Source organism: Brassica napus, chromosome C3, assembly GCF_020379485.1.
Source record: "Brassica napus cultivar Da-Ae chromosome C3, Da-Ae, whole genome shotgun sequence".
NCBI lineage: Eukaryota > Viridiplantae > Streptophyta > Magnoliopsida > Brassicales > Brassicaceae > Brassica > Brassica napus.
In genome coordinates this window covers 44,214,153-44,286,241 of record NC_063446.1, presented here as the reverse complement: position 1 = coordinate 44,286,241, position 72,089 = coordinate 44,214,153, and the positions used below count along the sequence as shown (strand labels likewise).

The 72,089-nt window shown below is 37.1% G+C and overlaps 2 protein-coding genes, 1 non-coding gene and 1 pseudogene across 9 annotated transcripts; 2 read left to right on the top strand and 2 right to left on the bottom strand.

Annotated features, from left to right (window-relative positions):
• Positions 1-17,521: 17,521 nt before the first annotated feature.
• Positions 17,522-20,715, bottom strand: LOC106445257 (annotated as a pseudogene).
• A 9,031-nt stretch (positions 20,716-29,746) lies between these two features.
• Positions 29,747-31,916, bottom strand: LOC125583101. The gene is made up of 7 exons (XM_048749665.1): positions 31,713-31,916; positions 31,422-31,520; positions 31,010-31,135; positions 30,783-30,904; positions 30,623-30,712; positions 30,442-30,523; positions 29,747-30,361 (listed from the first exon to the last, which is right to left on the bottom strand). Exons 1-7 carry the CDS (start codon positions 31,914-31,916, stop codon positions 29,747-29,749), a joined length of 1,338 nt encoding a protein of 445 aa, XP_048605622.1.
• Positions 31,917-34,624: 2,708 nt separating this feature from the next.
• LOC106445258 lies at positions 34,625-47,269 on the top strand. Of its 7 annotated transcripts, none has more exons than XR_001288427.3 (11): positions 34,625-35,129; positions 35,210-35,332; positions 35,455-35,536; positions 35,650-35,985; positions 36,082-36,259; positions 36,336-36,454; positions 36,552-36,656; positions 36,744-39,842; positions 40,176-40,257; positions 40,353-40,441; positions 40,521-40,992. XR_001288427.3 is itself a non-coding variant. In XM_022718552.2 (5 exons), the coding sequence occupies exons 1-5, from the start codon at positions 39,536-39,538 to the stop codon at positions 40,550-40,552; spliced, it is 423 nt and encodes a 140-aa protein (XP_022574273.1). In that variant the 5' UTR covers positions 37,599-39,535; the 3' UTR covers positions 40,553-40,992. The 7 variants fall into 7 exon arrangements, 3 of the variants coding, with proteins under 3 accessions (XP_022574273.1, XP_013691228.1, XP_048607503.1); XR_007320948.1 differs by having other exon boundaries at positions 34,629-35,129; positions 35,650-36,259; positions 36,744-39,588; positions 39,755-39,842; XR_001288426.3 differs by having other exon boundaries at positions 34,627-35,129; positions 35,764-36,259.
• An 18,452-nt stretch (positions 47,270-65,721) lies between these two features.
• On the top strand, positions 65,722-65,828 carry LOC125584645. The gene has a single exon (XR_007321555.1). It is a non-coding gene; the product is annotated as a small nucleolar RNA R71 (small nucleolar RNA).
• Positions 65,829-72,089: the final 6,261 nt, after the last annotated feature.

Sequence of the window (72,089 nt, the reverse complement as noted above, 5' to 3'; positions counted from 1 at the left end):
ATGGAAATGGAGGAGTGAGCAACAAGTTACTCAGTGAAGTGGCTCTAGACCAGCCTGCCCGCATGACACTCTATACTACTCAATGCGGGAACTAGGACTAGCCACTACAATCAGGTAATGTATTTTTATCATTTCATACTGTCATCACTAATTGTCCACATTCAATTCCATACATTTCTAGCAACCTAGTGATCAATCATTACAATGAACTCACTCATTGCCACACACGTTAAACCCTAGACTTAACCGACTCATCACACCAGACCGACTCGATCCTATGACACCTTTAACTCCTCGTTACCCGACCATGATGCACGTTTTTATATCCCGCCTCTCGCGGTTGGCACTTCGTTCTTATCATCAGTGGGTAGCTCCCACTAGGCTTTTACCCCATATTCATGTGGATTCGCCACATCTCCTATGGGTGCTTCCATATTCTTGTGGATTCGCCACATCTCCTATGGGTACCTAGCGTGAACTACTGCCACACATACTTTCCTTAGACTCTATATGCTTTCCCCACCCATGCTTAACCGTAACCTTATTCTTTCATACTTTCACTTATCCTTTCACATCCTTATCATTTTCACTTATCCCTTCCCATTTTCATTCGCTTTCCTTTTCATTTAGACTTGTACTTGGACTCATTCACTAGACGCCACCCGTTATCGTGCCACACACAATACACATTGCACTCAAGTTCTACTTCAATAACATTAACAATCATTACTCATCTATCAGCTTAGCATTCATTTCTCTCTAGCATCCTAGCTTTAATCACAAACCACTCATGGGACTACACATCCAAACATACAAGCATAAATTACCAATCAATCATCGCTACCACAACTCCATTTCAGTTTACTAAGTCCCATTTAACAATATGAGGGTTCTTATGCATCGTGTTCCATTCATCTAACATCCTAGCAATAATCATGATCTATCATCCTAGCTTTCAAACAGGGTCTAATCAACCTTAACTCCAACATAAAGGAGTATACAGTACATGAGAACAAAATGGGTTCAAGACACTCCACCTTAGCCTAGATCTGGATCCGGATCTGGAAACAAGAGACAAGGGAGAGGAGATTGAGATCCGGTCACCACCACCACCACACGGCGCCGGCGAGAAGAGAGAGAGCGTGCGACGACGAGGAGAGAGGGAGCGGCGGCGAGGAGAGAGGGAGCGGCGGCGAGGAGAGAGAGAGCATCGCGTGGGAGAGAGAGAGAGTCGGCGCAAGAGAGAAAGGGAGAGCTCGACGGCTAGGGTTTCTGGTCTCTGGGAATTCTCTGCAGAGTTTCGCTTTAGTTTCTGTATGAGGCAAAAAGGGAGGCTGCATCTCTTTTTATAGGAAAGGAGAAGGGAAAACCCTAGGTCTTTGCCAAATGGGCCGTAGAGAAGCTCATATTCCTAAAGAAATTTATGGGCCACGAACCGGGCCGTTACACTTTTTCTGTCTAGAGATATTTACGATTCCCAAAGAGGAAATTGATTCGTATCTTGAAAAAATTATTGGGGTTATTTAGTGTAAGTACTGTTGAAAGCGAGACCATGATGTTTGGCTATTTGATGAGCAAGAAGATTAAATAAAGAGACATGTCACATGATCACAATACAAATCGGTGATGAGTGGGAGAGTTGTGCCCTCAACATAACAACTTGATGGGAATCCTTTTATAGTCACCAAGAGACAAAAGTGAAAATTTTAAACTGTAGTTAGGGCCTACTATCAGATAATAACACTGATAACAGAAACGAATTAGGCACGGGGACCGTTTAAATGATCCCTATCAATAGCCGGTCTATGTTGGTATACAAGTGGTCAACAGCTATACATTTTATCCGTCTAATTAACACATGTTTTCTTTTACAGATTTAGGTAATACTCACATCTATAAATTCTTATTGTAAGTTTTTTCTCAACAAAGAACTAGAAACATTTTATTTGGATACTTGATTGAATTTCAAAACTGAATTCCTCGTTATATAAAATGATGATACAATAGAAACTCTTTAATTAATACTCAATAAATTAATAAACACGATAAATTAATCAATTTTCTGGTCTTGAATTAAGCCGATGTTAAATATAACATAATTTAGTAAAATAATAATATAATAATATTTAGAAACTCCTTAACTAAATATATGTACTATTAAAATCATAAATTAATAATTACCATATATAAATTATTGTTTATTTTTCTTCAAAATGAATTTCATCTCTAATTTTACTTTTCATTTCAATATTTTGATGTTACTTTATCAAATTACATATAAAATACATTTTTATTCTACCATATCTATTCAACATACATAAAATATATCAAATAATCTAATATATCAATAAAATTTAATTCAGTAAAGTTTTACAAATATATAATATTGTAAATAAATTATTTTTTCATTTTCTCAAATAAAAAATATTTTTAAAATATAAATCTAAAAATATAATTTTATATAAATTAATAAATTATCATTTTCTCAATATTATTAATTTATAGAGTTTTTATCTATATTATTAAAACTGAAATACAAATATAATTAACCTTCTTTTCAACAAGTTTTTATATTAATTATCATTCCACTTTCACTCAATTTAACAACTTCATTATCTGTATTACCTTAACAATACATCACATCATTAATTATATTACCATAATAATGATAGTGAAGATTTGTATTTATTAGTTAATCAACATTAGATTTTATACCAATTATAAAAATCAAAATGTAAAATAACCGGATTTTGCATATGGTTAAAAGTTCGGTTTAGTCTGCTTTATTAAAAAAAAATTATCTTAGTTTTAAATGGTGAAAACTATCGTATCCAAAAACATAATTCAAATACATATAGTTTAGGTAAACAAAATAATAAGTTAAATCAAAATAATAAAAATATATTTCATTTATTATCAATTTATTTTTCACTTCATATAACTATTTTAGTACATAAAAAAAACTCTTTCCATTTCACTTAATTTAGCCAAACACATAGAAACAATTTTTTTTAATTTGTTTACGGAATCATTTAGGCATGGACATCCGGCATCCTTTCGGATACGAGTTGTTTCTTTCGGGTATTAGTTTTTTTATGAAATAAGGCCCGTCTGGATATTATAAATTTATGTGTGGGTTTCGAGTTGGATCTACCCAGCTCAGGATCTGCTGTATAGGAACCTAAAAATATCTAAATAACCATGTATCCGAAACGGGTTCGAATATTTATACCAAAAATAACCATATTATATGTTTCGGTCCGGATCTTTTGAATACAATTAGTTACATCGCAACACTTCTAAAATATATAACATTAATCATGAATAATAAATATCAAAATATAAAAAAACGTAAAAACTAATAGCCATGCGGGTGCACAGACGAAGTTTTCGTACTGTACGATCCAAGAAAAAATAGAACAAATTTGCAGAAGCCAACAAGTAGAGAAATATAAAGAATACACACTAGTTGCAAGTATCGACAAAGAACCCATTGTACCTGCAACATTACCTATGAAAAGTCGAGAATACGAAATGGGAATCGAAAAGTAAAATAAAAATTCGTCTCCTTTAGATTGACTTAAATGGAAAACTAAGAAGATAGAAGAGATGTCACCACTTTAAATCGACGCCCCTCATCTCCATGAGAGAGGTCGAGGTAGATGAGAGTTAAAATCCGAGAGAAGCAGAAACCCTAAGAAAGTTTGGGGATCAAAAACGCTTGAATCGTGAGTGAGTGAGAAGCTGGAAAAGAGGGTTTTTGGCAGTTGTGTTGATAAAATTAAAGTCAACACGGAAGCCTCTGGGTTAAGGAGTAAGTTTAACGTTTTGGTCGTTTTTGATTTGTTCAACATTTTCAGTCAAGTAATGTTTATCACTAATGGGAGCGAGGCATCAAGTAAATCTAACATAATAAGTTGGTTCAGGTTCAAAGAAGAAAACAAGCGCTATTAGTACCAGTAAGATATGCGCTTCGAGGGGGATGAACCTTATGTACGCATATCATTTTTACATATTATTATTTATTTTTATTTATGTATTATATATAATTAAATTATAGTAATCACATATATATAAATTAATATCTCTTATATATTTATAATAATGTTTTTGGTAAATAAATAAAAACAATCATAATATTTATTTTATATAGTATTAAATTAAATTTTATTGAAACTGACATAGATATATAGTATATTTTAATATAAATATTTATTATTGAAACTTCTTATTCATATGATTTTAGGGAAATTGTCAAAAATACCATTTACAAAGTACTACTTTTCATGTTTACACTAACCACTTTTACCCTCATCTTCAATGAAGCGTAAATGACATTTATAACCTTTTGATTAACTTTGACAAAAACCCTAAACCATGAAACATCAACTCTAAACCCTAAACCCCGAAACATCAACTCTAAACCCTAAACCCTAAACCTTCGAATCTAAACCCTAAAACATCAACTCTAAACTCTAAACGTAAACCCTAAACCCCAAATCTAAGCTTAAAACATCAACTTTAAACCCTAAATCATCAACTCTAAACCCTAAACCATGAAAGATCAACTCTAAACCCTAAACCCCTAAACATCAACTCTAAACCCTAAACCCTAAACTTTAAAATCTAAACCCTAAAACATCAACTCTAAACCCTAAACGTAAACCCCAAACCCTAAAACCCTAACCCTTCAAATCTAAACCCTAAAACATCAACTCTAGGGTTTTAGGGTTTAGGGTTTAGGGTTTAGGGTTTAGAGTTGAATGTTTAGTTAGGGTTTCGAGTTGATGTGTTAGGGTTTAGGGTTAATTTTTTAGGGTTTAGGGTTTAAAGTTTATTTTTTTAGGGTTTAGGGTTTAGTGTTGATTGTTTAGGGTTTAGTGTTGATGGTTTAGGGTTTAGAGTTTAAGTTTAGCGTTTAGGGTTTAGAGTTATGTTTTAGTGTTTAGAGTTGAAGGTTTAGGGTTTAGGGTTTAGAATTGAAGGTTTAGGGTTTAGGGTCTACAGTTGATGTTTCGGGGTTTAGGGTTTAGAGTTGATGTTTCAGGGTTTAGGGTTCGTATTTTAAAAAAAATAGGGCTTAGGATTGATGGTTTAGGGTTTAGGGTTCGTATTTAAAAAAAAAAATAGGGTTTAAGATCGATGGTTTAGAGTTTAGAGTTGATTTTTCAGGGTTTAGGGTTCGTAATTCAAAAAAAAATATGGTTTAGGATTGATGATTTAGGGTTCGTATTTAAAAAAAAAAAGGTTTAAAATTGATGGTTTAGAGTTTATAGTTGAGTTTTAGGGTTTAGGGTTTGAATTTAGAAATAGTATAATTAAAAAAAATTAAAAAAACTATTTTTTATTTTTTTAGATTTTTATTTATTTATATATTTATTTATTATATATATAAAGAACAAGTGCATAAAAGTCTTTTGTCATTCGATGAAGAAAGTATTTTTGAAAATATCTCTTTAATGGTGGTAAAAATGAAAAGTGGTAGCATGAAAGTGGTAAACATGTAATTTCTCCATGATTTTATTAACATTTGTATATTTTGTGCAAAAAAAAAAACCATTAATCCCAAAACTTTCAATATATGATTTTTTCAATTAAATTTTCAAAATTAAAATATTTAGATTTCAATAATTTTCAAATGTCAATTTGAAATTAACATATCTATTAAATTAGATTTCATATTCATACGATTTTGTGATCATTTGTATTTTGTTTGAACAAAAAATAAGTTAAAACATTGATCATAAAATTTTCAATGTGGAACTTTTAACATTTTAGTGATTTATAGTAGTTTAAAAAAATTCAAAATATAAAAAGAAAAAAAAAATTTCTATTTTATGTTTAATGTGATTGTTTATTTTTTAATAATATAAATTTGAATAAAAAGGAGGATACAAAAATATAACAAATCTCTATTATTCATAATCATTAATTGTTATATATATGTTAATCATATTAGGTCATTCCGTACTTTTATTTAAGTAAAGAATGAAAAATATTCTTTTGTACACTATTAATCAATTTGAGAGTTAGTTGCATAAAAAATATAATATATATTTTATGGACAACTTTATTTTTCTAAGAAATCTAAGAATCATCCTAGTGTGATGACATTGAAAAAAAAATGAATTTGGTTGACCATATCTTCTCAATTAACATATAAGAGATTTGGTTGACACAAAAGTTCCTAAGTATAATATATATTTTTCGGCGTACTAATAGTTGACTAACGATAAGACTCAAAAGATATGGTCAACGAAATTGTATGATTAAAATGGCTTGTCAATAAAAGTTGAGTGTTTTTTTTTTGTTTACGGAAATGTTGATGCTTTATTTCAACGAATTTTGAAAGTTGATGATTTAAATGACATTTTTCCTTATAAGAATTTATGTGATTTGCTTGTTTGATTAGTAAAATGTATATTTTTCCTTTTGGTTTATCAACTTTTCAATCTTCACGTTCTTTATATATTATTTTTTGGATGTTTGGATTTCACCACTGATTTCAATAGATGGGTTTAAGTACTACAATACAAAATATATTAATTAATACTTGATAAATTAATAAACACAATGAATTAATAAAAAAAATAGTCTCTAGTTGGACCGGTTCAAAATATGACACAAATCAAAAAAATAATAAAATAATATTTTCTTAGAAAATTCTATATAAATATATGGTCCCATTAAATTCATAAATTAATGGTTTTTATATAGAGAGAGTTTATATAAGTACAAACAAAAATCGTATTGTTTATTTTGTTTTAACAATAAAATTCATCTCTATCTTTAACACTTTAATTTATTTTTGATAACATTTAGTAAAATTATACCTGTAATAGACTAACATCATTTAAATTTTATGAAACATATTTCATATACACCAAATAATAAATAAAATAATAGAAGAGTCAATTTCCTAAAATTCAATTAATGTATGAAAAATTGCCAAAAAAAATACCACATTCATAGTACCACTTTTCATGTTTACACTAACCATTTTTACCCTCATTTTTAATGAAGGGTAAAAGAAATTTATAGCCCTATGGTTAACTAATCTAGATTGAGGGTTTAAAGTTGAGGGGTGGGTAAGATTTTTGGAATGTGAAATTTAGGATTCTAATAAATATATAAATAAATACTTAAAAATGTAAAAAAAGTTAAAATGTTTAGAGTTGAGAGGTGGGTAAGGTTTTTGGTATGTGAAATTTAGGATTCTAATAAATATATAAATAAATACTTAAAAATGTAAAAAAACTTAAAAAATAGTTTCAAAAAAAATTGATTTTTAAATATAAATTTTGGAAAATAAAAATTCGAAAAAACAAATTCAAAATTTTTTTTATAAAAAGGTAGAATCTGAAAAAAGTATAATTTGAAAACATAAGAAACAATTATTTTTCGTTTTTTTTATTTTTAGTTTTTTTTTAAATTTTTATTTATTTAAATAATTTTTTATTATATAAAAAGAAAACAAGTGTATAAGAGTCTTTTGCCACTTAATGAATAAAGTGTTTTTGAAAATGTCTCTTTAGTGGTGGTAAACATGAATAATAGTACCAAAAAAGTGGTAAACATGAAAATTTTCCGTAATGTATATACCGTAAAATCTAAAAAGGAAATTTTTGCAAATTAATAACTCGATAAATTAATAAAATATCTTACTCCCAACATTATTACTTTATAGAATTTTTACTGTATGTTATTTTTGTCGATTATTTTATTTTATAGATCAGGTTTTATTCTATGAAAAAGAAGTCGCAAATTCATATATTTTCATTAAGTTTAAGGAGTTGGTGAAAACTAGATTTCAATCAAAATTTAAAACAATTTATAGGAGGAATGGTGTAAATATATTGCTTTATTGACTTATCTCTCAATTTATGGGATATCGTATTTCACAACCACACCACACACGTCTGAGCACAATGGTATAGCAGAACATCGGCATCGAAACATTAATGTTGAAACTGGCTTAGCCTTACTGACGCATGCCTCAATACAAAAGTTCTACTAGACATATGCTCTTGTCATGGTGATGTATTTGATTAACCGTATGCCAACTTAAATTTTATCTCTCAAATCGCCTTATGAATGTGTTTTTGGAAACACTCCAAATTACTAATCTTATGTTTCTTATGTTTTCATTGGCTTCAACCTCATGCATCAAATAAACTAGATTCATGATCTTCTCTATCTGTTTTCCTAGGTTAATCTACAACACAAATTGCTTATCTTTGTTTTGATCGTACAACTGACCATATTTATGCATCGCGACATGTTAGTTTTCATGAACTTGTGTTTCTTTTTTCTTTGCCTAATGAAGTAATCTCTTCTCTACTGTCTAATGAAATTGTTATAGAAACATCACATGTCCAAATGTTGCAGGCCTCTGTTATCCCAATAGCTTCTACACATGCTGCTCTGACTATGATCACACCACCATCACCAATGTCCGCTTCTTCCCCGACGAATCCTATCACTATGGTTTCTCCTTCATCTTCACAACATGGCGTACCAGGAAATACAATAATGTTTGCGACAGAGAACACAATCAACCTGCCCCACTCCGATTCAAACAGAACATGTTCATGCTGCATCAGCTCCAACAAGACATCACTACGATCACGAAAGCCAGTCCAAAAGATGAATCTTCGAGCCACAGTGAAGAAAATAACAGAGAAAATATCAACAAAAGTTGTTCAAGCTCTAAAAGATCCAAAGTGGTGTCATGTAATGTATGAAGAAGTTGATGCTTATATCAAAAAATCCATACTTAGGACATTGTCACTTCAAACTAACACATCATTCTGTTCGGTTGTAACTGGATATTTATGATAAAAAAAAAAGCAATGTTAATGGCTTTGTTGACAGGTTCAAGGTGTGTCGCGTCGCCAAAGGATTCAATCAACGACTTGGTCTCGGCTATCATAAAACATTTAGTCCAGTAGTAAAACCAATAACAATCTGACTGGTACTCAGTGTCTCAATTTCCAAGAGTTGGCTGATAAGACAATTTGATGTCAATCATGCGGTTCTTTAAGTGCAATTGGACGATGAATTTTATATTATGCAACCTTCGGGAGTCATAGATCAAGATAACCCAAAAAGAGTTTGCAAAATTTTCAAAGCTGTTTATGGTTTGAAACAAGCTCCCCGGACATGGTATAATGAAGTGTGCACATTCCTACTACAATCTGGTTTTAGGAACTCACTTGCTAATTTAAGTCTATTTGCGTTACAATCACAATGGATTCCTCATCTACATGCTATTCTATGTTAACAATATCATCCTCACCGGCAGCAACAATATTCATCTCCAGAAGTTCATCACATCGCTTTCGACCAAATTATCTCTAACAGACTTAGGCAATCTTTCTTACTTCCTAGGTATGTAAGCTCACTGCAATGCACATGGTTTATTACTAACTAAAAATTGTTACATTTCAGACTTACTCATCACAAATATGGCAGGAGCTAAACCTGTAGCTACACCAATGTGTCCTCACACACATTTTACACTTCACAGTGGCAAATCAGTGAAGGATACAAACCAATACCGTTCTGCTGTTGGAAGTATACAATATTTATCCCTCATAAGGCCATATATATCCTTTCCTATCAACCGACTATCTCAATACATGCATCGATCCACCATCGAGCATTGCATGCTGTTAAAAGACTCCTATGCTACCTATCCAAGACGCAGAACCATGGCATATACTTCAGCACCACTAACACTCCCTCACTCCATACATACGTAGATGCCGATTGGGCAGGTAACAGCGCAGACTACACATCAACAAGAGCTTATATAGTATACTTTGAGTGCCATATGATTGCTTGATCTTTAAAGAAACAAGCAAGAGTTGACCGTTCCTCTACAGAAGCTGAATACATATTAATTGCCTCAACCAAAACAAAAATATGTTGGATCAACTCTCTTATATCTGAGCTTGAAATCAAATCAACAGGAACACCAACCATATACTATGGCAATATTGGAGCCACCTACCTTGTTGCTGACTCAGTATTTCATTTTAGGATGAAGAATAACATTCTTGATTATCATTTTGTTCGTCATCAGGTTCAACAAGGTAATGTACGGTTCTCACATGTCGCCTCTCAAGATCAGCTGCCTGATGCGTTTACGAAACTTATGCAATGATCACGTTTTCAGACATTATTGATGTATAAGATATATAACCCTCATATTCTCATATCATTGTGATTGCTATAATCAAGTGTCTCAATTCCTCTAATCAAGTCTCGTACATATTATTTCCATCTTTGTTTCTACCATCTCTATAGATATAGACCATTGGTCTTGTGAATAAAGCATCTTCCATATCCAATATACAAAAGCATATAATAAATTTAACAAACGATACTGAGTCTCTTAACAATACTAATACTTAAAACATAGTATTGGCAGCTAAACTTAAAATATTATTATAGCTTTCAGCATATTTGATTTCCAGTCATGTTTGTGTAGATGTTCATTGATATACTCAAATTAACCTTCAATCTACTCTCTAAAATAAAAGCTTCCATGTAGTACCTGAGGATCGAATCACAGAAACACTATCTTTCACACAATATACTTGAGTTTCAGATCAAGCTAGGCAAACAATATAATAATAGTAAACAAAGCAATAAATAGATAGAACGGTTTGTAAGATATTAGAAAGAAATGCTAGATTTAGAGATTTATCAATCAAGAGATTCAAAACTATAATCAAGGATGCTAAGGGTCTTATGGGTTCAATTCTAAAACTTGAATTCAATTGTAAGATATCCAGCTCCTGCTGTGAGTCTACATCTTTAAATCTGTATTCATACTCTCGCATGTAAATACGGAACAAAGTGTCGATCAGTACACTTATGGAGTGTCGATCGATACCTCTTTTAAACAAGCGTTAACGCTCAGATAGATATTGTTCAACTAAATTCCTAGACCAACTCTCTATTGCACCTAGGTATTAATCCATCAGAGTTTGGTTCTGTTAATTGATTGCACTCTCATCCTTCTTGTCCTATGATTCTATGTTCAAATAATCAGTTACACTCTCATCTTATTCCAACTATTCTATATCCTAGTATTACAAGCCACCCTGGTGTAGAATTCTATGAACAACCCTAGCAATCCTAATAGAATAGCAGTTTGACATTAAGGTCATGAAATCCCTAAATCTAACAAGAGAATTACTCAGAAATGAATGCAATAACACTAATCATAGTCTGAATAGAAATCATATAATAAACTCAATAATAAAACCAAATGAGTTCCAATCAATCTCTGACGGAGAATTGATCTTCTCTCCAACCGTATAACTCATAATAAAAGAAAGTGTATTTGTCAACAATGACTTAGAAAACAATAAAAATAGTTATTAAGTAGTCCATGGGAATTTTTGTAATTTGTGGTTACTTCTGGGCCCACGTCGGTCATGAAATAGACTCGGCCCCTCTTTTTGCTCAGTGTCTTTCGACACCTAGGTATTGATGTCGATCGACACTCCTCCGTATCTTCGACAGCTAACTCTCGTGAATCAGACAGACCACTCTTCAGTAAAACGAGCATAACGTTAGATCTAACCGTCAAATGGACTTCAAACCAGTGGCACTGGAAAACTAACTCAAGGCTCTATCTTGTGTCAAAAGATGCGCCCAATTTTACGAAGGCTTCCATCCATAACTAAACTTCTCAATGATCCTGGACCTGAAAATACTCTAAAAAAAACTCCAAACACATATAAAAGACTCAATAAATGACTTATACCATGGCCTAAATGTGGTAAAATCCTTGGTATATCAACTCCCCTGGACTTATTCTTTTGTTTGTCCTCAAGCAAAACACAGAAAAAACAGCAGGGACTCAGACAAATTTTTAAACTATTATCTTCACCTCTATAATGTTATAAGTGGTAGTGAATCAATGCCAACCTCAAAAGTGTTTCAATGTATTACTCTCTAGCTTAGAAACCATACCATACATCACACAACTCCACTAATAGCGCCTGACGTACCCCTCTACTGACCTCATTTCTGCAGTATATGTGTAGGCTAAATCTTTGGAGTATCGATCAAAGGACACATGGACTCTTGCTCAAAAAAGTATCTGAACACACAAGCAGTCTTCCAATACCCCTTTACTCTATCTTTCTCTCTTCTCTGAATCTTTTTTATCTTAATCAAATGGACAGTGATGCTGCTACAGTCCATCTTATTCATCTTATTTTTTTGATTTTCTTGGAGTTTTTATTTATTTTTGACAGAGTGTAGGCGAATAGTAGGATCATTAGTAATGTACATATCCCTCGCTTCCAACGATGTGTAATCATTCCTTTGAATTAGAATAGTGGGGTTATAGGAAATTTTTCTACCCCTCTGCATCTCTGGAAATCATCTCAATCTTTTCTTTTCTAGATGCCAAAGAGAGGGGAGAGTGGAACCAGAAATACACAGACTTTTATCTTCAAAACTTGTAGAGGAATCCGATCCACTGTATATCAAACCCCAAATTAAGCAAGTTAAGTTGATTAAAGTTGGAAGTCAGCTTTGGTTTTGCCAGGCATTCTCAGCAGATATGGATGTTAGTGGCAGATGATCTACTGTGGTGTCTCCATCTAGTACACCCTGCAGCCAGAAAATCTAAAATGGTACTAGAGAGTGGTTAGATAATAAGTAAAAATTGAAAAAATTCATAATTCCCTTCTTGACTCAATAAAACTCAATAAAAACACATAAAAATAAAACTCAAAATAAAACTCAAAATAAAACACAATATCAGTAATACGTCCCAAAGGCTTTAACAACACTGTCTCCAGCGTTATACAGTCCGAGATTGGTGAATAAAATAAATCATAAGGAAAAATTTAACAAGGAAAATCGAGTTGTACATGTCGTCTGATGATGAGCATCGATCAACATTGATCATGTATCCTTAATACTCGGGTAAAGTGGTGTCGATTGATACTGATCAGGTGTCGGTCGATCGATACTGGTATATCAACTCTTTTGATGAACAGTGTATTTGATATAGTGACGTTCGACACTGCTACAGTTCATCAATTTTTTATCCTGAAATAAATAAACACGAAAATCAGTATAAAATAAAAATTAGATAAAATTAAAAGTCACCTAACAATGGGTTTCGTCCCACTCAGCGCTTATTTCAGTCATTAGCTTGACTTATAGATATCAGATGTGTTGTAGATGAGAACGAGAACTTGCTCCAAAAGAAGTCTCAATATCTACTTTTTAAAGGTTCATCACACTGCTTGTGAAAGCCTTCATAGACTCTTCTCCTTTGTCTATCATCTCAGCAATAAAGAGTACTTGATTCTTTTAAAATGGATGTGAGAAATATCTGTTTTGCACTCTATATTTCCTGACACCATCTGAGAAGTGTGGAATCAATGACAACTAAGGACTGCCTTTGGTCCTTTTTCTTTTCTTCCAATTCTTCATCTTCTTTCTCTAGTCTTGTCTGATCTTGCGGTGGTGCTTCCATCAATAAGATTTCGACACACTACAACCTCTTTCTACTCTGATATGCGATGGGTGTCGATCGACAGAGAGATGGTATCGTTTGACACTGCTACCGATGGACATCGGTCAACATCACTTATATATTTCAATCCTTTCTGAGAAGATATTGCGTACATAGGATCATCAAATACCCCAATTTAGGGACCTGAATGCACACTTCTATCGGGTGGAATAGGCAATTCAACCTTAGAAACAGAGTTGGAAACCACAATCTTCACATGATCATGGATCCTCTTCAATCCTTTGTGGGAACCATCAGCCTCCTCTGTGCAAATAAATTGTTGCAGTTTTTTTGAGACGACAAGGTGTGAGACCTCGGACTTGTGCATTCTCTCCTCAGATGGTTCAAGCTCAAACATACAACATGGTAGTTCTTCCAACCGTGGAGTGCGATCAATATCATCAGGTGGGTATCCAAATATTTTCTCCTAGTGTGTTGATCGTCATCAAGCTTCGGCTCTGAGTCTGCAATGTCGTGAGGACAACTCGATCTCTCATAGATTTCAACAGGTGTCAATCGACAACATGAATCTGTGCCGATAAAAGCTGAGGTCAGGTCAACAATATCAGCTTCGTCTGCTCAGCTCAGCTCTCCATATTCATGCCATCCATCATCATCTACCATATATCTCAGCATAGATTCAATCTCAATCTCTAGAGTCGCAGCAGCTTCATAGAGAAAGTTGTTGAGGAAGGCGTTCGCACCTACTTTGATTTCACGTTTCTGTGAAATATATACATGAATTATTTCTTGGTTATAACTTGTGCATTCTCTCCTCAGATGGTTCAAGCTCAAACATACAACATGGTAGTTCTTCCAACCGTGGAGTGCGATCAATATCATCAGGTGGGTATCCAAATATTTTCTCCTAGTGTGTTGATCGTCATCAAGCTTCGGCTCTGAGTCTGCAATGTCGTGAGGACAACTCGATCTCTCATAGATTTCAACAGGTGTCAATCGACAACATGAGTCTGTGGCGATAAAAGCTGAGGTCAGGTCAACAATATCAGCTTCGTCTGCTCAGCTCAGCTCTCCATATTCATGCCATCCATCATCATCTACCATATATCTCAGCATAGATTCAATCTCAATCTCTAGAGTCGCAGCAGCTTCATAGAGAAAGTTGTTGAGGAAGGCGTTCGCACCTACTTTGATTTCACGTTTCTGTGAAATATATACATGAATTATTTCTTGGTTATAACTTGAACCCCCCCCCCCCCCTTTTTCTAAAGTGATTCCAGATATGGAGAGATCCTTATGGAAACTTCTTAAACCAACATGCTGCTTCTCCAACAAGAGAGTAAGGGAATAGTTTGCAGAAGTAGTAGTCTTCAGAGACTCTATTGAACTTAATGGTCGATGCTAGATATTCAAATGATTGGAGATGGTCAATGGGATCTTCATGAAGACCACGAGTGTAGAACGATGAATCACATACCTGTTAGCATATAGTAGAACGATGTAGAACAATGGGACCTTCAGGACTGTTGTAGTCTCTAAGTGCCCTCTGTCGTTAAACCCCAACATTCACAACTACAACAGTAGCTTCAGGGATTGCAGCCTCATGTGCATCTATCAATTGGCCATATTTGTTTTGTGCACGACCTTCTTTGTCTCGTAAGACCCCATTCTTATCAGCCTCAAGTATGAGCACTTCGACTTTCGTTGTTTTTCCATGAGCGGTGTCGATCGACATTGGATAAGCATGCTTAAAACTTGGTTTTCTGCGGTGTCGATCGCTGCTTGGAGGATGTTGATCAACACTAACCTCATAGACTTATGGATCACATGTAAATCAGCAGGCTCCTGCTTTAAAAGATCCAATAGGCCTATTTTCATTGTTGTATCTGGTACTAAGATGTATGTACTTGAAAATCAAAAGAAAAATAAAATAAAATCAGTTAAAATATAAATAAAAACTCTAGAAGAAATCCTACACCTAGTCTAATGGTGATTAGAGTCCACGGAAACGGCGCCAAATTTGATATGTTCAAATTAACCTTCAAGCTACTCTCTCAAATAAGAGGTTCGATGTAGTGCTTGAGGATCGAATCAACGGAGACTCTATCTTTCACACAGTAGACTTGATTTGCAGATCAAGCTAGGCAAACAATATAATAATAGTAAACAAAGCAATAAATAGATAGAACCGTTTGTAAGATATTAGAAATAAACGCTAGATCTAGAAATTTATCAATAAAGAGATTCAAAACTATAATCAAGGATGCTAAGGGTTTTATGGGTTAAATTTTGGAACTCGAATTCAATTGTAAGATATTCAGCTCTCGTTGCGAGCCTACATGCTTAAATCTGTAGTTATACTCTCGCATGTAAATACGGAACAAAGTGTCGATCTGTACACTTATGGAGTGTCGATCGATACCTCTTTAAACAAGCATTAATGCTCAGATCGATATTGTTCAACTAAATTCCTAGACCAACTCTAATCCATCAGAGTTCAGTTCCTTTAATTGATTACACTCTCATGCTTCTCAATTGTCCTATGATTCTAGGTTCAAATAATCAGCTACACTCTCATGCAATTTCAACAAGTCTAGATCCTAGTTTTACAAGCCACCATGGTGTAGGATTCATGAAAAGCCCTAGCAATCCTAATAAATTATCAGTTTGACATTAAGCTAATGAAATTCCTAGATCTAACAAGAGAATAACATAAATGCAATAACACAAATCATAGTCTGAATAGATATCATATAATAAACTCAACGATAAAACCAAAAGAATTTGAATCAGTCTATGAAGGAGAACTGATCTTCTCTCCAACCCTAAAATTCATAATAAAATAAAGCATATAGCCCTCAAGGATGGCTTAGAAAACTATAAAAACTAGGTATCAAGTCGTCCATGGGAAATTTTGTAATTTGTAGTGACTTATGGGCCCATGTCGGTAAGGAAATAGACTTGGCCCGTCTTCTCGCATCAGTGTCGTTTGACACCAAGGTATTAGTGTCGATCGACACTCCTTCATATCTTCGGCAGCTACCTCTCACGAGACAGAAAGACCACTCTTCTGTAAAACGAACATAACTTTAGATCTAACTGTCAGATGGACCTCAAACCAGTGGCACTGGAAAGCTAACTCAATAATTTATCTTGTGTCATTCTCACCGTGGAAAGGCTTCCATCCACAGCTAAACTTCTGAGCGTCTGTGCAGTTATGCACCTCAAATAGCTTCAAAATCTCTAAAGTTTTCCAAAACGCTCATGGACCTGAAATACTCTTAAAAAGACTCCAAACACATATAATAGACTCAATAAAGACTTATGGGCCGTTAACTCGATAGAGAGAAGCTGAAGGCCGTGTGCTTCGAATCGGACTCGTCACAACTGATCAAAGTCGTTAACTCGGGGAACTGCGTACCGGAGCTCTATGGAGTAGTTGCAGACATCTTATCTTTTGCTTCTATTTTCGAGTTTATTTCTTTCGTCGGGATCTCTCTCTCGAGAAATGGCCAGGCTGATATGTTGGGAAAGTAAGCTTTGATTGCTGTTGAAACAATTGTGGTTGATGGAGCAATTATAGCTCCCAACTAACAGCTTTTATGATCAATGAAATATGTGTTAAAAAAGAAAAAAAAACTCAATAAAGACTTATTCCATAGCTTAAATGTGGTAAAATTGATGGTATTTCATTCATTTTTCTGAAAGATACTATATTTTTAAAGATAACCTATAGAGAAATATATGCGGATAAAATCCAAATATATTCAAAAATTTAGATGATTAGCGATAGCAAATACCAACCGTTCCTTCTCATTTTTAATTTTTATTATGAATTGTACTAATTAAGAAAAAAAAAAGGTAACATTTCTTTTGATAGAACATTTATCTGTTAAATTCTATAGTCTTCCCCAATTCAACTTCGACTGATAACTTCTTCCGTTTTTCGAAAAGCGCCGTGCCAGTGTAAAAAGCTTACAATGTGTGATAAGAGAGGTAAACAACAGTGAGAACTGAGAACTTGATTAGACATTTATTACAGTGTCACAGTCCGTCGACTATTATTTAAACATTTAGTCTTGTTAATTTTATTTTGAACATTTATGCAAGAAACAAACTACAGCTCCATCATATCCAAGCAGGATTATTAAGAGCAGTGACAACTGCCTTGATCTGCAAGTAGTTGTTGAGACTGTAAATAAATACCTTTCTCTCTACTATTACCGCTCATCTTGTAACCACCAAAGGGAATGGCTGCGTCAAAGACGTCGAAACAGTTAACCCAAACGGTGCCAGCTTTCAAAGCCCTCGAGACCCTATTTGCTGTGTCCAGACTCTTTGTGAATACCCCTGCGGCTAGCCCGTACCTCGTCTCGTTAGCCCTCCTAATCACCTCATCCACAATTTTGAATTCACCTCAAACAAAAAATGGGTAAACCCATTAATTAAAAAAAATAAGGTATTAGATTTCGAAAGCACTAAATACCTCATAAACAGGTAGACTGCTAACTGGATTCTCTATCTTTAATAGGTTTCTGTTCGTTATATTATAAAATAACAAAACAAGATGATTAGAAATCCTTTATTTGTTTAATATCAGGGGAATAAGCATCGGCTAACTCACAGCCGCGGTAATACAGAGGATGCAAGCGTTATCCGGAATGATTGGGCGTAAAGCTCCCTGAATCCAACACCAACAAACCCCCCATTTAGTAACCGGTGTTGAACCAAATCTACTATGTTGTTGGTGTCAGCTCTACGTACCTGAACTTCAAGATTGATTGGACTGGACCGAAATCTCATCTTGAGCGATAAGCATATCGTCCTGTTTTTGATATCACCGGTTAATAACATAGTGACTTGGAATGAAACAACATTGAAAAGCTTCTTTTTTTTTTTCTGTTACCTTAACGTTAGAAAAGACTGTAGGTTGGATGAAGTAACCTTTGTTCCCAATCTGATGACCACCACATTCAAGAGTAGCATTGCTTTCAACACCTGACCTTATGTACCTCATCACTTTCTCGAATTGCTTCGAATCAATCTACACAAAACCAATCAACAAAAAAAGACAAAAAAAAAACAAAAAAAAGATATAATAAAAAAACTCCTTATAATGCAAAGAATGTGTAACCTGAGGACCCTGTTCAATGCCTTTCTTGAAAGGATCACCAACCACACGTTTCAATGCGCGTGCCTTTGCTTTCTCAACAAACTCATCATACACTTTCTCATGAACATACGTCCGAGACCCCGCGCAGCAACATTGCCCCTATACAAAGAAAAACATTACCTCAAGAAAGAAGTAGCTAAAGAAAGCGAGTAAGCAAAGGTGTATATATTTTCTACTATAATGACCAAACCTGGTTGAAGAAGAGAGCAAAGTGTGCCAGCTCTACAGCTTTATTGATATTTGCATCTTCGAATACGATGAAGGGTGATTTTCCTCCAAGTTCTAGTGTCACTGGCTTGAGATTGCTGTTAGCAGCTAGTCCAAGTATAACTTTGCCTGTATCAGTGGATCCTGTGAAAGCAAGGGAGGAAAAGGAACAATGTAAGAGAAGCTTAGTCTCTTAAAGAAGTTAAGAGAAAGTAAAATGTATATATCTACCTTGTCTACATCAATGTGACTCAGGAGGGAAGCACCTGCGGTTGGACCAAATCCAGAAACTATATTCAGAACACCTAGAGGAAGACCCGCCTATCATATCAATTCAAGAAACGTTGTTATTCTTAAAATGGATCTTTTATTTAATATCAACAATGGAACATAGAAGGTGAAATGAAGAACATTTTAATTACTTCAAGGAAAAGCTTGCCGGCGTAGAAAGCAGTGAGAGGAGTTTGTTCAGCGATTTTAAGGACAATGGTGTTACCACAAGCAAGAGCAGGACCAACTTTCCAAGCAAACATCAAAAGAGGAAAGTTCCATGGATTAATCTGTCCAGCAACGCCTATTGGTTCATGCAGTGTCTGAACATGATAGTTTCCATCAGCTGGAACGGTAAGCCCATGAATCTTATCCGCCCATCCTACACATCAAAGAAAAACCAAAGAACGTTCATTCACAAGAACAGAACAGCATAGTATTCCAGAGATTTTGATGTGGTGTACCAGCATAGTAGCGAAACAATCTGGCGAGCATTGGAATCTCTGCTGTTTTGGCTTGTTGATAAGTCTTCCCATTGTCCCATGTCTCTAGAGCCGCGAGATCTTCGCTGTGTTTCTCAACCAAATCTGCGAATCTCAGCATTATCCTTGACCTCTCCTTAAAACCAAACCAATAACAGACCCATATCACATTAAATCTCATTAACTTTCAAGACTCGGGAAGAGTATATAATACAAACATAAGCAGTCATCTTAGGCCAAGGTCCTTCATCAAAAGCCTTCCTTGCAGCTTTCACCGCCCAATCAATATCTTCAGCATCTCCTTCAGCTACATCCGCAATGACCTCCCCTGTGCGTGGATCAATAGTTGGGAACGTCTTACCTAACCCCAAAAACTAACGATCAGTTCTCATGGAAACAGAATCTCAACACTCAAACTTTGCCTTTTTTTTAATTATTCCTCTGTTTCTGAACAGAGCATTTACGAAAAATGAAAACTTTACTCACCAGAAGCAGCGTCTACGAAGTTCCCATCGATTAGGAGCTGTGTGTAAGATACTTGAACCGAAGGGCGTATGATTTTTTCAGCTGCAGAAGAGATTCCAAATCTCCTTACGACCCTACTTGCATTATAACAGTTTCTCCCTGTATATAGTAATGTTTTAATACATCATAACTATAGATCCAGACATCAAATAATTAAACGTTCCGTTCTTTCTGGTTAATCATAACGTTATATGACGATATACTTCATGATTAATTGAAACAGAGGAACAAAGTTCAAAACATGAAGATGGTTTCGGAGATTCACTGAATCAGAGACATGGAACAGGGGTTGTTCGGTTTGTGTGGGTTACCTTGTGAACGAAAGGGAAAGGGAGAGGAAGTTGAAAAGGATCGAGATAGTAGAGAAGACACTCTACGAGCTGCCATGGATGTAAACTGCTTCCCCAACTTCAAAGTTGTTATCCTTTTTTTTTTCTAGGGATTTTCGTCCTCTTCGGTCTTTCTCTAACGAGGTTTATACTTTGATTTGAAGGAGGAATCTAGCGGTCAAGATTTCCCGCACTCTCTCTAACACATGTTGCTTAAATTTCACCCTCCTGGTGTGTGTTGCCGTACATTGTTGAATGACATTGACAAATGAACATGTTGGATGTTGTCCGTTTTCCAATAAAATTTGTAAATTAAAAGATAATCAAAAAAGATAATAAGATATTGTAAATTAAGAAAATATACTAATATTTTTCTTAGGCTCGTTAGGCTGAATATACATAGCAAGTTTCAAAATTGCAGGACTAAGCTTATTTTTTAATAATTGGAGAACTTGTAGCTCTACCAAGGTGGAATGACTGATTTGGCTTCTAAACCATAAGTCTTATCATATTCCCAAAAAACCTGCAACCGGTTACACTTGAACTTGCAAGATTCAGTTTAAAGTTTGACGAGACAATACGTGTTCCATGAAGGTGGAGACGTGGTGGTATATAACACCACATGTAAAATAGGATTTGTTTCCAGTATAATCTAGGGGTGTGGGTACAAGCACGACCGGCTATATATAGAGGAGAAACCCATTGTCATCATACACCATTACATACAACTTATAGAGTGAAGTTTAAGTAAATCTGAGAGATGCGCCGTGGTCATATTCCTTTTTACAAGCAAACTTGTAAAAGTCACTGAGATGGGATAGAGGGTTACTCATTATCACCCATATGCATGTTCCGCCATATCTCTTGGCAGCTACACCGTAGAGATGCAAATGGTGAAATGTGAAAGGTAGTAGTAAGTATTCCCGCTATCCTATTTAAGTGTCTAGGAAGGAACGTGCAGCATGGAGTTTAAACATTGGTGCTACTAAAAATGAGTCTTGGACGTTGTGATTAGCATTAAGAAATTAATTTCTGGTTTATTTATAAAACGAGACTAACGTATCGAGTTAGATCTTGTGATGTTACTTTATTTTTGTTGACGAGATATTCGATATAAATTTAGATGGGCGTGTAAATAATAGCGAAGACTGAATTGAATGATGGGTGATAAACAGATTTCAGATTCGATAAGTACATCTCTATACGACAGCGTTGAGAGATAGGTTAATAATGCTTGCTAGATATTTTCTGTCAAAACAAGTGATTGTCGTTATTTTGGTGACTATTCATTAGATTGTGATATGTAACTATTCATTGGGGACTTATCAAATATATGCTTTCAATCCAAGCGAAAGTCTTTGGTAATTAAAGGAGGGGGAGAAGACACGCTTCCTTAATGAGATACATACGTTTTATGTAGGGTCCTCAGTCTAAAATGCACTATAAATAAGGAGTAAAGGTGTTCCATAGATTAGACACAACATCTTTTCCAGAAATCTGCAGTTCTCGCTTTAATATAGTAATCAATTGTGAGGGCTGGGGAAGGAGGCTACAAAATATAGGTGAGTGCTCCACTTTAGTCATTTAATGCTACCCTTGTACCTGAGTATGACATGATACTAGGAAAATTTATTCGGAGAACAGAGGAACAGTAATTAAGTTTCATAATTTCTATATTAATGGTCATCATCGTTTACTTTGTCTGCAGATGGGTCATCTTGTACGAATTAGAATTGGAAAGTGGAATAAAAGTGCGGCCGGTTGTTGGCAATTCGAGGGAGATTCTGGCGTAGTGGAGCAGTATATAGTTGCACGCACCAACGAAAATATCGACTCCTTTACATCTCTCATATGCGAAGAGCTGGTTATTGGACCTGAATGCCCCGTTGCTTTGACATATCAACTGCCTGACGGAATGTTGCATGGGATTCAATCAACTTCTCAACCATCAAACATAGTAACTTCTGATGATGTGGAGGTCGTGATGAGTGTTCAAGAATGGACAAACGGAGTCCAACTTTGTATCACATACGGGGCTCGGAATGTGGCTAAATACCAGTTCCTCTATAGAAGTCCTTTCAATATCGGTGAAGTTAAATATTTGGATGGAAGTGTAACGGAGGAGGAACATTTTGCATCCCTAAGAGGTATTCTTCGTATAGTATGCGACTTTTCATAAAACTTAGATTGTTTGGAAGACAATACCTAAAGGGAATGACTGAATATAAATGACTTTGCCTAGGGCTCGTCGCCGGAGACATAATACGCTGTAGTGATACTTTACTAAAGCATCTATTCAGCGAGGAGAAGTTGTTCCTCATATACCGTTTCTCGTATGAGATTGAAATGGCCAGAGGATTTTCCTTATGCGAAACAAATGGTATATGAAACCACCCTCGCGAATTATAGCGTTATTGAATACATTTCAATATAATAAAATGTCATGTCTGATACAACTATCATGGATCATTGCAGCGGATATATCTTCTAATAACTAAACAATAATTTAAAATGTTTGGAATCATACGTACAGTAACACATCTAATATGGCTCCACAGCTGATCGGTCAAGTTTGTGGGTATTCATGCAGTAGGTGAATAACTTAAATCCGGATAGTAGTAATAAATGTTACTCGGCTCATGGTCATACGAATGATGAGAAAACCGGATATAGGATAACCTAACCAATAAGGAGACATAATTTGAAGTATAATACGGAAATCATTATAAATAACTGGGAAAACTATGTGACGTATATAGCAAGTTTTCAAGCATCGATATCAAACGCGTGCTCTACAAGAATCGTACAAGTACCAACCAAATTGTAAACATATTGGCCTAGCTAAAGAATGTCAACTATCTTAACACTAAGCATTAGAATATATACAGACATATATATGTGTGTAAAGAGCTATGTAATAGTACAACGGTTGTGAAAAAAGTTATGTCAACATACTGTCACTAACTTAATTAACTGTAATTTTATGAGATGCAGATGATGAACCAATAGCTGATAATGCAGATGATGGATCGAGATACTTCAATCCTGGATGGCCAGAAGGGGAGATTGGTCCTAATTATTGGGAAAATGCGAATAATGGTGAGTATAATCATGGGGTAGGCCTTTCGGAGTCGGTTAATGGAGAGGAACCCGTAAATTGTGTAAGCACAAAAGTAAGTATGAATTTACAAGCAACCGGAATGGAGAACGAAAAAGTTGTGGAGATGGATCAATCATCAACAGGTTCAACAGGCTATATAAGACAAGCTGTGGAGGGAGGCACCCAATATAATCCTATACATGTAACCGTTGCTGAAAACAGTGACGAAGGTTGGCCTAGAATTTATACGAGTTAAATAAATTCAAAACCCAAGTAGGATGTGCAAATGGATATGGTTATGTAAATATAAGGACCAAAGAAGACGATGATGCATCCAAAGTAAACGAGAAGAGGCAGACCGGAGGAGTAGAAGGAGTGCATAACAGTTATATACATGTAACCGATGATTCAGATAACCGTCTTATGGCCACACCTATGGGAAGTGACCGCGTGATAATAAACGACTCTTCCTCCGACATTGCAGGTTACCAAGGTGCGTGTGATATGTATTGAAGCTAATTAAAATGCAACTACATTATAATTATTTGACTACAGAAATGTAGAGTACGGCAACCAGTAAATATACCAAAATAACTAAATATTGTTTGCAGTTGGACAGGAATTGTTTGGTATAGATGAGTTATAAATTTGGATGAAAAAATCCTTGATATTTTAATGATAACAGGTCCTGGTGAAGGAAATAACAATCCGGATGTTGTATTTGTTGGGATGATATACAAGTGTAGAGAAAATTTCAAACAGCATATGGCGATGTATGCAATCCGTAACAAATTCAGATTCCGGAATACCCGTTCTGCCCCGGGTGGGATGGTTCTCCGATGCTTTAGCCACACCTGTAGTTGGCGAGTGTATTCTGCCATCCTAAAAAACACACAATTGTATGAGGTGAAGACGGTGAATCTAGCTCATTCTTGCAGTGTAGACGATCGTGCCGGGTATCAATCACAAGCAACACACACTGTAATCGGTGGGATGATGAGGGCTAAATTTGCGGGTAGAGGGGGAGGCCCTCGTCCTAATGAAATTAGGGAAGCTATGCAGGGCGATCACGATGTCCACATTTCGTATTGGAAAGCATGGAGGTCCAGAGAGGTAGCATTAGACTATGCAAAATGGTCATTTGGTGCTTCTTACAATCTCTTGCTGACTTACCTAGAGAAGCTACTTCATGCTAATCCTGGAAGTATTGCAGAGATACACAACGAATTTACGGAACGGATAGGGCATAGGTTCAAGTATATGTTCCTTGCTTTGTCTGCTAGCATTGCAGGTTACAGATTCATGAGGAAGGTTATAATAGTTGATGGTACACATCTCCGAGGTAAGTATGCTGGATGTTTGCTGACTGATTCAGCACAAGATGGAAATTATCTAGTCTTCCCATTAGCGGTGGCAGTTGTCGATGGAGAAAATGACAAAGCATGAGAATGGTTTTTTAAGAAACTATCCCAATTCATACCAAACAACGACGAAGTTGATTTTGTATCTGATCGACATCCATCAATTTACCACGGCATTGCTAAGGTATTTTGCATATAAATTATTGACATAAATGATTAACGAAAAAAGCTTTTGTAAGATTACTTATTTCATCCTCGTAATTAATAGTTTCAAGGCCCTAGATAACTTACAGATAAAATTTTAAGATGTAATTAATCAACCCAGAATTTTATTTGGTGCAGGTGTATCCGATGGCTCGCCATTGCGCATGCATACTCCACCTAAAGAGAAATATTAGAACGTATTTCAAAGATAAGCACTTGGGGTATCTGGTGGGGAAGGCAGCAAGGGCGTTCCGACGTTCCGAGTTTTACAGTACTTTCAACGAGATAAAAAAGGTTAATGCTGCATGTGCAGAGTACTTAATTGGCATTGGAATCCAACATTGGGCAAGATCTCTGTTCGAAGGCAACCGCTACAACATTATGACGAGTAATGTTGCAGAGACCTGGAACGGTTTTACGGGACGCTAGAGAATACCCAATACTTTCACTCATCGAATACATAAGAGCAAAGCTTATGTCATGGTTTGCTTCAAGAAGGCAACTACAGAGGGAGGGCGATAAGATTCTGACTCCACATGTGGATGATATAGTGGCAGCAAACTTCGAACGGAGTGGGGGCCTTTGGGTAACCCTCATTGCAGAAGAAGAATATGAGGTGCGGGACAAGGAGGGAAACACATGTCATGTTAATTTATCAGAGAAGACCTGTACGTGCTTTGAATTTCAAGCCCTCCTCATTCCATGCATCCACGCCCTTGCTGCGGCTACAAGGTACCAAATCAGGGTGGACTCACTTGTTGGTGAGTGTTATAGTTTGAGCACCTACAGAGCAGCATACGCTGAAATAATTTATCCGGTTGTTGGGTACGAGAGCATTGAAATTTTATCGAGCGATGGATCTGAAAGCCAGGCATCACTTAACCCGCCTGCTAGTAGGAGACCACCTGGTAGGCCTAGGAAAAACATGATTTTATCGAGAGGAGAATTTGAGGTAGTCTATACACTTTACGTACTAATTTAAATTGTGTGGAGCCTTAGTTGTTTCAGTTGTTAATTACACAGTATATGTACACATTTTCCTAATTAAAATATTGTTTTATGCAGATGCAAGGAAAGAAGAAACGAACTATGTGCAGTAGATGCAAGTGCGCCGGGCATAACCGAGCGACTTGCAAAATGGCAATATGATGTGTGTTAATGTTTGGTTAGGGAAGTTGTTGACTCGGATAATGAAGGTGTATGGAAGAATGGATGGGTTGTAGAACTGGATAAAAGCCTGAGTAATGGCAATGTATTATATAAACCAGTTCGGGGTAGAGGCAGGTGTCTGTAGTATCCCGAGTTTATACAATAAATAATTATAACTTTCCTTTGTTAAGTGAAATTGTATGTAAAATAAGCATATGATATACAGTATATTAAGGCGTAATGAAGGAGTTGTTGGGTGTCTATAAAACGTGTTGCTATAAACAATTAACTGGGAGCGTTTAATTAATGCGAAACAAAACTACCAATGAACCTGCTGCAAGGTTAGACATCACGATAAGGAAGTGTAGTGTCTTATAGGATACCATAACTGGATATATTATGGCCTGATGCAACGAGATAAGAATTGGAATGTGATTACCGGCTATAAAAATTATGATCTGTATATTATATAAGGCGATGAAGCTAGGAATAAAATTGGAGTAAGTGGGAGCAAAATTGCTTATCCGGCTGTAATGGTATAGATCCGTTCATTATAGAAATGGCCAAACCTTTATCAGGAAGTACACATCATATTCAAGGTTATGGTATTCTAGTGAACCTGAAGTTAGAATGCATAAACTTTTTGGATATAGCTGGGATCAAAATATCTTATCCAGCTATTCTGTTATTAGCTGAATATTTTAGACAGCCTCACTACTAGCCTCCTATTGTTCTATACAAAATACAAAGCTTCGCAAACCAATGAAAAACCTAATGCATTCAGTAATACAGTGACCGAATGAAATTTATAATATAATTTTGGAGAAATTAACTTCCCAATGCTAATGGTTTACCACAACTACAAAATAACAAGAGACAAATCGTGGCAATTAAATTGATGGACCGCATGAGTTGACATTATTTTGTTTCCAAAACTTGACAGAATTTACAAACAAGGTTAGTGGTAAGCCACGTAGACTTACTGACTAACTGGTGAAGATATTTTGTTTTCTTAGCTTACCAAAGAAGAGTTTGAGTTCGTAGAACGTGATTATAATGACTCTAAAAATAATTAAAGGAATTACAGAGATGTTTTGTCATGTCAGAAAAGTAAGTCATGATGATACCCTACCCGGCTGCGTACATTAAATGTGGAGATATGGGTTAGATTCTCAGATTAAACCTACAAGTGTAGGTTAAGACCGGTTGTTTGAGTATGTATTTCGCTATATATAGGTAGTCCCACAATCTTATTTTACATCACCAAAGTAGTCTACAAACACCGGATAGTAGGGCAGCAAGCCGAAAATAACTGGAGTTGACTGGGAGTACTTTAAATCTTAACAATTCAGAAACGGTAAGTGATATATAGTTGAAGAGATCATTATCTTTTATCTCCCCCCCCCCCCCCACAAAACATTCTGACAACTGCAGACGTTGAGATGATGATCTGCGTTCACGAGTGGAATACTGAACCTAGGTTATGTGTAATATTCGGGGCGGAGAAAGTGGCAACATACCTGTTCAGATGCAGATCGCCTTTCACCATCGGACGTAGACATTTCCTTGGCGACGGTGTTACCGAAGAGCAACATATGGCCGCTGTTTTGGGTATATACTTCTTATATTTTGCGTGGAATCATACAACTTTCATCCGAACTCGTAAGCGTGTTGTTTTTTTTAAAAAAATAAATATTTGTGGTTACTAAATAAACATTGCAGATACGAGTTTCTGTGTAGTCAAAGCGTAATGGCTGAGATATTTAACGAAGATGAAATGGTGCTTCTCTACCGATTTTTGCTTGAGATAGAAAAAGCAAAAAACAGTCTTGACCTCAATCTGGGACCAACCGTTGAATCTGGAGATCACATTGTCCCGTCTGTTGGTTGCACAGGGATTGTTAATCGCGTAGACGGAGACAGAGTAAGGATGAATACGGCCAACGGTTATGGTAAGGCAAAAATAACCGTATTTTCTAATTGATTGTTTATTATTATGAAACGTACCGGATACTATAGTTCATAAACTTAGATTATGTTATAAATGGTTCTTGCGCAGCACCAACATTAAGTACAGTCAACTTTGTAGAGTTTCGCCCGGTCCCCACTGGTGTACATAGCAGGACCTTCGTTCCTGCACATGCCTATGATCCAGGCTGCTACTCCCCCCATTTTGGAAACATGGAAGCTCGTCCAGAATATTGGGAAAGCTTAATGAATTCCAGCTATGCAGTTCAGCTACAAAGGATCTATGGAAATACGTGGGGTACGGACCAAATGATCTCAATATAGTACCTTCAAATGTTCTCGCTTTTCCCAGAAGCCATAACCCAATTCAGGCATCCTCTACCAGTTCCTCAACTCATGTTAAAACCATCGGCGAAACGGGGACATAAACAAACTTCTACAAGATAGAACCCACTGCCTTGGGAAACCCTCTCAATCTGGAAAAAGGTAGTTATTTCCATGGTTGTGGTTAGAAACCGATCCAAACATACAACTTTAACACAGGTTTTCTTACACACATACAGGTGAATCGTCGAGGCAGATCACTATGGCAACAGAAGAGGAGGTGGCAGGTGAAAAGAATGCTCAAAACATCGAACAGGCCCATGGAGACGAGGGGAACAACGGAGGAGATGAAGGCGAAGCATGAAGGTTCCTTATATAAATATGTCTATCGATGCTATCGTTATATGTTGTATTTTGGTTGTTGATGGTATCCCCATATGTGTAATATTTTGGCGGGGGTGGGATGAAGTTCAATGGTATTGTCTATAAGATGGTTATCATGCGTTTTGGTATTCCCTCTGAAAATAGGGGTAGAAGGGATGTTAAGTTTGAAGGTGTAATGTAAAATATGTGTAAGGCACTCTGTAAGATGTTAATGTGAAATATTTTTTTAAGTAAACAGCGGTGCATCGTTCGAATCATTCCAAGCTGCGGGTACAATCCAAAATTTTCTTGTACACATATATCCGTTTATTATCTTACATAACCTTAATTGTATGTTATATCTGAATTTAAGCTTCAAATTTTAGAATAGTTTTTCGCAAGTGAACTACGCTAGGGGCTATCATAACATATTTTGTGCGGGGTTGCAAAACACCTTGCCTAACTGAGGATTTATGACTGGTGACACTGGACCCATTACATGTGTAAAATTGTTAACAAGTGGTTGAGTAACGATACAAACCACATGAAGTAAAACAACCAACAGACATACATGAGATAAGAGTACTGATACAAACACTAGTACTTAGAACAATAACATAGAGTACCCATTCCAACAGCACATTAATGTAGAGTAAAGATAGAAATCATAGTTATAATAACAAGCAACAGACAGACTTAAAAAATCCAGCAAATGAAAGACGGGATTATGGCTTCAAACGTAAGCAGAGTTTAACAACAACAACAGACGAACACCCTAGAGATTCTTGTGGAACTCATAAATCATCACAGCTGCCCTTTGTGCCTTGTCTGGAACGAGTGATGGAGTGATAGAACTACAAGTTTGTGGTCCATACAGCGCATGAGTTTGAATCAACAAACAAGCAGTCATGGCCGCTTCGGCGGGGTTGGTGTTGTGCACCACCCCTTTGACAGTTTCAACAACAACTGGCGTCTCCAGATACTCAGACAAGCAACCACAGTGTTTCAGCAAGGATGGGAACATTTCACTTACTGGAGCAAGCTCTTTGGTTAAACCATTCGCATTCGTCAGTTCAGGGTTGCAGTCTAGAACATATATTTTCCCGGCAGTGAAATCAACGCAAATCCCGATCCAGTGTTTTCGCCCGAAGGTGAGAGGCATGTAGAAACGTGAGGCAGCAGTATTAGAATTCAAACTCTTCATCACCATATCGACGAGAGCCTTGGTGAAAATATACGGAGTTCCCAACTTTGCTCTCCTGAACTTTGGAAAGTTCCTAGACAACAAAACTTGAAGTCGACTATCAAGAAAAACGGCAGAGGTATGGGAGATAGCACAAATTTGGCTGTTGACACATGCTGAAACGACCCTCATAAGAATGTCCATAACCTGTACACAGCAGCACACTGGTGATTAAATATGTGAACAAGACTTTGTACATTATAGGTTTGAAATCAAACATTACATACTCTGCCTGGGAGAAACCGGTTTCTTTCTCCAATGTCCGTGATGTCCTTGCCAGTTACGGAGAGACCAGCCACGTTTATAACGCTGAAAGGAAAACATTGTCCAGGACCACATACATTTTTAGCACACATTTAATAATAGCAATGACTAGGAAATAAATTACTACACTGTAAAGGTTCATACCAATCTTTCTTGAGTAGAAGCTTCAGACGGTTGTACTTTTCATGAATATCTGCTAAATCATAAGTACCATTACCGAAAATCTGTCCTTCCCTGGCACGGTTAAGTATGGCACTTTCACATTGATAGTGGGTGAGCAACTGAGGTGGGACGGTCCGAAGGCCTTGCTTTTACGGCTCCATTGTGTTTAGCACCAAGCTGATCTTCGTTCTCTCCCATCTCATCATCATCATCATCATGATGTCCACCAAGCTCCTGAGTGAGGCCAAGTGAGAATGACGGGAGCTGAATGCGAATACAATATGAGAAACATAATGTCATGCGTAAGACAAAAACATACAAACCAACTAATAACTGAACTAAATAGTTAATGAGTGTATGTTAGCATACAATTGGATTAAGATGTTCATGCGTCTGGCTATGAGCAGACCTCGATGAGTGATCTTCCCGCGATTCTCCCACTTTTCCATTGGAAGGCATGTTAAACTGATGCGGGTGTGGAGATTCAGCTTCAAACTGCAAGTGCACAAACGGGGGTTGGCAAGACAGGGACAAGTTGCCGGTTTTATATATTTTAATTGAATTTTTCATACCCAAAGAATACATGTAATTGATGTCTAACAAGCAATATCGAAAAATATCTAAAAAACAATCTATGTCTACGAAAATGTGGGTAATCCCTTCTTTTGAAAAACAACTTATCTGATAGGGGAGACTTAGCATGTCGATAAAATACACAAGGGGGTTACATAAAAGACACCAATGACCTTTATAAAGGGAAGAAGCAAATTGCAAAACTTACGGGTTGAGTGTCCAACATTTCATTTCCAGTGTTGTTCTCCTCCGCAGTTCCATCGAAAGGGTTGACCGATTGCTGGAAACATGATTTGCCAGCAGGACCCTGAAATGTGAACAATAACACGTGCACATGACATAATAAACACGGAGATACCAATAACTACAAACTACACGTTCTGGCTAGTAGTATAAGGTTACAGATAGTGACTAGTCTGAATTGTAGTTACCAAGCTTTTAGTATACATGGAAAACAACACAGAGAGTAAATAACAATAGTTCAAGGGAAAACACTCACGAGGCATTTGTTTTCGGCAGCAGGTGGCATTGAGTAATGACTAAGGTTTTCCATCACATTATCGATTATCTCATCATTACCATCACGAGCAATGGGAGTTGTCTTTCTAGGAACAACTTCATCTGCAGGCCCTTCAAACGCTTCAGTCGATTTCGGAGGCTGCACAGGTGATTGCGTATTTACTGCCGGCGTAGATTTCATCATCTCAGTCTTGAAAGACTAAAACATTCCTTCAACTATTGCAATAACCTTCTTTTCGTAACCAACAGACTCGGCAGAGACCTCTTTCAGGGAGGAAACAACATCAGCAATATCCCCATCAATCCTGTTAAGCTCGGGGCGCAGTATAGCATTTACAATAGAGGTTATTCTGCTTTCGTCTTCCATGCAAACTGGTGGATCTTTATCCTTCTTGGGGAGTCCTTTCTTTTTCCCTGCTGTTTTAGCCTTCTCACGCATCCTTTCCACATCAGCTTTGGTAACCCCTCCTCTGAACAAATCATTTGTAAATACATGGTTATCGTTAGTGCAAGTAAGCATAAACGATACTTTTATGTCAACAACTTCATCGGACCATACAAGCACATACTCGTCCACCGGCCTAGCTGGGTCTTGAGGTATTATACTCCGCACCAAAACCTAACATAGCAGAAACCCACAAAGCAGCGTTCAGGTTAATAGAGTAATAACTTCATATCTTATATGAGTGGAACATACGAGTAGGAACGATACCGCTTCTTTCTTGTCAACTTCGCGAGCATGTGCAGGACTTAAAGTCTTCTTCTTTGTCTTCCTTGTACCGCGATCAACATCATATTCATCGCTATCTGACTCTGATGGCGAACAAGATTCTTGCACTACTTCGGTCAGCGAAGGAACAGCTTCGACAATAACCAGCTGCAAGGCCAAAGCAAAGCCTTTGAGAGCTACTGAATTTTGGGACAGGGAGATCTCATCCTTCTTTTTGATACTAGTCATCAACATATCAAATTCTAGCCGACCCCACGGGAAAGCAAAGAAATCGTCGATGTCCTCAAGCAACTCAGCGTGTTCCTTCAACATCTTCATCTTCAGATTAGTAGATAACAAAACAGATGATACAAGTGCAAGACAGGCTAATTTCATCCGGATATCTTTGTCGGTAACAGTTTTTTTGCGAAGCATCTTAATTGCCATCGACACACGCATCTCTTCTACACTTCCGAAGAGCTCAGGCCAGTAGGGTTTGTCGTTAATCTTTTTCTTCTTCTTCATCTTCTGTTTTTTTGGGAAACTCGTCACATGGAAGACCGGTGACTATAGCAAACTCTCGGAGGGAAAATCTTATGGGCTTGCCAGCAAATCGGAACCAAGCTTCATGGTTTTTTTCAACTTTAAGTTGCGTCGACAGAAAGAATCGGGCAAATCTACCAGAGAAGCCGGGTTTCTCACCGATATTGACTAGCTTACCAAAGGATGATTCGCGGATAAACTGAATCTCCTCTTCATCGAGAGCATTCTGAATGGAGTTAATGGCGCAAGATGACTGGTATGTAAGAACCCTAACTCCGACGGGCTCCTCGCCGTCGGCGAACATCATATCGGGTAGCATCATACTCGTTTCTTCGACTTTATCTTCAGGGAATTAAAGAAACCGCTTCCTCACCGTTTGATTTACTAGTGAGAGTTTTCTGGGAAGGTGAATAAAAGATAAGATCTTGGTAAGACAAAAAGACAATGATAGAAGAAAATGAAAACATACAGGTTCTTTGCAATTTTCTGAAAGTTGATTCCGTAACAGTTGCCACGCGCATAATCATTAAATGCAAGGGAGTGTTTTACCGGCTATCTCCGCAGTGTGTCAGACCCAAAACCTTTTCCAGCCTAAACCCTAGATATCAATATTTTATTCTAATAGGCGTAGTTTCGTCATTAATGAAAATTGAAAAGGATCATCGCCATTTCCCTAATAAAATAAGTTTACGTAGCCATACAATGCAAAAATCCTTTTTCTTAATACTTAAAGAATAACGACAAAGGATCGGTTTTCTTTTCCAACAATTGTCCGGTTATTATATATATCCACCAATATTGATACCTTGAAGATTCTCTTCCGTTTTAGTTCCAACTAGAAAAGAAAACTTTTTTTTTGTCAACCAAAGAAAACTAATTAATTTAGAATATAGTTGGAAATTATAAATTTCTATCTACAAAAAAAAAAAGAAATTCATAATTAAAAGAAATATACAAATGCAAAATTACATGTTATGGTGCCGTTTCCTAAGCATGGTAGCTGTGTCATCCCTTCTATATGTTTTTCATTTTTTCTTGTATATGTAGGTTACTTTTGTGATGTTGTAGTTAGTTGAATGTTTTCAAAAAAAAAGAAAGAAAACTCATGTGATTTTTTCTAATTTGTAACAGAAAAATTCATGTGATTATTCTTTGATTTCTAGTACAATACAATTAGGACTAAGCAAAGTATTTGTAAATTTTGATTTGATTATATAATGTAATTATTATGATTTTTGTAATTTTTATAATATAAATTTATTAAAATAATTATATATATAAATTATACGTATTGTAATTTATGTAAGTTATAATATTTTATTTATTAAATATATTATTTTAGTTATTAAAGCTTTTAAAGTAAATACTTGTTTTGAAATAAATATTATTATTGTATATAATTTTTGGATTTTTATTTATCATTATTTTTAAAGTATTGTATTTCTACGGATCGAATCGGATATCTAGATAAAAATATAATTTTTTGATATTTATTTATTTATATCTATAATAATAAAGTCAACTTACTTTTCGTGGCCGCGGTCATTACACAAGTTTCAAATCCGTAATGCAATGGGCGATGGAGCACTGGGCCTTTGTTATCTCATTGGGCCTTTACTTTCTTACCAGTGTGGCCCACCTGGGTTTTAGGGTTATGTTGATGCTCAAGCTCTTCCCGTGCGTCGCTGTGGCCCTTGCGTTCACCATGGTTCCCGATCAAATCTTCTTTAACGTTTTCTATCTGATTCATGCTTTGGGGTTTTGTCTTTCAAAACCTTTTTTTTTTCGGTTTCACATCTTGAGCTCCAGAGTCTGCAACCGTGACTCCTCACATCTCACTGCCTCCGGCGGTCTTCTTTGTAACGCACCAGTAATAGTCACCCGGAAACATTAATTTCTTTGTAACGCATCGAATTAACTCTCCATATCATCCTCCAATGTAACCGATTGAAACTCCACCTATAAATGGCTTCTTGCTTGGGATGAAGAGTCACACCGAAAGGAAATCCCAAAGATCTCTCTTTATTAAGCAGCAAATCCATCAATGTAGAATTCGTTTACTCTGCTTGGTGAGGTCAGTGCTATCAATAGCACAATCAATGATAGGACACACTGAACACAGCGTGTTATGCTACGTCTAGAAAGGTACTCACTTTAGTTGGAACTCCAGTGTTTGGCATCTCTTACAACTTTGTATGTTATCTTATGTCATTGATACTTTGCAGGGAGGTGAATGTGTGTGTCAGTCTGTTGGCGTAGCTTTTTCGCATCACATAACAAACTCGAAAGCTACGGCTCTGAGCCGAAAGTTTTCTTGGTCAATAGCATCAGTGCCTAAGTTTTTGGAGGTGAGGAAACTGAGTATTTATAATCTTTCTTGCGTTTAGTCAAAACTTCAAACACATTATTTGTAACAGATTGTGTTTACAAGCAACCATATCATTCCATAAACTAACTTCCTGTTATGCAGGCCGCCTATTTCTCGACGGAACATCTGGAACCCACATCTACTTTGACTCTGAGACAGCTGCCGGAAAAGAACTCTCTGAAAAGTAAGAATCTCTAATACTATAATTAGATAGCTAACCACCCTCTCTGTACATAAAAAATCTTGGCAATTGATATAATCTTGCGTTTTTGTGCTGTTACATTAAAATCTCTTTAGGTTGTTTAGGGATGATACCAACCAGCCTTTTCACCCAAGCTGCTTCATGCCCAGAAAATATAACCTCTCACTGTAACTGAGCTTAACCAATATGGTCTCACATCTGAACCTCAGGTCCTGTGTTTAAAATGGCGCATGGCGCACCAAGGCGAGACGGTCCGAGCCTTGCGCCTTACGCCATGGCGCAATAAGGCGCTCGCCTTGAAGAAGCTATTTATCTGTGACAAAGTAACACATGAATCTATTAGAAGAATAAGCACAAACGAGATTGGAAAGAGTAGAGACTAGAGAGTTCTAACCTTAAGCAAAAACACTTGAGATCTATGTTTATCTTTGGTTACGTAACTTGTCTTTTAATAAGCTAGCTTTCATAGTTATTTAGACGTCTAAGGTTTAATTATTAATTAAAGTTTGGTTTCATACCTGGTTTAGTCCGGTTTACATATAGTCTCCATGGCACGCCTTACGCTCGCCTTCTGGCCAAGGCGCTCCATGGCGTGCGCCTTACGGAACCCACCCTCGCATAGGAGGTACATGGCGATGGAGCGTCGCCTGAGTGCGCCTCGCGCCATGGCGCAAAAAGGCGAGCGCCATTTTAAACACAGCTCAGGTCAGAGTTTCATATATCTAAAGTTTCTCTAGCAATATAGAAATCTAATAGTTTCTGTTCTCTTACTGGTATTCAGACAGAGAAAGGATGGTGTTATATTGGATGCTCTAAATGTTCAAAGAACTTCCAGCATGCATGAGATATCTTCCTTTACATGCATTGTATGTGATAAGCCGAACGTCGTGGGTGTCCGAGGTAACGGTCCTTAAACTATGCTATCCTGGTATTTTAGTCCCCTGACTTAGATTTCCTGACACTACTACACTTTGTTGTGACTCTTTTTTATCTATAGGTATCGTGTGGAGCTGTCTGTTACAGACCCGATTGATGATACTACTGTCTTTGTGGCTTTTGATATGGAGATGACATTCAGGCAGCTGAAACTGCGCAGCTTTTGGTTATCCCCTCTATTCAACCATTTGGTTTTAGCTAAGGCTCCACTTACGTACATAGCTTTCTAAATAAAATGTTTTCTTCTTTGCAGGGGGCAGGTGTGAATACTCGAGTGGACACGAGCTCCCCCAGTCAAGAGAGTGATGTAAAATGAAATATTATTGCGTCGAAAATAGAAAAAAGCGTTCAGAACTTACTTTAATTTTCATATTTAAACTTTTAAAATCTTTAATTTTCAGATTTCAACTTTTAAAATTAAAAAATAATTCAAGATATGGGCAAAAACCAATGTGATCAGTGTCTTCCAGCTTATATGAATCAATGGTATTACGCATCTTCTGCTTAGTCCATTTAACAATCTATGCAAAAGTTAGATTACTGAAAACATGCTGTATCATTTGCGAGCACTGCTATTTGTATAAGCAAACGAAAAAGTTCATATACTTCATTTGATACGTGCTGTTTCACTTCAAGTTCTTACAAATAAAACATCATCAGCTGGCAGTTATTTTTCAGAACTTCATCAATAATAATCTTTCGGGGGTTTATGTTGGCCACAATATAATAAAAATATACACTCCTCTACGCAGGACGTTTAGGTTTTGCGAATCTCATTTTTCTCAAATAATTATATCAGATAATAAAAACGTGCGCACGAAACTAATACAATCAAAATTTTAACTTCATATATACATCATGGAAAGAACTTGGACTAATTACTTAAGGAAAACTAAAAAGGAAGGTGGGGCACGTGCCACACCTCCGTTCAACCTGCGTCTGCTCCTGACTATGCGTCTTCTTCCCGAGTGTCGACTACGACAATTTAGAGTCATCCTCTTCTAACTTAAAACGACGATGGAGTTTCGTGAGATTGTGTGATACGAATATTCGTGAGAAACTTTGGGTTGGGATTCATTCGCGTCGTTTCGATTCATATTCTTCCCCTATGTAACGTCATAGGACCACTGAAATCGCCATTGACAACTATAACTCATTCGATTTGCAACAGGCACAATTAATCATTCAATGCTTCTTATATCTCTTCAGACCGTGGATTTCCACCTATAAAAAGTTTAGCCTTCATCCCCTGAACATCATTCTCACAAGTCACAACTCCTCATAATAACACTAGAAACTTATTTTTTATTATAATGGCTAATCGCATTCATATCGACGATCCTTCATGTGTTAAGCGAATTGAGAATTCTGATTAACAGAATTAGACCGTTTATGTGGAATCAATAGTAGAGTGAGGATTTTCGGGAACGAGTGCGACGGAGGTTGTTACAGACAAAGAATTTGAAGCCTGAAACAGGACTATAGAATAGACTTTCACTTTCTAAGACTCGCTTGACAATTTTACTAATTAAATCTCCCCTATGTTTTTTGCAGGAATGGTGTTTGTGCCACCACTAGAGTCTTCGCAGAACCAAATTCATGTTTTATTCATATTGTTTCTGTTTTGTGTCTTTCAAAATTAGGTTCACCCATTACTAGAACACAATGTTCGCACTTTGCATATTTCCTTAAGATTTTGCCGGAGAGGTATCTTTTCCAAGTAAAGGAAAGACGCAATACTATCTCCATCTAAACGTTTGCTTTGTTTTTCAAAGGGCACTGACCATGTTATAGTTATTTTGGTCCTCATGTTTTGTGACTTACCAATTAGGCTTACCCATTATGAGAGCAAAGTTTTAGCTTTTTACATATCTGTAAAAGATTTTGCTGGAAAGGCATCTTAAACGTTTGCTTTGTTCTTTAAAGGAATCATTGGCTTACTTTCCCCGTTCAATTTTTCATTTCGGAATGAATTAACTTCAATGCAAAAAATATGTAAATTACCTTTATACCCTTAACCCTAATATCTCCATATCTAATGATACATAGCCGTATCAGTTTCATTTATGTTCTATCTTTTTCTTTTCTTTTTCTTCCTCGCTTTCTCTCTGCAACTCCTCCTTTTTCTTCTTCTTCGTTATCTCTCTCCATTCTCTGCGATTCTTCTTTCTCTTTATCTCTCTCTATTATCTTCGATTTTCTCTGTCTCTCTGGTTAAAGGTGATAAACTCTCCCAATGATGGAAACCGTCATTAGCAACTCCGTAGGTGGTGAAAACGACATGAGCAACCGTCGAAGGTGATGGAGTGGCATCAATGGCGATTTCTTCCCTTTCGCACTTCAAATCTATCCGGAACGGCGACAGCTCAAACCCTATTTGATGAAGAGTTCTGAGTTTTTTTTCGATCTAGGGTTTTTTATTTGTTTTGGATGATTTTTGATTTGAGAATGTTAAACGAATTATGATTTTTCTTTGATAGAGTTTTATTATTTTGGATCTTTTTCCGATCTAGGATTGTGTTATTGAAGATTCTGAGTTGATTTGATTTTAGGGTTTTTCTTGTTCTTCCGATCTGGATTTAGGCTCGGTATTACTAACTCATTCGAACTCGGTACAACTAACTCAGTAGTATTTAGTAGTACACATTATAACCAGTAGAACTCACTCGAACTTGGTATAACTAACTCAGTAGTACTCAATATTACGCAGTATAACTTAGTAGAACTCGGTATAACTCAATAAAACTCGATATAACTACACTCAGTAGTACTCTGTAATACTATGTACAACTCAGTACAACTCAGTACAATCAGTACCACTCAGTAATACTATGTCAGTATAACGAAATTTGACCAGTTGTACGACGATAAATAAAATTTGAAAATATTTGAAAATTCAAAATTTTAAAAATTCAAAATTTTAAAAATTTGAAAATTTGAAAAATTTGAAATTATTTAAAAAATAATAATTTTGAAAAATACAAAAGGTAAAATGGGATATTCAAGTTTCATTAAAGAGGAAAGATATGAGATTATGAGGGGCATATGCGATTGTTTTTTGAGATGTGGGGGCAAGGAAGCTCATGGTCCTCTTTAAGGTCAGCCCATGTTATATTTACTTCAGTTTCGTGCTTTAAAAATCTGCAAAGGGTTGACGATGATGGTTTACGTCTCTGTCAGTCCCCAGGTCAAAGCAAACCTTTACTCTCCCATTTTTTTATTTGATTTGTTGTTTCATTGTCTCTGATTTGGGTCCAAAAACAGAACACTTAGCTTTATATAGCTACACGGATGTTGGTGATGGACTTGAGTTCCACCACTTCGACCATTGCTCCCTCGACATCCTTGAAGAGTAAGTTCCTTTCCTCTATTCAAATATGTATTTTGCTTTTATCTTTGTGTTGGTGTTTGTTTTATCTTTCGCAAGGATTTTTTTTTTCCGTTTTGGTTTATGTCTCCCTTGCTTTCTCATTACATTACACCACTTTTGCATGTATAGAGACTAGAGTGTAATGTCCTCTTTCTCTTTGGAAATGTGATAATTTGTATATGCAATAAACATTCCAAAAATGTCTACTACGAAATTGAACTTGGACCTACAAAGTGTAAGCACTAATTAGTTTCAACAGTACATTCACTCTCTCCGTCTCTGATGCTACTCATTTCATGTGATATTCTCCTGTAGGTGCAGTTACTTGACTAATACGGAGGTAAAATTTATATTGGTCACAACTGATTTGTATGTCAAAGACACCAAATTGATAAATGTAAGCAGCTTCTCATCTGCTCAGATACTAATTAATTTCACATTAAACTAAGCTCTTGCAACACACCATTTCATGATCTCTCTATGTTGATGCAGAAGCCTAGGTTCTTAAGGCTCTATCTAAGAACTTGCACTGTTCTCAAGCATAGGGTTTGGTTGCTGAGGTTAACTGCAAGACCATCTCGGTGAGAGTGACTCAACACTAAAATCAAATGAGTGTGTATGTAATTTGACTACTTACTGCTGGATTTTGATTGAATTTAGAATCAAGCAGGAAGCAGCATAAATTCTGTTAAAAGCAAAGGAAGAACTGTTGAAGAATCAAGGGAAAGATTAAAAGCCAAAAAACTAAAGCCATGAAGATGATGACGGAAAAGGAATTTGAATCAAATGACAATGATTGTGACATCGGATAAGTTGTTGGTGTGAGCCATTCCTACAATCAAAGCGACTAATTCCTATAACCCCCAAAAATATGAAAATTACACCGGTGAAGCATTGAAGCTAGCTCTGCTTCAATCAGGTGCTGCATCGACAGAGTTTCCCTCTGTTGTTAATCATGGACATACATAGAATATGGTAGAATCAGTTTAATTTGCTGGATTGCCGTTGAAGAGAGTAGAAGTTTGTATGGGGGAATGTTGAGATCCAAAAGGTTTAGAGTCTTGAAAGGAGACTAACGATGTGATGGTCCATTATTCCATTTCTACAACATGAAAAAAAAAACTATAATTTATAGCTACACAATGCATACATTTACACTAAATGGTGTCTAAATTATAAGCTTAGAAATATTAGTGAGGTGAAATTAGTAACAATTTAGATGCAAGAAGCATACTAGCTATTTTATACAACTAAAAAGCTGGCTTCATGGATGCTTACGTCAAAAGTAAAGTGAATTCCAAGTGAAAATATGTACCTCCAAATCGTATAAGCATCGTAAGCATTATATTTACTAGGGGGATTGCCTCCGCGCAAGCGCGAGGTTGTGGACATAGTTCTTGTTTCATCTCAGTATTTGTTAAGAGTTATTGTAGTTGTTCATTTTGCGTTTTGGGTTGATCATTGTTTTTCAAGTTTTTTATTGTTATAGGTGATGTATAGTGTTTTTACATGTTTTTAGCTATTGAATTTGGTCATTTTAGAGTCTAAAGATTGCATTTAGGAGTCATTAGGTGTTGTATTCGTATATATTGCATATACAGGGGCTGGAATGCACAATCAAAAGTTATGGGGCTAACTGGAGGATAAAAGTGCACAAAATGGAAGTTATGGGGCCAAAGTATAAGAGGAAGAAGAAGAAACACAGTTTCACCTACAACCCTGAAGTGCTCACTTCAGAAACTTGTCTTCAGCATTTTGTTGATATAGGGAAATCTTCAAAGTTACCTAGAGCCCTAAAGTTAATTACCACTTTAGGAAAGCTGCATCTTGCACATTGATGCTCTAGGGAATCTGTTTTGTTTGGGACTTTGTATTTTGAAGTCCATTAGGGTTTTGCCTATACATATGTTGTTAAAGGTGATAAAAACCTCTAAGCTACCTCAGCCACATTTTCTCTCCTTTTTAGATCTGAAAACTCTTATTAGTTCTTGCTATTAATCTAAGTACTTATCTTGTTTATATATTCCTACTCTTCTCTAAACATGATTCTTCAAGGATCGGTGACAGATTCTTGGATTTCTATGGCTTATAGTGAGTAAATTTTTAGAGTTCTTGGGTGGGTAGATTATAGTGAAAGATGGAAGATTGATGATGCTTATGATTAGATTAACATTGTTCAAAGCTTGTTAGGTGTTCTTAATGCTAGATTGGACTTGATCTCTCTAGTTTAGATCTTAAGCTATTTCACGACCGGAACGTGTATGTTGAAATGCTTGAACCAACCTAATATTGTCCTTTACGGATTTGGCCAACGGAAGTTGATGCCCGAGATGTTAAGTGGTTAGTAGACTTTTGATTCATGCATGTTTGATTGCGTTAGGCCAACAGAAGTTGTTGTTTAATTCATGATAAGCATAGGAATTTCTGTCACGAAAGTGGATTAATATATCTGAATGAGATCTAGACCTTTAGTGCATATGTTAGTCGGTGATGTCTGGTATCTAAATCTGAAGTCAATCATCTCTGATCGATTACCTTACCCAAGAGCTTGTCTTTCTTAGTTTATTTCTAGTAGTAGTTATTTGTTGTCTTTATATTTCATTAGCTTAGAATTCACTTCACCTTCCTATTAGCTTAGATTAAGGAGATTTGTGTATTCTTAGTGTTATAGATCACTAGTTCTCTGTGGATTTGATCCTAAAGTGCTGCATCGATATACCATTCGATTGTGGTAGCGTGCACATTAGGTTAATTGGCCTGTGGTAAAACGCAGAACATCAATTTGGCGCCGTCGCCGGGGAACTTGTTCGATTTGTCATTAGGATTTCATATTTCCTTGAGACTAAGCTTTTTATGTTTTGTATAGTTTTAACTTTTATTCTGTTACTATTCCCCTTTCAAGTATTTTCTCTTTTGCAAGGTACAACCACAAAAAAGGAAGATCATGCCTCTTGATTTAGAATCAATGTTGAAAACTCTTTTGGAAAGCTCAAAGAGGATCTCGGAAAGCCAAGAGAAGATGCTGGAGAGCCAAGAGAGACCCTTGGAAAGCAAACAGAGAACTATTTTTGAGAATCAAGAGTGGATGATATCAAGAAGCTCCACATTCTGTGCAAGAGCTTACGAACCACCCCCCCCCCCCACAAGCTGTCATGAAGCTTATGAGCCGTCCACCTCAAACCGGTATCAAACTGATGGAGACTTTGGTCAGGAAAACCATTGGGAGTATGGTGAGAGATACCAACCTTGGAATGCAGAATATAGCTATGAAGAATCTCATACTTCCCCATCCTATAATGAAGAGAATGTTCACAACTTGTTTAAGTTGATGTTGGAAAGGTCAGAAAGGATGACTGAAGGGATATAAGCCATGGCCCATGCGAACAACAAAATGGCTGAAAGGTATGGAGAACCTCTTTGCAACAACAGTCTCACTCAAGAAACTGAAGAACAAGAAGAAGAGAGCATCCCTTCCTACAAGAACAACTCGTGTGAAGCACATACCACATACATGGAATGTGATTTTGAAAGGGATGCTCAGCTTGAGGATGATTTTCAACAAGAAGCCGAAGAGCCTATATACGAGTTTGAATCACTATCTGAATGCACAGTAGATGAGAATCATATTCTAAGATCCGAGGAACAAGCAGAGACTGTGACATTCATGAGTTATTACACAAACTTCGATGAAGATGAAGTACGTCTTGTTGAGAATAATCTTGAAGATCTGGGTGATGACATTTTGGTTGTTGAATGCGTTGAAGAGACAAGAAAGAGCTTGGTCTTTATAAACAAGCTCACACCTGAAGAAAAAATGCATGTGCTCCCTGCAGCCAAGGAAGAAGCAAAAGGTGAAGAGTCTACGGAGAATCGAGCAATCTGCACTGAAGAATCCTCTAAGGAGGTAGAAGAAGAAGAGTCTTCAGTGGATAAGTCCTTTGAGAATAATTCTGGTATTCTCTCCACCAAAGAGCTGAAGGTTGATGATGCAAAGGTGATACCATTTGAGGAAATCAGGATGAACGAATTCAGGGGATGGTTCTATGATAAGTATGATCCTGGTGATCGGGGTTGTAGCAATAAGGCCTTCTGTGGGCCATCTCTTGCCTCCTGTTATCTTTCAAAGGTCAATCAAAATCGCTAGAGGTCAAAAGAAGATGCTTTCTCTGTCTATCCTCCTCTGAACCAGCCAAGCTTCAAGTAAGTGTTATTCCAACTCTGTTCATACTTAGATTTTGTTTTATTCTTTCTCTTTTGGTCTTTTCTTCACCTTTACTCTCACACAAGGGACTGTGTGAAGTAAGTTTGGGGGGAGAGACCAACTATCTCACCTTGTGTTCTGTTTTGTTTTCTTGAGTCTCATGCATTGCATTGTTCATACATTTTTGCATTAAAAAAAAACATAAAAATTTTGAAAATTTTCAAATTTTTCAAAAACCAAAAACAATCATATAGCTCATTTTGTATCATTTTCATGTTAGGATCGAGATTAGAGCATATAGGATTGCATTCATTTGCATTGGGGATTATGAATTTGTATGAGTTCACATTTAAGATTGAGATCAATGCCCTTTGAAGTAGTTGTTGGTTGCTTTATCTTTCTTTCGAATCTGAAATACTCTTTCTTGAAGAAACCTTCTTTTGTGAAACCTGCATGATCTTGAAGCAACTCTAAGACTATCGGACTTAAAAATGAATCTATTATTCTTTCTTAGGGGTTTGAAATGCATTCTCATGGCTTAAGCTTGGGTTTTATTTACCCATTTTTGCCAATCTTCTGCTAACCCGAGCATCTCTTCCCACCATTTGACCTTGGCCTTCATTTTAAACCTATCATATGTTTGCTTGAGTGAGGCATTTTCTTGATAACTTTTGACATGTGCACAATCTTGAGAGTATTGGGAACGACAATGGTTGTTTCTCATTACGGCTAGCTATTAGAACCTCATTATGGCTAGCATATAGGATTGAGAGTTGGATTGGGAAGACTTTTAAGTCTAAGCTTGTTGGGAAAGAATAAAGAAAAAATGAATTGGAGAGTGTAGAAAGAGAAGAAAAGTTGCTAGGGATTTAAGTAAAAAGAAAGAGCTCTAAGTTTTAGAAAAGAAACCTCCCTTGATGCATAGAAAAGAAAAAGAAAAAGAAAAAAAATAAGAGTAGGGGCAAAAGAAAAAGAAAAGGGCCAAAGTGAAAAAGATTTCCCTAGAAAACTAGCAAAAGAAAAACCAAGTTCATTTGAGTGTGAAAATAAAGAAAGATTTTTGAGTTTGGAGTGAGAGATTGAAAGTTTGGCATTAAGCAAAAGGGTAGAACTTGCATATATCTTAGGATTGGGTAGAACAATGAGAATCAATTGTTGTATGCATGAATTGTTCTCTTTCTTAAATAAATTTTGTGTAATGTCAATTGCTCCTTGTTTGAGAGAAAGTCACCAAAAACCATGAACCACCCACAAAAGCCTTTGAACCTAACCAAATGAGAATGACTGATAATCCCTTTGCAAGACTGCACTTAATATCTAAATGAATGTAGGGAGTTGCTTTGAGGTTATTGCTTGAGTTCAATCATATTTGGTGTTGTGTTGCCAAGATAAATCATATTTGATAGATTGTTTAGGTGATGCAATTTATAACTACGTTGAAGGACATTGGGTTGAATCTTGAATGTGAATTTTGTTGTTCTATATCCTCTATTTTCAACCTCTTTCTCTTACTCTTCTTGAAAGTTTATTTGAGGACAAGTAAAGAATCAAGTTTGGGGGAGTTGATGTATAGTGTTTTTACATGTTTTTAGCTATTGATTTTGGTCATTTTAGAGTCTAAAGATTGCATTTAGGAGTCATTAGGTGTTGTATTTGTACATATTGCATATTCAGGGGCTGGAATGCACAATCAAAAGTTATGGGGCTAAATGGAGGATAAAAGTGCACAAAATGGAAGTTATGGGCCAAAGTCGAAGAGGAAGAAGAAGAAACACAGTTTCACCTACAGCTCTGAAGTGCTCACTTCAGAAACTTGTCTTCAGCATTTTGTTGATGTAGGGAAATCTGCAAAGTTACTTAGAGCCCTGAAGTGACCACTTTAGGAAATCTGCATCTTGCACATTGATGCTCTAGGGAATCTGTTTTGTTTGGGACTTTGTATTTTGAAGTCCATTAGGGTTTTGCCTATATATATGTTGTTAAAGGTGATAAAAACCCTAAGCTACCTCAGCCACATTTTCTCTCTTTTTAGATCTGAAAACTCTTATTAGTTCTTGCTATTAATCTAAGTACTTATCTTGTTTATATCTTCCTACTCTTCTCTAAACATGATTCTTCAAGGATCGGTGACAGATTCTTGGGTTTCTATGGCTTATAGTGAGTAAATTTTTAGAGTTTTTGGGTGGATAGATTAGAGTGAAAGATGGAAGATTGATGATGCTTATGATTAGATTAACATTGTTCAAAGCTTGTTAGGTGTTCTTAATGCTAGATTGGACTTGATCTCTCTAGTTTAGATCTTAAGCTATTTCACGCCCGGAAGGTGTATGTTGAAATTCTTGAACCAACCTAATATTGTCCTTTACGGATTTGGCTAACGGAAGTTGATGCCCGAGATGTTAAGTGGTTAGTAGACTTGTGATTCATGCATGCTTGATTGCGTTAGGCCAACGGAAGTTGTTGTTTAATTCATGATAAGCATAGGGATTTCTGTCATGGAAGTGGATTAATCTATCTGAATGAGATCTAGACCTTTAGAGCATATGTTAGTCGATGATGTCTGGTATCTAAATCTGAAGTCAATCATCTCTGATCGATTACCTTACCCTAGAGCTTGTCTTTCTTAGTTTATTTCTAGTAGTAGTTATTAGTTGTCTTTATATTTCATTAGCTTAGAATTCACTTCACCTTCCTATTTGCTTAGATTAAGGAGATTTGTGTATTCTTAGTGTTATAGATCACTAGTTCTCTGTGGATTCGATCCTAAAGTGCTGCATCGATATACCATTCGATTGTGGTAGCGTGCACATTAGGTTAATTGGCCTGTGGTAAAACGCATAACATCAATAGAGTTAGAGTTGTGATGATGAACTATGTATGCACTGTTCTCCACTCATGAAGGACTAAACTGTGTTAGTAATGTGATTGATATAGTTTGTGGTGTTGCTTGTTGTGTCACTGAGACTTATTGTTTGTTTGTCTTTTTAATTTGTTACTTGTACTGTTGAGATTACATAAATTATATTAAGGTTGTTGAGAGTACATTTTGTTTCTCGATATTATTTCTCCAGTTTAGTTATATAAGTTGTGTGTATTAAGTAATAATTTATTTTTATTCTTATTATGTTGGTTATATGTTTTTTTATTTATAAACTTGTTGCTTTTACCGGACCTTTAAAACAAATACATGAAGACTTGTAGAAATAACTATAAAATGAGTGACAATTAGTATTTGGGCCTTAATGAGTTTTAAACGAATATATGTTAGCACAATATAAACAGTAATATAAAGGGAATTATGTGTTGATTGTTTCTTACGGATCAATGAGGAGACGGATAACGACTCGAGTTGTTTCTTTGGTGAGGTCAGAACCCTGGACATAACGGATTTGCCCAACCACATCTGCGAGTTTAAATATCAGTTATGATATCGAAACATAATATAAAACCAGATGCAATATGATAATATACTTGGGAGTTCTAGGTTTGTGTTCGTAATCACTTGGAGATTGTCAAACAGTCTAATCTTGACTGGAGATTGATCTCAGGAGCACCCGTGATGACTTCATCAATAATGGTTAGTGAGATGAAACGAATGAGGAATGGATGATCAGTTATCTTGTACATGCTTGAGCACCTAGCAACCTCAAAACGACCGACTTTCACAATGGAACCTGCTTTCAAAGATGGCATGTAATGATTAGCACGTCCGACGGGAGTAAACTCATGAATCACGGAATCTGCAAATAATATTATCCAACAAAGACTCAGGAAATTAATTAAAACAATTATGTTAAATAAGTGTGATACATCGAAGATCAACTTACCTTTTCATCAAGGAAGAGAACCGCGATTCCCACAAACTCTGTGTCTTTTTTGAAGTTCAGGGAATCCCAGAAGCAAGGAAGCTAGAGGCTATGCTCTGACTAATACGACCAAGATGGAGACACTCGAAGGCTGAGTGACGGACGCCGGGACGCCGATTTGACGAACTGGAGAGGCAGAGAGAAACATTTTCTAGAAGATGGTTAAATCTAAGAGGAATCAATGAGTTTTGTGGATATGAAGATTGGGTTCATCAAAGATGAGAATCATATATTTAGGATTTACATAGGGGCTGCAAATCAGGAACATTTATGATCAAGCGATTTAAGATGTGGACATGAAGAGTTCACCGGTGAAAAAATAGATTACGAACAGACACACAAAACAACTCTATAACTCAGACTTGTTTGAGACAATGATGAAAAGAACCCAAACTCATGTTAAACGATAATAATTTACAATGTGGGAAAACTATAATTGTTGCAAACTTGAGCTTTTTTCATATAACGTGATGAATCTCATTTAAAAATGAAACCCATAACACATTTGTAGGCCCGACCCTCAGAGGAAGCCGAAGAAGCAAGGGCTTCCGACCTTTATAAATATATATTAGCCCATGATCATTTGCTTTCTCATGCAATTCATGATAAGCATAGGGATTTCTGTCATGGAAGTGGATTAATCTATCTGAATGAGATCTAGACCTTTAGAGCATATGTTAGTCGATGATGTCTGGTATCTAAATCTGAAGTCAATCATCTCTGATCGATTACCTTACCCAAGAGCTTGTCTTTCTTAGTTTATTTCTAGTAGTAGTTATTAGTTGTCTTTATATTTCATTAGCTTAGAATTCACTTCACCTTCCTATTTGCTTAGATTAAGGAGATTTGTGTATTCTTAGTGTTATAGATCACTAGTTCTCTGTGGATTCGATCCTAAAGTGCTGCATCGATATACCATTCGATTGTGGTAGCATGCACATTAGGTTAATTGGCCTGTGGTAAAACGCAGAACATCAATAGAGTTAGAGTTGTGATGATGAACTATGTATGCACTGTTCTCCACTCATGAAGGACTAAACTGTGTTAGTAATGTGATCGATATAGTTTGTGGTGTTGCTTGTTGTGTCACTGAGACTTATTGTTTGTTTGTCTTTTTAATTTGTTACTTGTACTGTTGAGATTACATAAATTATATTAAGGTTGTTGAGAGTAAATTTTGTTTCTCGATATTATTTCTCCATTTTAGTTGTATAAGTTGTGTGTATTAAGTAATAATTTTTTTTTATTCTTATTATGTTGGTTATATGTTTTTTTATTTATAAACTTGTTGCTTTTACCGGACCATTAAAACAAATACATGAAGACTTGTAGAAATAACTATAAAATGAGTGACAATTAGTATTTGGGCCTTAATGAGTTTTAAACGAATATATGTTAGCACAATATAGACAGTAATATAAAGGGAATTATGTGTTGATTGTTTCTTACGGATCAATGAGGAGACGGATAACGACTCGAGTTGTTTCTTTGGTGAGGTCAGAACCCTGGACATAACGGATTTGCCCAACCACATCTGCGAGTTTAAATATCAGTTATGATACCGAAACATAATATAAAACCAGATGCAATATGATAATATACCTGGGAGTTCTAGGTTTGTGTTCGTAATCACTTGGAGATTGTCAAACAGTCTAATCTTGACTGGAGATTGATCTCAGGAGCACCCGTGATGACTTCATCAATAATGGTTAGTGAGATGAAACGAATGAGGAATGGATGATCAGTTATCTTGTACATGCTTGAGCACCTAGCAACCTCAAAACGACCGACTTTCACAATGGAACCTACTTTCAAAGATGGCATGTAATGATTAGCACGTCCGACGGGAGTAAACTCATGAATCACGGAATCTGCAAATAATATTATCCAACAAAGACTCAAGAAATTAATTAAAACAATTATGTTAAATAAGTGTGATACATCGAAGATCAACTTACCTTTTCATCAAGGAAGAGAACCGCGATTCCCACAAACTCTGTGTCTTTTTTGAAGTTCAGGGAATCCCAGAAGCAAGGAAGCTAGAGGCTATGCTCTGACTAATACGACCAAGACGGAGACACTCGAAGGTTGAGTGACGGACGCCGGGACGCCGATTTGATGAACTGGAGAGGCAGAGAGAAACATTTTCTAGAAGATGGTTAAATCTAAGAGGAATCAATGAGTTTTGTGGATATGAAGATTGGGTTCATCAAAGATGAGAATCATATATTTAGGATTTACATAGGGGCTACAAATCAGGAACATTTATGATCAAGCGATTTAAGATGTGGACATGAAGAGTTCACCGGTGAAAAAATAGATTACGAACAGACACACAAAACAACTCAGTAACTCAAACTTGTTTGAGACAATGATGAAAAGAACTCAAACTCATGTTAAACGATAATAATTTACAATATTGGAAAACTATAATTGTTGCAAACTTGAGCTTTTTCATATAACGTGATGAATCTCATTTAAAAATGAAACCCATAACACATTTGTAGGCCCGACCCTCAGAGGAAGCCGAAGAAGCAAGGGCTTCCGACCTTTATAAATATATATTAACCCATGATCATTTGCTTTCTCATGCAATTCTACTCTAAAAAATAAAAACAGTGTTTGTTTAATAATCTTAATCAGTTTGGATGGTATGGTTAATTTGATAAAAATATCTACATTCGTAAACAATCAATTTTCAATTATATGTTATTTAACTAACTTTCGAAACAAATTTTAAATTGATTTATTTTCACATTATCTAAATCTCGAATAGGTTTAAAATGTATAAAAGAAAAGAAAAAAAATCAAAATATTCAAAAAATATATATAAGAATGAAAAATAATTCATGATTTGTATATAAATTTCAACTGTAATTACAAGTAATTTACATAATTTTTTAATAAAGGTATAGGAAAGATAAAAAATGTAAAATAATTTCATTAATGAAAAATATTTTTATTGATTTCTAATAAAAGCTAAAATAGATATTAAAGATTAATATTATCTTTGGTTTCTAATAAAATAAATTGAATATATTTACGCATATATTAATAAAATAAATTGAATATATTTACGCATATATTAAAACATAACATAATTTCAATTATTTTTCACTTGCTTTCCCGCCCTTAGGGCGGGTTTACCCTAGTATTTAAATAATTATGAAGAAGATCCGAACACATAATTAATTATTTTGTCAAAATGGATCGAACCATGAATATCTTCAAAAACTCAGACATTCAATTCGGCCCACCCCTAAATACAATACAAACACGCAAGTAATGAGGTTTAATTTTCACATTTTACTTTAGTGCAAAGTTCAACCGATCAAAATTTAATAATCAAGAAATGAAAGTTCAAAAAAGTTTATCGTCACGATATAAAAATACAACATAGAATAAGTGTAATGTATGCATATTTTCTAATAAATTATTATGTTTATTTTTGCATCATATCGATGATCTCTCGCAAAAAGAATCAGAGTTGAGCAAAAAAGTCAAACAAAAAAATATGAACCTAACTGACCCTAAAATATGGATACAAATTGATCCAACATAAAAATTTGAATGAGTTTTGTTCTACAATATATCAAGTTTTATTTGAACCAAACCCAACTAATATCTGAAAATCTCCAAAATTTCAAAAATTCAAAATACTCACACTTAATTTAAGCTTAATCATGAGTCATAAATAAGCATTTGAGTCACCCAAGTTCGAATTAAAACTGAGTCCAAATTTAAAACGGTTCAACCGGATAGTGTTAAAGCGGTCTTCCAAAAGATATGTGAGTTCACATGTTTTCAAACCTCCATTCTATACTTTGATTGATGTTTTGTTTAAGGACAAACATGTTCAACAGGGCTTGCAATGTGTTACTATATACGAATCAAACCGAAGGAAGCTCAAACCAAACTTTAAGAATACCAGAATGAGATTAAATTCCATGCCTTATGTTGGAGAGTGATTACATCCAGCGAGAAGCTCAATTAAGGAGAGATGGCAAAGGGAGATAGACCGACTTTGAGAGAAAAAGAAATAAGTCAACTTTAAATAAAGAATACTTAACTCAAAGAGACTTAACACAAAGAGAGGACTCACAAACACACCAAAGTCGACACAAGAACTAGGGTGTTCATAGCTTTAATGTTCTAACCTATTTCATAGCTTTTAACGAGTTCATCGTCTTTTTGTTGTAATCAAACATTTGATCTCTCAATAAATATCTTTCAAATAACTCAACATCAAATTCATGATTTCATCTCAAACATGCCAAATTCATCTTAACACGCCAAATTCAGATTAAACAATTAATGTCATTTGTTGGGAGTTAGAAAGCAACGCCAAGAAAGATCAATGATGACTGGAGAATATCACACTATAACATGCATGGATGCTACTCTGCCGGTTGCAGATCTCGCCACCACGATGCAGAACTTGATGAAGCGGTTTGAGCAGCAAGACACATCAAACAAAGAAAATAGCAAACACCTATATGCCCTAACCGCTTGCACACAACCTGCAACCTATGAACAAGATCATGAAACTATGAGGAGACAACTGTTCAGAACAAACATTAACATGACAGGTATTAGAACCGCAACGACTCAAGCCGACCAAATAACAACTTAAGAGATCAATGTTCTTCGGAACTCGAAATATGATATCTCATCAAAAATCCATCGAATTGCAAGTACAGCTGCCGATAAAGGAAGTGTTATTTCCGCAACACAAAAGATTCCCTTCACAACAAAAATGATAAGGTCTGAGTCCGAAATTCGGACAAGCTCAAAATATCTTCCCTCTCCGGCAAATCCAATCCCAGTGAACACATGACTGCGTTCAACATAGCCATCGTACGATCACACTTTACCGCTTAGGAGAAGGATGCACAATATTTCCAATTGTTCGTAGAAAGCCTCGGAGGACCTGCCAATTGACATGGCTCTCGAGGCTCAAGGAGAAATCCATTGATAGCTTTCACGAGCTATCTATCGAGCTCCTCAAACATTAATCGATGTTCATCTAACAGGGAGTGAAACACCCCGACCCAGAAATATTTGAAAACACGTTGAAAAATTTAAGTAAAAATCGAACCAATTTTTATCGGATGAATACAAATAAATACTCAACTTTTTTAATAAAATTCGAGAACAAATACTTAAAATTTGTAGCGTTACAATAAGAAAGTTTTATCAGAATTCCCGAAACATTACCCCAAGTTAAAACACTCTTGCCCGATGGTCTTTCTTGCCTCACGCTCTGGTGCACACAAGCAAACTTTACCTGCATCATAAAAGGAGGCACAACCATACAAAAATACTCAATGGGGATGCTCAAAACTACCCATATGCAACATGTAACATATCTAGCATTAACAATGAATTCCATTCTAGCAAGCTAACATTCCATTCGGTTCTAGCAACCTAACTTTCTATTTTGTTCTAACAATCTAACATTTCATCATTTATACTTTAACTATTTTTCGTTTAACTAGCCATTTAAATTTCCTTATATATTTTACGCATTTCCATTCACTTAACCATTTCTACACGTTCTCAACCCCAAATGTCACATACGGCCAGTAGTCAATCATACATGGCCAGTAGCCATTTGACCCGTCGGTCCCTTGTACGGCCCGAAGCTACTCGACCCGTAGGTCCTCATACGGCCCGAAACCAAAAACAATCAGAACATCTTTTACGGCCCGAAGCCAAAACATACTTTTCTTTTAAGTTCATCCACTTAATTCCATAGCTTCCTTATTTAAGTTCATTCACTTAACTATGTACTTCCTTATTACTTAACCCCGCATTTTCCTTATTTAAGTTCATTCACTTAGCCCCCGTACTTTCCTTATTTGAGTTCATTCGTTTAACTTGCTTCCTTAACATTTTCTAGTTAAATGCCAATCCATTTCTAGATCCAATTCTACGTTCTTTCGCACAAATCTATCAATTTAAACATGTCATCATCATCACACAATCTAACATGCAAAATCCGAAGAACGCAAAGATTGTTCTTCAATACTTGAGAATCACTTTAACGAATGAAGAACAAGCTTTCCATAAACACATTACTTATTCATACACCCTAGCATATCATGATCTAATTCGCTTATGCTACAAGGTTTCCATGAATCACATCCTCACCTTAGCTGAATCTCAAAGATTAACTTCCTAGCGTTTTCCAGCTATGAACTCTTTAGATCCTCCTCGTTGGATCCCTCTTCCGCTGAATTCTCTCTCTACCGACTAGTTTATGCTCTCTACCTTCTCTCTAAACTTGTTTTATGATTTTTGTGTAGAAATGGGAGCTGAATGTCTCCTTTTATACTGCTTTGTGGACTAGCTCACCAGGGTGGATTTGCTCACCAAGCCAGATATTTAGTGTTGTTTCATTAATTGGCTTGGTCAAAATTTGCCATCAATATATTTCTTGAATCTCTACACTTCTTCCCTTATATTACTCCCACAGACCCGACCTTCCTCTCGTATAATTCCGTCAATCATAACCAGTCAAACTTTCCTTACTTGGAACCCACATTCATCAATAGCCAAACTTTCCTTAAATGACTTCACGGTTTCGTTTCTTCATTGCATATATCTGGATCGTTCCATGATTGTCTTACCATTACTCAGACCCATTCAAAAGTGTTCCAAGTGTTCACTGAACATCTGATAATTAGTCAAAATTCAGCTTATTAATCATAAAATGGATGAATACATGTATTTTCACACTTAGAAAATATAACTTCATGGAGAATAAAAATCATATAATCAATTAACTTCGAAAATAAAAATACTCTGGTAGAGGGTTGCTACAACTCTTCCCCCCCCCACTAAAATGAAAATTTTCCTCAAAGTTTACATCGACCAACTGCTGAACGTCTTGAAACTGAAACTACTCTATACATGTTGCATATATTTTGTTTGAATGCACTTTTGCAATTTTTTATTGAAATTTATATATTTTTATAATACTCTTCGATCAAGACATTCTTTTCCGTTTTACTTTCCTATTTAGCAGCATTAACACATGTGCAAATATTCACTGAGCCGATGAATCTTTATTGAAGTCCCCATGCAGTAGCTGAACGTTCAACTCTAGATCCTTTACCATTTTCCTTAGATTAACATGTGGGACACATCATGAGACGAATGACATTCCTTTTGCAAGTCCAGGCGATAAATCATTGTGCCAATTAGTCTAAGAATATGGTATTGCACATGTACCTATTTTTCATTTAATCCTTCTTCGTAATCATATCTATATGCTTGATGACTAACTTATTTGGTAGACTATCTCTCCCAACGTGGAATTTGACTTCTTCTCTTAATATTCGTATACCCTTACGTTGGCCTTGAGTTTCCTCAATCCCATTTTCTCTTTATCACTTATAGCTGATGATTTAAATTATCCCCCACTTTGATTCAACATATTGGGTTTTGATAGTCATGTTCCAATCACAAGGGTTTCTATCGGTTTGAAACAAACATCCATAACACAAGGCCGCATTATCTCCTCCGACTTATGATTTTTTCCGCTCATATGATCCACATATCTGTAGATAATAAGTCATGCTCAAGAAAACATTATGCTTTGTGTTTCCCAAAATGCCATCCAAAATTCGAAGAGCATTTTCATCTTGATCAGGTGCCATAATCAAATAAAGTCTCACCATCTTGCTCATTTCCAGCCAATGGCACTCATCCACCACATCCCTTTTTGGATTGCATTGAAATGTGCATACTTACTTGAGTGTCCCACTATAATCCATTATGATCATATACCAGTTCCACTCGAGAATTGATAACTTCGCAGCAATCAAGTGGTGCTTAATGACCTGATTTTGTTGTCCATGAATGTATAGTGATATTATATTGATGTTCTTCCTTCAGGACCATCTTCTTTGACACCATCTTCGATCAACTTAATCAACAGAACATGATCAGCAATAGCAAGTCAATTTGATTGATCGCTTCATCACTTATAGCAATTGCATCATATAACAACACATTCACTAGCAAAATTTCAAGCTTTGCAATAAGCTGTTTGGTTCCTTTTTAACTGAGACACTTTCCTTCCTGCGACAAGCATGTGTACCACTAAATTAATCATCCATGGGTGGTAGGATATCTCCAAATCATAGTTTGTTAACATCTCCGTCCATCTATTTTGTCTTAGTTCATCTTTGGCGACAATGTGGTCTCATCATTAACTCCTTGTATTCCACCATGCTTCCATGCACTACTCTGATCAAAGCCAGTAAGTCAAATTGATCAAAGCTTTCTCACTCCATGAACAGATCTCGTATGCCTGGACATTCACTCGCAACATTGTCAGCATCACATTCAACCATTCTGCTTCATCAACCGTAAAACGAATAAGTGATATCACATCCTTATAACAACTTGACACACCTAAGTCCAATCTTAGATGAGTCAACGCATAAGGACTCCTACATGGGTAGTACTATCACCAACATACTCATTTGTTGCTCTTTCGGAGCCACAAAACTTCCCTTGTATTGTGTTGCTCACCATACTCCACATCCGTTTTCCGTCTAACCAGTCAATGGTTGAACAAACTTACATCGCCTTTTACAAACTGCTGATTCGTACTCACTAATCCGATGTAGTTTCTGATTCTTATTGAAGTCATCATCCATGACCAATTGAACTAGTTGACCTTTCTTTGATTCACCAAACTCTTTCTTCGGGCACCAAGTTTCCCTAGAACCCAATTCACATGTTTCTATTACTGAAGTTGCTTAACTTCCATGAAAACCTTTTGCTTTTGTATCCATTTTATCAACGTTGAAGTTCCGATCAACAACTCTCCTTGCTCAACTTTCACATTCGTTGTGGTCTTAAGAATACTTCATGCTCGTTTTTTACCATCTACTTCGTCCTTATTTATGATGCTACCGAAATCTCGAACTCTTTCCTCATCTCTTTTCCCATCCAATCCTAACTCGCCATTTATTACAATCCAATTTAGCTCGGTAATGAGCCAACAAGTCCATTTCGAGAATTTCTATGTACAATTTACCAACATGTCCATGCTCTCAACCATCATTGACACGTCTCGGTAAAAGACACACGACTTAAGAATCTCAGTGTCTACTATAAGGTCCGATCTGATCTCTCCCCCAAATCCTTTCTTATATGTCCAATTCTAGAAGATTTCTAGACACACAAAAAAATGTGACACTCGTAATCGAATAAAGTATGGCCTTCATCACCCACCCCACCCCCACTAACAATCGGACTGACTTCATCCTTACATCTAGCTTGTGTACCTTTGGCGTGACGTTCTTCTTAGACCCCTAACCACAAACACATCCTTGTTTCACTTTCATTGATACCATATTTCTTTTAGTGAGTGCCACACTACCACAAAAACTCCCAATACTTCATAATTCCTTAAGACATTAATTTTTTTCCATTTTTTCTATATTAAACTTAACATTTCTAACAGTCTCAGTTGGCTAAGTAGTGAACTAAGAGTCCGTGTTGAAATTTTATTTCTATCCTTCTATTATCGATTTCACTCCTTCACCATAGTGGAGGACATATCTAGATCCATCACGCACAACTTTAGGCATACTTCTTCTAGTTAGTTGGACAAACCTGATTTCTTCATCGCAGACCTCTTAACACACCTGCTATGCAACACTTTTTCAATCCTTAACAAAACTGAAGTTAGTTTTCACTTTCCTGTAAACCCTTGAACACAGTTTTGCTAAGCAATTTTTCTAAGCATTCTAATCGTAAAAACAACCAAGATATACGTAAGAAATACCACGCGTCAGACATAGGCCATCGGTGTCTTTTCACCCTTTCTTTGGCTTGCGGTCTTTTAATAATGACATTTATACGCCATATAGCGTTGATATTGGTTTGGATGGCTGAGTTCGGCCAGCAAAGTCTTCTCATGTTGGGCGATCATTTGACCGGACCTAAACTCGGGAAGTCGGCTATCACAACTCATCATAGGTCTGCTACTGTTTGAGGATGTTATCGGTGAGATTTGACGATGTAAAATACTTATATCGGTAACAGAGATTCGATATGCATGAGGTCGGATTCGAATCTCATGTTTAGTTTTTTTTTTGTTTCTGATATAGTAATAAGACCAATGTCACCGTGGTGTGATGGCTCGTTCGTTGTTGCACCGGACACCATATAAGATGAATCCATTTTCGTACTTACAAGCCTTAGATCGGATTCCTAATAAGGATGTAATTTTCTATCTTCCTCATCTTTCCCATAGATGACAACAAAATGTGGATCCTAAAACACATATTAAAATTTTGGTAGTGGTTTGTAAACATTATGGAAAAAATAATGTGGGCGCTAATTCCTCAGAATAACATTGATGTAATCAGGTATGAGTCGACAAAAATGGACTCTGTTTGTATTCTGAATATAACTGGGATTTTGAAGGATAGAAGGATCATGGCTGAACTCGAAGTCTAGATGCTTACATATCCATCACGGAATCAAGTCTAATGTAGTTCATTATAATAGTCTCGAAAAGAGATGTCGGGTTTGTCGGTTCTCGAAGGAGATGTCGAGTTCATCGTTCTCGAGTAGACGTTGGGGGTTTGTCTCTTTCCATTCCGTACGAGATGTCATCACCGAGCCTCAAGAACTTATGGCGGCTGAACCCTAAATACATTTAGGCTAAGATCACTATAAGAACTATCAGCATTAGTAGCATCGAGAATGTGCTACCATATCGTTTTTGTAGATTTTCGAAGAACACCGTGACAGCTGCAGCTATAATAGACCCCCTCCTATTGTAGCATTTTTCGTGTGCTTTGTTAGATAGAGATGTTGTAGCGTTAATCGTTAGTTATACGATAATCATTTATAGCATTTGATATGTGCTATTATGTAGATTTCTATGGCATTTTAATCATGTTGCAACATTGTTTATAATAACACATTTTCAGTGCCACTTAAGTATATATATATATATATATATATATATATATATATAAATTATACAGAATATACATTTACTTTCTTTTTAAAAAACGTAATATAGAAATTAAGTTATAATTAAATCGATTTAGTTGATACAAAATAAAAAATTGGTATTTTTATAAATTGAATTTTGGTTTACATGGTTTACAATTACAAAAAGGTTTACCATTACAAATTGGTTTACACAAATTGGTTAACTAATTAACCCTAACTAAACCTAATACATACAGCCACCTAACGACATTCTTCTTCAGTCTCCGCTGACCATGATGCTAGCATCTCTGCTGCACTACTGATACACCATGGATTTTACCCACTTTTAGCCATAGTCTATAAGTCTTTTAATATATATTTATTACGATATAGTATCTATTTAGAGTATTTACAGGTTCAGGCACGATTTGGAGGAAATTGATGATTTTGGTGTCTTTTGGAGTCTTTTGAGTGCAGAGCTTCACAGATGCGTTAGATATTTAGCTATGAATGGAGATCTTCCCACTGTTAGATTGAGTCCATATTTTAACAAAAGATAGATCTTTGAGTTATCTTTTCAATTCCACCGGTTGGAGGTCAATCAGCATCTTGTAGCATAAGTTATGCCCGTTTTACTGAATAGTGGTCAGTCTGCCTCGCGAGAGGAAGCCGTCGAGGAGATGAAGGACTGTCGAGCGACGGTGCACCCTTGGTGTCGATCGACGGTGATGCTAGAATACGGGCCGAGCATATTTTATGACCGAATGAAGCCTAGAAGCAACCATAAATTACCAGATTACCCTTTGACGACCTAAAACCCTATTTATGTATTTTCTAAGCCATTGTTGACGGCTAAGCTTTATTTTATTCTTGTTATTAGTTAGGAGAGAATGGAGGAAATCCTTCAGAGTCCTCCTGGAACTCTTTTGATTTTTATATCTATTGCAAATTTATATCTATTCATCTATGATTTCTGTGACAAACTTCATGCTTGAATAGATCCACTAGTTAGGTTTAGGGTTCAGATAGGTTATTAGGGATTAGCTCCAACTATAGAATTTCTAGTTGTGATATTCATCAATAGGATTGTCATTAATGGATATTTCTAGTTTAGCTAACTAGAACCTTGACCTAGGAGTTGTAGGACAAGTTAACACTTGAATATCACCCTGAATCTGTCCTAATTGAGCTAGGATTGCTAGAGTAAGGCGAAAGCTGATCTAGGAAGCCTATTGAGTATTATTCAAACCGTGCGTAAAGCGTGACTAACGCTCGTCGATCGAGATATTCCTATATAGAATAATTGATCGACGGTGTGAAAGGTGTATCGATCGATATTCCTCTAGAATCATCGATCGACACTCCATCTGGTCAATAGACAAACCTAGAAAGCGAACGCCGATCGATTTGTTATTTAAGAGCTTGAGCTCTATAATACCATGCATACAACTGTTAAGCATCTGTAAGATTATAATCATGATTACCTGAATAGAAACCCTAAGTCTAGCAACCATCCTTCCATCAAATAACTCTCAGTCCCATAAGAACAACTACCTTGTTCGCCTCTGCAATTTATTATATTTACTGCTTTATAATCTATTAGCCTAACTTAATCATATAACTATTAGATCTATTGTGTTCCATAGCTCCATGTGGATTCGATCCCTAAGTACTACAACTCGACCTCTTATTTGAGAGAGTATAAATCACTCATTAGGGTAATTTGAGTGATATCAAATTTGGCGCCATGGCCGGGGAGCTTTGATCGCCATTAGATCTTGTCTAGTTAGATTTAGTCTAGGTTTTACTAATGTTCTTAAAAACAAAGTCATAAAATTTTTTCTTCTGTTTCAGGTACATACATCTCAGTACCAGGAACAACAATCAAGAAAGGATTTTTAGGCCCTTCAAAGAAGGAGCCTGCTGGTTTATGCACGATCCTTAAGTCTACGAGGACACCCTCCAAGCAACAGCGATCGACAAAGTGAACCAGAAATCGATCGACATCAACACAACGCCATCGATCGACATTACTTGCGAGAAGGCAGAGAAGGTCGAGGTACTCATACTGAGTCTTGATAAAAATGGAGTTCTACGAGTGATGTTAGGAGTTTTCAAGGCTCCTAAGACAAATGTTGTAGTATAGTGAATGTCGAACCAGTTCTGAGGGATATCAAAGCACCGAGAATGCAAGTACTCACTTAATCTAAGTGCAACCAATGATTTAGATGAGTTTTAAACTACTACTAATACTAGAAAGCAATTACAGAATGATACTTTCTTAACTAAGGGAAAAGAGAACTCATGGGCATAGGGATTAGACCTTGGGTGATCAAGTATCGAACTAAGGATGGCAAATGATCAATCAAACTATCGACCTTAAGCCTAGACACAATTCTAAGCAAGCTCTATGTCTAGATAAATGCTCATTTGCTAACATATCTCAAACATCAAATGTCTTTGGTTGAATAATATGAAAGCAATCATTACTAACAAGTCTATTAGCTATTTTAGCACCTTTAACAACAAATGTCTTTGGCAAAGTATACTAAAAGCCTAGGAGAGTTGTCTCAGGCATTTCATCAAACACCTTTTGGGTGGGAAATGCCTATCGATCAACTTTTGAGTGGCCAACTCAGAAGATGCATTACGAATACTCTACTAGCAAGGAACAAGAATGATCTACACTAAAACATCCTAGAACTAACCTAATCACCCTTAATCTCCCTAACCCATGAATTCAAAAGGTGATTACTCACTAATCTCCATGATTTCTCATAAACTCATATTGGATTTCAGATTAATCATGTAGAGAAATAGATAAGAAATCAACAAGAACACAAAATGAAAGCAATGAAATCTGAATAAAAAGAAGTTTTTTACTAGTTGTTCTCTAGAAAAGAGATCTCTTCCTTGGTGGCTTACAAAAGTACTTAAAACATAGGTTTTCAGAAGTAAAAACGTGCATAATGAAATGACCAAAAGGCCCTTGAGTAGAAATGAATTCGAGCAAACAGAAGGCGCGAAGCGACCTCCAGTAGTCGCTCCGGGAGGTCGCTCCAGGCTTCGGGAGCGACCTGGAGGGGTCGCTGCGAGACGTCGCTCTGGGTCGCTCTTCGCGAGCGACCTCGCTGTGTCGCTCCGGTCACGTCGCTCCGGGTGATGGAGACGCGGGCGACCTCGCTGTGTCGCTCCAGGTCGCGTCGCTCCGGGTGATGGAGACGCGAGCGACCTCGCTGTGTCGCTCCGGTCAAGTCGCTCTGAGAGGGTGTCACATCGACTTCACTGTGTCGCTCCGGTGAGGTCGCTCCCATGCACTGCTCGTCCAATGATCACCTTTATCACCTCTTTTGAGCTCCAAATGCACCCAAATGTCTCCAAGAACTCCATGTTGTACTCCAATACCTGATAAGGACTCATGTATGCAAAATGCAACCTAAACATGGCTAAATCCTAGTCTATATGATCAAAATGCACATGGGTGAATGGATAAGACAATGGAAATATGCAAGATATCAACTCCCCCAAACTTGTTTTTTTCTTGTCCACAAGTGAACTTTCTAGAACTCATAGGGAGAAAGGTTTGAAGGTGGGAACTCATAGCCAAAAGAAACACACAAAACACTCAAATCAACATCTAAATTCAGCATTAGTACACCCTCTCTTATTATACTCTAGCTTCTCTAGGCCTATCTCAACTCTTTTCATCCCTACACTCATCATCATGCATTCACACATGCAAATCAGCCAACTCTCAAGTTCATTAAGCATAGCATCAAGTGAATTCTTGCAAATAGTCAATTGGTCCAAATCATTTGGTTGAGTAAGGGAAGACTTTTATTCAAGTGGGTCAAGAGGTTCAAAATCCATGAACTTTTAAGATGGTTTACTCTCAAAACAAGTAGCCTTGACATTGCACATAATATATCTAAGAAAGGGACCAACTCATGCATACAATGCTCAATCTCCATTGTTCTACCCTTTTCCCAAACGTACATGTTACACAATCACTTCCCAATGTCAAACCCAACTCCCATCTCTCACCAAAAGATCCCAAGAATACTTCGCACATAGAACTCTTTTTCTTTGAAATCTTATAAAGGATTTTTTCAACTTCTAAACAAATCTTAACTCTAAACAACTTTGCTAGCCCCCTTTTCTTTCTTTTTCTCTTCTTTTTTTTTTTTCGGGGGCCAAGACTTTTCATAAACTCGAGCTAGACGTTTATCTTTTAATTCCAATAAGATTATCCATTTAAACACAAAGAATCTATTCTTTTCCTTCGAACTTTGCATGCTTCCAAATCATAGTCACCACACTCACCCCCACCTATAGCTAGACAATAGAGTGCCTAATCTAGCAAGAATGAAGACCAAGCATTGTCGTTCCCGATACTCTCAACATTATGCACATGTAAGGCTTTCCGAAAAAGGCCTCACTCATCAAATAATGAAAGCTCAAAAGGAGGGAAGGGTTTTGGGAATGGTGTACCACTAGAGTTTTTCAAAAAAAGATTGGCATAAAGGATGTGACAACTCAAGTGTGTATTTCCATGACTCAGTACACAAGGGACCATAAGCAAGAAGCATTAAGTTCGTGCAGTTCAAACAAGGTTGTAGTTGGCTTCAAAGGTTGAGTTTCAGCAATCAACAAGTTTCAGGAAGAGTTTTCAAGGCTCGAAGCATACAAGTCTTTTTGAGAGGTGCATAAGCTACTCAGGTGCAAAGTAATGTTCTTTACAAGGCATCTCAAATCATTGCTCCCAATGCAAGTAAATGCAACCTATATGCTCTAGACTCTCCTAGAAATGCAAATGATGCAAACTAAATGACTCAAATAGGTATGCAATGCATGACTCAATGAAACAACATCAAAGCAAACGTGATCAAATACTTGGTACCTCCCCCACACTTAAATCACACAGTCTCTGTGTTGTCAAGGAGAGAGAGATACCCAAAAAGAGAAAACTAATATGCAAAAACGAAATGGTATATACAAGGGAAAGTAGTGGGTTACCTTCTATTGGGAATGAGTAGAGGGAGATGCTCCCTCCTCGTTGTCCTCAGGTGGTAACTCTTCAAGGGGTTCATCAGCAGGAGTGCCCATCTCTTCAATGTAGAAGGCTTGCCCGGACACAGTTGGTTTCTTCATTTTCTCCTTGATGTCAAAGTGGAGAACATGCCCTTTACCCAAATGGAGATCAATTGTGCCCTCTTTCACCTTAACAATTGCTCCTGCTGTAGCTAAGAATGGCCTTCCAAGAATCAATGGGTCTTGAGCCTCCTCACCCATCTCAAGCACCACAAAATCTGTAGGTATCTCATACCTTCCAATCTTCACAGGTAGGTCCTCTAAGATGCCCATAGGGTACTTCACTGAACGATCAGCTAACACCAGAGAGAGTTTACACTTCTTGTACTGAGTGAATCCAAGCTTCTTTGCAACAGACAAAGGCATCACGCTGACACTAGCTCCCAAATCGCAGAGACATTTCTCAAATACCATAGGTCCAAGAGCACAAGGTAGTGTGAAGCATCCTGGATCCTCTAACTTTTCTGGAACATCAAGCCTCTGGATGATGGCACTGCACTCATGGGTAAGAATCATCATGCTTTCCATTTCCTTCTTCTTTGCAGCTACAACATCTTTCAGGAACTTGTTGTATTGAGGAATCAACATGAAAGCATCGATGATGGGCATTGCAACCTGAGCTTCACTCATTTGCTTCTCAAATAGAGCTTTGTACTTCTCTAGCAGCTGCCTCTTGAATCTACCAGGGAATGGTAGTTTGGGTTCATAAGGAGGAGGAACAAAAGAATTCTCACTTGCTGGAGCAAGAACTTCACCATCTTTCACTGTTTTCTTCTCTTCCCCAACCTTTCCTTTACCTTTGGCTTCCACAATCTTCTCCAAGATTTCATCATTGATTTTCTCATCAACAATCACCACTTCATCATCTAAGTTGATGGCGACCTCCTCACCTAGTTTCTCAGCATCCCTGGTGAGGGTTGTAAGAGGTAACTGCTTACCACTCCTAAGGGTGATAGCTTTGGCCTCCTTGGGGTTTTGGTCAGATTTTCCAGGTAGAGATCCTTGCTGGCGAGTCTGGTGAGTGTTCATGGAAGCAAACTGATTCTCTAAATTCTTGACTGTAGAAGCAAGATGTGAGAACTTTTTGTTGAGCTCATTGTAGCTCCCATCAATCTTGGAATGAAGGTTCTTCAACTCATAACCAACATGCTTCTCACTTCTAGTCTGGGACTCCAAGATTTGTTTCAGCAGGGTGTCAGTGCTGCTCTCTTGAGGAGCAGAGGAACCAGATGAGGGGTTTTGCTGAGGCTGATAGCTGCCTTGATGGTTGTTTCTAGGCGGATAACCACTCTGTTGGTTGTTGGGGTAGGATTTCTGTTGGTAGTTGTTGTACTGAAAATTGGGCTCTTTTTTGTACCAGCTACCATTGTTGTTGATGAAACACAGCTCTTCCTGACCTTCCAAACCCTCAACCTCATGGACAACAGGTGGATCGTCCTGCTTGGAGTTACCAACAAACTTCAGCTGCTCTTGGGTGGCTTTTTCAGCAATGAGTAGTTCGATCTTGTCTTCCAAAGCTTTGATCTCTTTCCTCGTCTGCTTATCATCACCCCTACTGCCTCTGTCGTGATCTGCACTGTAGACTGCATCACTCTTCACCATGTTGTCAACCAGCTCTTCTGCATCATCTTCAGTTCTTCCCAAGAAGAACCCATTGCTAGCTGTATCCAATCTGGCTCTGTACTTAGGAAGGGCACCTCTGTAGAAGGTACTGAGCAAGCTCTCCTTAGAGAAACAATGATGTGGGCATTTGGTTTGATAGCCTTTGAATCTCTCCCAGGCTTCACTGAATCCTTCCAAGTTCTTCTGTTGGAAACTGGAGATCTCATTTCTCAGCTTAGCAGTTCTTGAGGATGAGAAGAATTTCTCCAAGAATGCTCTCTTGCACTCATCCCAAGTAGTGATAGAGTCGCTGGGTAGAGACTTCTCCCACTGATGTGCCTTATCCCCCAAAGAGAAAGGGAATAACTTGAGCTTTAAGGCATCTTCGGACACACCATTGGTTTTTGACAACCACAGTAGCTGTCGAACTTGTCCAAGTGATCGAATGGGTCCTCTAAAGCCAAGCCATGATATTTGTTGTTCTCGATCACGTTGAGGAGTCCTGACTTGACCTTCAAAGTTGTTGGCTGCCACAGCCGGTGCTTGGATTCCCAGTCTATGACCATGAATGTTGGGCCGGTCATAAGCACCAATGGATCGAGCTGCCCGCGGTTGGTGTTCTGCCCCTTGCGGTGGATCTGCCATATCAATATCCAATCTCTGCAAGTGGGCTTGTTGTTCTTCTTCTCTTCTAGCTCTAGCACACTCCCTCTCGAAAGCTCTGATGTCTGCTACTATTGGAACTAGGTTTGATGGACCCCTGCTCCTCAAGTTCGTACACCTGAAAGTGAAAGGTAGGTGAAGAAGAAGAAGAATTAGTAACAAAAGAAAATAAAAATGACTTAGTCTCAAGTAAGTGACTAAATCTCAATGTTCAAATCTACTCAGAATTCGGCAACGGCGCCAATTTGATGTTATGAGTTTTCAAGGCTCCTAAGACAAATGTTGTAGTATAGTGAATGTCGAACCAGTTCTGAGGGATATCAAAGCACCAAAAATGCAAGTACTCACTTAATCTAAGTGCAACCAATGATTTAGATGAGTTTTAAACTACTACTAATACTAGAAAGCAATTACAGAATGATACTTTCTTAACTAAGGGAAAAGAGAACTCATGGGCATAGGGATTAGACCTTAGGTGATCAAGTATCGAACTAAGGATGACAAATGATCAATCAAACTATCGACCTTAAGCCTAGACACAATTCTAAGCAAGCTCTATGTCTAGATAAATGCTCATTTGCTAACATATCTCAAACATCAAATGTCTTTGGTTGAATAATATGAAAGCAATCATTACTAACAAGTCTATTAGCTATTTTAGCACCTTTAACAACAAATGTCTTTGGAAAAGTATACTAAAAGCCTAGGAGAGTTGTCTCAGGCATTTCATCAAACACCTTTTGGGTGGGAAATGCCTATCGATCAACTTTTGAGTGGCCAACTCAGAAGATGCATTATGAATACTCTACTAGCAAGGAACAAGAATGATCTACACTAAAACATCCTAGAACTAACATAATCACCCTTAATCTCCCTAACCCATGAATTCAAAAGGTGATTACTCACTAATCTCCATGATTTCTCTTAAACCCATATTGGATTTCAGATTAATCATGTAGAGAAATAGATAAGAAATCAACAAGAACACAAAATGAAAGCAATGAAATCAATGAAATCTGAATTAAAAGAAGTTTTTTACTAGTTGTTCTCTAGAAAAGAGATCTCTTCCTTGGTGGCTTACAAGAGTACTTAAAACATAGGTTTTCAGAAGTAAAAACGTGCATAATGAAATGACCAAAAGGCCCTTGAGTAGAAATGAATTCGAGCAAACAGAAGGCGCGCAGCGACCTCCAGTAGTCGCTCCGGGAGGTCACTCCAGGCTTCGGGAGCGACCTGGAGGGGTCGCTGCGAGACGTCGCTCTGGGTCGCTCTTCGCGAGCGACCTCGCTGTGTCGCTCCGGTCACGTCGCTCCGGGTGATGGAGACACGGGCGACCTCGCTGTGTCGCTCCAGGTCGCGTCGCTCCGGGTGATGGAGACGCGAGCGACCTCGCTGTGTCGCTCCGGTCAAGTCGCTCTGAGAGGGTGTCACAGCGACTTCACGGTGTCGCTCCGGTGAGCGCTCCGGTGAGGTCGCTCCCATGCACTGCTCGTCCAATGATCACCTTTATCACCTCTTTTGAGCTCCAAATGCACCCAAATGTCTCCAAGAACTCCATGTGGTACTCCAATACCTGATAAGGACTCATGTATGCAAAATGCAACCTAAACATGACTAAACCCTAGTCTATATGATCAAAATGCACATGGGTGAATGGATAAGACAATGGAAATATGCAAGATATCAACGAGATGAAGAGGGTCGCGCTCGCAACATTGCAGGACAACTTATTCATATGCAGGGGACTGCAATCCCTGATGATTCTACTGTCGCTGAAAAGGATGACTTTGAGCTGAAACCAATATATATCACTCTTATGGGTCAGCGTCCCTTTCATGGATTTCCTTGCGAGCAACCAATGGCTCATATCTTCATGATTCAGGAATTGGTATCGATTATCTTCAATGAAATCCCTCTAGACTACCACTTCTGCAGATTGTTCCCATACACTCTTGCTGGAGAAGCAGCATGTTGGTTCAAGAAGTTGGCACCAGAGTCCCTCAAAACCAGGAAAGACATCGTGAATGCCTTCCTCAACAACTACCTCTATAACGCTGCAGCAAATCTAGAGATAGAGATAGAATCTATGCTGAGATATCAGGTTGACGACCCCACTATGGAAAAGAGAGATGAGCATCATGGATCCGGAGAGCCGAGCAAAGTAGATGAAGTCGGTACTGGAAGTTCTACCTCAGCATCGAACAACAGTACGACCTCAATGTCGACTGACGGTACGACCTCAATGTCGACTGACGGTACGACCTCAACGTCGACCAACGGCATGACCTTAACGTCCATCGACGGTACGACCTCAGAAACGATCGACAACACCATCTCAGCATCGATCGACAGAAACCCATGTTGCCGATTGACACCTATTGAAATCCCTGAAAGTTCGAGTTGTCCTCAGGACATTGCAGACTCGACACTGAAGAGCATTGATATATCAAGTTGTGATCCTACCTCAGATAGAGACAGAGAAATCACCATGGAAGATTTCTTGGAGTTAGAAGAATTCTTGGAGTTAGAGGATGGAGAAAAGCTTGGAGATTTGGATTGAGTAGGCAAGTCACTATGGAAGACTTCTTGGAGCTGGAGGAATGGCTTGACTCGAAGCAGAAGCTTGATGATGAATGGAACACTACGAGAAAAGATCTGGAGACTTCGTCAAGGGCTACCATCGATCGACACCAACCTGATGAGATCGATCGACAACTACCCCATATCGTCGATCAACACCCGCCCTACATCATCGATTGCCACCGACCAGATAGCATCAGGCTACACCCACCCGATTGCATCGATCGACACCCATGGTTGGATGAACTGCCAGGATACATAGTCGAGCTGGAACAAGTTGAGGAAAGTATGTACATGTCTAAGGCCTCACACCATGCTGTCCCTAAACATCAAAGACCACCTATCTGGATAGAAGAAGCTGCTGGATTCCACAAAAGAGTGAAGAGGATACATGATCCTGTGAAGATTGTGGTTCCATGCGATGTGTTTGAAGCTAAATCTCCTATCCCACCAGATAAAAGTATACAGTTAAGTTCCTACAGTGGAGTATTTGATGATCATATATGTGTAGAGGCTTCTCAGAGAAGAGGGTTGAGATTTAGAGGTGAAGTCGACAATGGTCCAACAGAAGCAGTATCGAGCGACACCAACAAACCAGCATCGATCGACACTACCACTTCACCATCGATCGACACTAGTCGCGAATCAGAGCAGAATGAGTATGAAGTGTGTGGAAATCTTTTTGATGGAGAAACTACCACGCGATCAGACAAGTCGGGGGGAAATAAGAAGAGGAATTGGAAGAAGAGGAAAAGGGCAAAGGGAGGTTCTCAGTTATCATTTATTTCTTGCTTCTCATATGGTGTCAGGAAATCCAGTGTGCGCAGCAGATGCTTCTCACAGCCATTTGCAAAGCTTCGAGCACTCCATATTGCTGAGAAGATAGACAAAGGAGAAGAGTCTATGGAGGAGGTTTTCAGATAAGAATGATAAAGCTTCAGAGAGCAGACATTGAGACTTGTTTTGGAGCATGTTCTCATTCTCTTCCAGACTAAATTAGATCTCCAATGTCAAGCTAAATGACTATAACAAAACGTTGAGTGGGAGGCAACCCACTATTAGGTAATTTCACTCAGTTTATGTTAGATTATTACTGATTTTTGTTTTAATTTTTATGCAGGTAAAAAAAAATGTGAACAATAACTACGGTACTGTAGCAGCGCCGAGCGACACTTTAGCAAGAAACTCGAGCGAAACTGTAGCAAGAACATGGACCGACACTGTAGCAGAAAATCGGGAGTTAGTGTATCTGTGATACTGTAGTAGGGCTACTGTAGAAGTCACTGTTCATCGAGAAAAAAAAATTTAAATTATTGGTTTTATTATTTATTTATTACTGACTCTTAGTGTTTTATTTATGTTAGGTAAAAGGAAATAGATACGAGGAAGACGAGTTCTTCACCAGCATCGATAGAGAACCGGCCGATGTCATTCGACACAGCATCACAAGTATCGATCGCCACTTAACTGTGTTGATCGATACTCACATCAATGGCATGTATATTCGCGAAACCTTGTTAATAGTGTCCTTATGATTTATTTTTCCACCAATCTTAGACTGTATAACACTGGTCACAGTGTTGTTTAAGTCTGGGAGAGGTCCTACTAATATTGTGTTTTAGTTACCTATTCAAAAATTAAAAAGAAAAAGAAGAGATCAGAGTAGACGACTGCCCATCATATCGACCGATGAGAGCATGTCGATATCGATCGACAGCACATTACTTGCAGCGACCAATGGTAACTCCTTTCCATCGATCGACACTTAATCCGGTCAAGTATATCGTTCTAACTTTTTTAAATTGAGTAATGCTCACATCCAAACCTGCTGAGAATGTCTGGAGAAGCCAAAGCTGACTTCCAACCTTAATCTACTCTACTTGCTTGTTTTGGGGCTTGGTATACATTGGTTAGGAGTCCTCCTGCAAGTCTGGAAGGTAAAAGTCTGTGTGCTTCTGATTCCCTTCTCTCTCTCTCTTCGGCATCATAAGATATAAAAGATTGAAATGATTTCCTGGAAGAGGCAGAGGGGTAGGAGTGTCTCATGTGACCCCGATATTCTAAGTCTGAAGGGAATGACCACACATTGTGGAAACGAGGGGCAGGAGTGTCTCCTATGACCCCGGTATTCGCTACATTTTGTCAAATAGAGCTACAAAAGTAAACAAGTCAATAAGATGAACAAGATGGAAAAAAGGGAAGAAGAGACAAAAGAGGGAAAAAGGGATCAGGGAAGATTACATGTGTGTTCAGAAACTTGCTTGAGTAAGATTACATGTCCCTTGATCGATACTCCCAAGACGTAGCCTACACATCTATTTTTATGCAGAAATGAGGTCAGCAGAGTGGTACGTCAGGCGCTATCACTGGTGTTGTGTGATTGTATGGTATGGTGACTAAGCTAGTGTGTAGTATATTGAAAGCATCCAAGGTTAGTAATGATTCACTTCCACCTATCATATTTGTAGAAGTGAGAGTAGTGGTTTTCAATTATGTGTGTCCATGTTGTTTTCAAACCTCTTTCAGGGAGATTGCTTGTATGTTTTGCTTGAGGACAAGCAAAAAGGTAAGTCTGGGGGAGTTGATAGGCCATGGATTTTACCCACTTTTAGCTATGGTTTATAAGTGTTTTAATATATATTTACTACGATATAGAGTCTATTTAGAGTGTATACAGGTTCAGGGACGATTTGGAGGAAAGTTGTGATTTTGGTGTCTTTTGGAGACTTTTGAGTGCAGAGCTGTACAGACGCATTAGATGTTTAGCTATGGATGGAGACCATCCTACCGTTAGATTGAGCCCATCCTATAACAGAAGATAAATCTTTGAGTTAGATTTCCAATTCCACCGGTTTGAGGTCAATCAGCATCATGTAGTAGAAGTTATTCCCATTCTACTGAAGAGTGGTCAGTCTGCCTCGCGAGACAAAGCTGTCGAGGAGATGAAGGACTGTCGATCGATGGTGCACCCTTGGTGTAGATCGACGCTGATGCCAGAATACGGGCCGAGCATATTTTATGACCGACTGAAGCCTAGAGGCAACACAAAATTACCAGAATACCCTTTGACGACCTAAAACCCTATTTATGTTTTTTCTAAGCCATTGTTGACGGCTAAGCTTTATTCCATTCTTGTTCTTAGTTAGGAGAGAAGGGAGGAACTCCTTCAGAGTCCTCCTGGAATCCTTTGGTTTTTATATCTATTGCAATTTTATATCTATTCATCTATGATTTCTTTGACAAACTTCATGCTTG

Bases quoted from the DNA above. Each gene is read 5' to 3' on its own strand.
- LOC106445258 (XM_048751546.1), top strand. From the start codon at position 43,231: ATGGCCCATGCGAACAACAAAATGGCTGAAAGGTATGGAGAACCTCTT.
- LOC125583101 (XM_048749665.1), bottom strand. From the start codon at position 31,916: ATGATGAAATCTACGCCGGCAGTAAATACGCAATCACCTGTGCAGCCT. The intron at 30,713-30,782 runs GCCTTCGGACCG...TAACCGTGCCAG, and splicing joins AATGGAGCCGTAAAAGCAAG to GGAAGGACAGATTTTCGGTA. The intron at 30,362-30,441 runs GTATGTAATGTT...TGCTGTGTACAG, and splicing joins ACCGGTTTCTCCCAGGCAGA to GTTATGGACATTCTTATGAG.